Raw genomic sequence first — 72,089 nt, forward strand, 5'->3', positions numbered from 1 at the left:
GGTGATTTCCTCCCGTTAGTGCATATTTATAATGTAATGTACTGTATGTATCAAACAATGACATTGAGCAGTTGTACTATGAAGAAAGAATAGTCAAATTACAGGTGAAAACAGGATTTAAAAACTAGCTCTGATATCACTTAAACATGTTACACCCTACCCTTCCGTAAGACATAACATGATCCCGTAGTATACCTAATGAATTACCAACTTCGTCTACTGATAACCCATTAAATACACTCCAAGGGATTTTAAACATTTTCTTACTTCTTTTTACAGTGGTGAGCACTATTTACAGGTGTTAAAAAAAATTTTAACTGAAGTGAAACCAGATAATACATTTGAAGAATTAATAATTTCTGTAAAAATTTTGGCAGAGTACCATCTGTATTTTGAATAAAACAGTTCTTCAAAAACCTATAAAAAAAAAAAAACACTTCCCTATATTTTGTTCAATCCCCAAACTCCAATATTCAATCAACACAACATGTTTCTCAACATTTGCCAACTCAAATCCATAATAATTTTCCAGTGTTTTCAAAAGCTGAGATAAAAGAAACATATCACAAATTTTACAAGCAAAATAATTTATAATTTATTTTACAACTTTAATGTACAATTTTAATTTACAACTGCTCAAAACCAAGAACACTATATACATACAGTGAACATACATTACAATACAAAATGCAAAATATGGTATACTCAATATACCCAATGATCTCTCAGTGTAGCACTAGCAGCCTAGTCTGCTGCCCTGTCAGTCTGTCTACCTGCGATAGCAATGGAAAGCTATTGCTGAGCCAATGTCTCAGTGGTGCACAACATTAACAAAATGCAACTTTAAATCACAAATCATAAGTCATATAAATAGTGAATACTTAAAACCATAGTTAAATTCAAGACAGTGAATGTCAATAAGAATTTAAACTCCATTTCACAATATCACAATAAATATCTGTCACACCCTACTCCCTCGTAAGATGTAACATGATCCCATAGTACACCTAATGAATTATCGTACTTCACCTATCAATAACCCATTAGATATACTATAAGGGATTTTAAAATAATTTTCGTGAAATTTAAATCATCGATTAAAATCTGGTGTTATAAAATTTTTTCAAAATTTCGGCAAAGTGCCGGTTGTGTTTTGAAAAAACAGTTCTTCAAACATGAAAAGGAAAACACTCCCAATATATTTTCTCAAATACAACTCCAATAACTTCATTTCAACTCACAATTCAAATCTTAATAATCAAATCAATTCATTTTCAAACTAATCTCATCATAAAGAACATTTCATTGATTACAAGACTTAACACTTATATCATAATAATTTACATTTAATTACATACCAAAATATTTTACAAGAGTTTTTATACAACTGCTCAAATGATTTACATGCATATTATCACATGCATACATCAAAACCTATGTATATGGGTATACCTATGATATACCTGGAGCTGATCTGAATGTGTCTTCAAAGAAGCTTACTCAATTTCTCTATGCTCTTTTCACCTGTGACAGCATACAAAGCTATCGCTGAGTGGTGAACTCATTGGTGCACAACTATAATTTAAAACATATAACAATATACATTGACAAAATTTGCAGCAAATAATTTGAAAATCTGAATACTCATCAAATTTCAAAACTCAAAATATTCATTGCCAATAATATAAATCAATTGTATAAAATGACTTTGATCACGAAATTCAATTTATCAATTCACAACCAAACATTTAAGGTAATTCCAATAAAATCAATTATACATAAATCATAATTGAAATCACAATTCTTTACTATTCAAAATCCATTCTTTATCTCAAAAACCATTCTTTATCTCACTAACTATGCAAGACTAATCCGAAAGGGCCATCTTCGGGGTGATTCTAACTCCCTATGGTCGAGGAGGTCGAATCAGATTCTAACTCCCTATGGTCGGGGAGGTCGAATCATCATGCACAGTACACCACAATAATGAATCTTCCGAAAGGGTCATAACATAAAAACTTAGATCTAACCTCTAATAAGAGGAGAATCTAAGCCTGTGCACGTACCATGGTAATCAAAACACAACTAACTCCATTGTCTTCTCAACAAATGAGAGATACGGGTAATAACCTAGTCAAGCATCTATAGTGAGATATAAAACAATATCACAATCCTTTTAGTGAGCATAAATCACAATACAATTCGATTCAAAGTCAATTCCAATATCCAATAATTTTTATGCTCATCACAATTCAAATCATAAATTTGCATTTTTCCATTCAAATTGCTCATCACAATTCAAAACATGTTCTATCACAATTTTCCAAAACATAATTTATTCAATTCACAACAATGCTTAATACTTGTGGAAATACCATTTAACAAAGCTAATTTCATACATACTATAACAATTTCAATAATCATTGAATTAAATTCAATGCTTGTTAAACATAATACATAAGAAAAATATGTCATTTAATCATATGAAATATTCAGAACAAAATTAGTTAAAAACCAATTGTGCACAAACCTGATTTGAGTCGCTCCTAGGCCTTTATTCAATGTTCTTTATGCTTCTCAATATCCTTATCAACTGAAACACACAATTTAAAGTGTTTCATTACTCAATGAATTTGTTTCTAACAATAAAATCCAATATATAAATTTTATTGGTACTATTCTCTTCAATTCATTTCATTAGTCAACCTATAATGTTGACCCTTGATGCACTCTAAGTAAGTCAATTCCAATGTTACCAATATGTCACATTTTATAGCCCTCTAGTGTTGGTATATGTTACCAATTTCATTTTCAAGTGTATTGCATTTTATTGCAATTTATCGGATTTCGGTGTACTATTTTGACCTAGCCGGACGACCTAGTTCCCTTGATTTTCGGATTTTGGTCCAAACTAAAAACTTGTAGGTCTATGTCTTATTGCACACAGGGCAAAATTTTAGGTCATTCTGAGTAGTGTAGACCAAGATATGGTCAATTTACCAATGTTGGACAGAATGCACTAAAATGGTAGGCTTAGGTCATTTTTAGGTCACTTTTAGTTCGGCCAGTTTTGGTACCCGAACTTGTGCAAGCTATTTGGCTTGGTTCTGGCCATTTATATGTTGTTGTGTCTTCATAAGAATTGTAGATCTATGTCTAAACTATTCATGGTAAAATTTCAGGTTATTTAGACCTGTTTTGAGTAAGTTATGGTCAAAACACTAACTGCTGCCCAAATAGTCAATTTTCAGGCTTTCAAGTCACTAATCCGGATTTAGTCATTTTTCAAGTCACCTTCTAGGTAGAATTTAGGTAAGCTTCCTTCATGAAAGTTGGCACATTTTGTGCCTAGTTTCACCTTCAATTGGCCTCATACAAATTGGAGTCACACACTTAGGGTTATTGCTCCATTTGCACACTGCTTTCTACATGCTTTCCAAATACCAAACCAACACACATTAACCAACTACCTCCTCACTTCTCCATACCATTCTGCATATGGCACTAGCCAAAACCATTCAATTCTCTACATTATAGGTCAACTTGGACAGAATATAACCACTTCCAAAATACACCAAATGCAATCGCAATTTATAAGTTCAATCCCAATAATATATACACATAAATACTTCTAATTATCACACAAACTTCCATCATCAAATTACATACCTATCACTACTATTCCATACACATATATGCTGCCATTCTTTTTTACAATATTTCAACAACATTTCATGAACTTGAACCTTACCAATTTTCATTTTGAGGCTGCCCAAAAATTACACATACACATCAACTTCCATTTTTACTTTTCAAGCTTACAAATCAAACTTTATACATGAAAACCAACTCCAATACATTTAAACACTTAATTTAACATCTCAAAAACCATTTACATGCAAATACAAGCTGTACATGATGAAGTTCTATGGCTGCCAAAATGCTCCATCACCAACAATTCATCAAACCTCAAAAATTCTTTCATAATTCAACTACCCACAACCTTAGTTACACTTTTAATGAAACAAGAATTGAAAATAACCACTTACCTCTTTTGGACTTCTTCAAAACTCCACCAAAACTTATCTTTCTTGCTCTCTTATTGCTGCCCAAGGTGTGTAGGCAAAGATTAATGTAGGAAGTTCAAGAATTTAGCTTGAAATAAAGGTGATCTCAAGCTTGCATGGGTGGTTTCCATGGAGGAAAGTTGGGACACCATTTTTGGCCATGGGAGAGCTTGGTGAGGATAATGAAGTGAGTGGAAGATTCTACCCTCATTTTAAGTATTAATGTATCCACTTAGTGCTCCACTAAACCTATATTAATGATATTATAATCTAAGATTTCAAAAATTGCAATTTTAACCTTAATTTCTCTTAATTTACATTTTATCTTTAATTCCATTTTTCATTTGATTTTCCCAAATGTAATACCATTTATTTTTCATTGACATTTAGGTCAAAAACCAACTCTGGGTGTCAAATGACCACAATGCCCCTATTTAGGTTGTATTCCCGATTTTTTGTTAACACTGAGTTTTATCGTTTTTTCGATTTCTCATTTTTCTTTGTACTAATTAATTAATTTTTCTTTGATATTTCTAATGACATTTATACTTCGATAAGTCTTTAATTATGTCTCGAAACTAAATTCCAAGGGTTCCCTGCAGTCCTGGGGTCGGCTATTCCCTGTGTCGTAACTTTCCCGTGCAGTCACCCATCGCTACGGTTTTTAGCTCATTTAACTTGGTTACATTTCATTGCTATTATTTTTCCTTTGTCTTTTTTTTTTGTATTTTCCTTTCTTGTATTTTATTATTTTATGTCTCATCACTAACATTTAAATATAATTCTAATCATCCTAGCTGTCCGGATAGACACTAGCCACCGTAACAGTAGAACGCACTACCGAACATAGGGGTGTTACAATATCAATAAATCATACACACACAGCTTAATCATGGTGCCAAAGTTCAATTCATCCCAAAAGCCGATGGCTAGTGAGGAATTCAATTCATCCCAAAAGCCAATGGCTAGTGAGGAATAACATAGCTAGCTAGAAATAATATGAGTACTCATTCTATTTGTCCTCAACAGGCACAGACCTCAACACTTCAGCTAGAGAGGGAATTCATGTCACACCCTACTCCTTCGTAAGATGTAACTTGATCCCATAGTACACCTAATAAATTACCGTACTTCATTTACCGATAACCCATCAAATATACTACAAGGGATTTTAAATCAATTTTCATGAGATTTAAATCATTGATTAAAATCTGGTATTACAAAAATTTTTCAAACTTTCGGCAGAGTGCCTGTTGTATTTTGAGAAAACAGTTCTTCAAAACCTGCAAAGAAACACACTTTCAATATGATTTCTCAAATACAACTCCAATAAACTTCATTTCATCTCACAATTCAATCTCAATAATCAAATCAATTTATTTGCAAACCAACCTCATCATAAAAGAAACATTTCATTGATTACAAGACTCAAAATTAATATTACAAAACTATTCAGGTAAATGAAATCTCAAATTTTCATTTACAATAATTTACATTTAATTACATACCAAAATATTTTACAAGAGTTTTTATACAACTGCTCAAATAATTTACATATATATTATTACATGCATACATCAAAACCTGTGTATATGGGTATACCTATGATATACCTGGAGCTGATCTGAATGTGTCTCCAAAGAAGCTTACTCAATTGCTCTATGCTCTTTTCACCTACGACAGCATACAAAGCTATCGCTGAGTGGTGAACTTAGTGGTGCACAACTATAATTTAAAACATAGTACAATATACATTGACAAAATTTACAACAAATAATTTGGAAATCTAAATACTCATCAAATTCCAAAACTCAAAATATTCATTGCCAATAATATAAATCATTTGTACAAAATGACTTTGACCACGAAATTCAATTTATCAAATCATAACTAACCATTTAAGGTAATTCCAACAAAATCAATTATACATAAATCATAATTGAAATCACAATTCTTTATCTCAAAAACCATTCTTTATCTCAAAAACCATTCTTTATCTCAAAAGCCATTCTTTATCTCAAAAACCGTTCTTTATCTCAAAAACCATTCTGTATCTCAAAAACCATTCTGCATCTCACTAACTATGCAAGACTAATCCGAAAGGGCCATCTTCGGGGTGATTCTAACTTCCTGTGGTCGGGGAGGTCGAATCGGATTGTAACTCCCTATGGTCGAGGAGGTCGAATCATCGTGCACAGTACACATCACAATAATGAATCTTTCGAAAGGGACATAACAAATAAGAACTCAGAGCTAACCTCTAATAAGAGGAGAATCTAAGCCTGTGCACGTACCATGGTAATCAAAACACAACTAACTCCATTGTCTTCTCAACAAATGAGAGAGATGGGTAATAACCTAGTCAAGCATCTATAGTGAGATATAAAATAATATCATAATCCTTTTAGTGAGCATAAATCACAATACAATTCGATTTAAATTCAATTCCAATATCCAATAATTTTTACGCTCATCACAATTCAAATCATAATTTGCATCTTTCCATGCAAATTGCCCATCACAATTCAAAACATATTCTATCACAATTTTCCAAAAACATAATTTATTCAATTCACAATGCTTAATACTTGTGGAAATACATTTCATGAAGCTAAATTCATACATACTATAATAATTTCAGTAATCATTGAATTAAATCCAATGCTTGTTAAACATAATACATAAGAAAAATATGTCATTTAATTATATGAAATATTCAGAACAAAATCAGTTAAAAACTAGTTGTGCACAAACCTGATTTGAGTCGCTCCTAGGCCTTGACTCAATGTTCTTTATGCTTCTCAATATCCTTATCAACTGAAACACACAATTTAAAGTGTTTCAGTACTCAATGAATTTGTTTCCAACCATAAATCTAATATCTAAATTTTCTTGGTACTATTCCCTTCAATTCATTTCATTAGTCAACTTATAATGTTGACCTTTAATGCACTTTAAGTGAGTCAATTCTAATATTACCAATTTATCACATTTTATAGCCCTTTAGTGTTGGTATATGTTACCAAATTCATTTTCAAGTGTATTGCATTTTATTGCAATTTACCAGATTTCGGTGTATTATTTTGACCTAGCTGGACAACCTAGTTCCCTTGGTTTTCGGGTTTTGGTCCAAACTACAAACTTGTAGGTCTATGTCTTATTGCACGCGGGGCAAAATTTCAAGTCATTTTGAGTTGTGTAGACCAAGATATGGTCAATTTACCAATGCTGGATAGAATGCACTAAAATGGTAGGCTTAGGTCATTTTTAGGTCACTTTTGGTTCGGCCAGTTTTGGTACCTAAACTTATGCAAGCTATTTCACTTGCTTATGGTAATTTCTGGGTTTTAGTGTCTTCATAAGAATTGTAGATATGTGTCTTAAATATTCATGGTAAAAATTTTAGGTCAATTGGACCTGTTTTGAGTGAGTTATGGCCAAAATACCAACTGCTGCCCAAATGGTCAATTTTCATGTTTTCAAAGCACTAATCCAGATTTGGTCATTTTTCAAGTCACCTTCCAAGCAGAATTTTGGTAAGCTTCCTTCATGAAAGTTAGCACATTTTGTGCTTAGTTTCACCTCCAATTGGTCTCATACCAATTGGAGTCACACACTTAAGGTTCTAGGCCAAAACCTACACTGCCCTATTGCATATTATTCACCCTTTACCAATTACACATTCAACACTTATCAAGTTACACATCCATGCCAATTCTAGTTTGTACCATAACATAAACACATTTTACTTCACATTGTTAGTCATCTTGGCAGCTTGTAACCACACTCAATATGCACATTATAGTACAGAATTTTCCAAGTTCAAATTACAAACAATTTAACCACATGACAAGCTCATTTACATGTTCAAACTCAAACCTTTCTACACATATACAAGCTGCCATAACAAACACCATAATTCAACAATATTATTCCATAAACCAAACCATGAAATAACATATTTTGGTTTACACTTCAAGTTTGCCAAATTGTACATTTCCTTCCATTAGTTTTCAAGCTACCAAAATCAAGTGTACTATCACATACATCTAGTATACATTATCTAATTTATTCCTACACACATAAATTCTTATATCAACACTTTAATCTATCATTTACATGCAAGGATAAACTGCTCTTATTGAAGTTCCATGGCTACCAAAAATGTACCTCTCCCATTACTCATCAAACTTCAAAAATCCTTTCACAAATCAACTACCCATAACATCCATGCAAGGTTTAATGAAACAATAATAAAAAATACATACTTACCACTTTTGAAATTCTTCAAAACCTCACCAAAACTTGATCTTCTTGCTGCCTATCTACTGCCCAAGTTGTGTAGAACAACTTTAGTGAAGGGAGCATTGAAGGATCATGGCTTGATCATGGGAAATGGGAGCTCAAAGGTGGGACAGCCATGGAGGATTCTTCTTCACCATTTTTGGCTGGTTTTGGAAGTTTAAGGAAGATGAAGTTTCTGCTGTCCACATGGTGATTAAGTGTCCACTTTATGGAGTTAGTGGACTACTAAGTAAGGATTAAATGTTTGTTTATTCTAAAGTTTCCATATTCCCACATTAAGCTCCTATCTTTTGCTATTTAAATTAGGTACCACCAATTTAATTTTTCATGACATTTTCCAAGTGTAACATCATTTATTTTTAATGGAAATTTAGGTCAAAAGACAACTCAGGGTGTCAAATGACCACAATGCCCCTGTTCGGGTTGCATTCCCGATTTTTCGATAACACTGAGTTTTGTTATTTTCTCAATTTCTCGTTTTTCTTTGTACTAATTATTTAATTTTTCTTTGATATTTCTAATGACATTTATACTTTAATAGATGTTTATTTAAGTCTTAAAAATATTTTCCAGGGTTCCCCGCGGTCTAGGGCTAGTCAACGATCCACGCCACAACTTCTCGGTGCGGTCACCCATCGCTATGGTTCTCGGCTCGTTTAACTTGGTTACATTTCATTGCTATTATTTTTCTTTTGTTTTTCTTGTATTTTCTTTTCTTGTATTTCATTATTTTATGTCTCCTCACCCATATCTAAGTGTAGTTCTAGGCATCCTAGCTGTCCGGATAACACTGTCATCGGAACAGTAGAACGCATTACCGAACATAGGGGTGTTACAATTCTCCCCTCCTTAAAATAAATTTTGTCTCGAAATTTTACTTGGCATTAGTTTCTGAATAGCTGTGGGTGCTATTTCCTCATATCCTCTTCACGTTCCCAAGTAGCTTCCTAGCCTGAATGATGGTTCCACAGCACTTTAACCAGGTGTATCTGTTTATTCCTCAGCTGCTTCACCTCATATGCCAGAATTTCTATGGGTTCTTCCTCATATGAGAGGTCTGGATTTATCTCAATCTCTTCAACTGATAGAACATGAGATGGGTCAGATCTGTACCTCCTTAACATGGACACATGGAAGACACTGTGTATCCTTTCTAGCTCTGGAGGTAATGCCAATTGATATGCCAAAGGACCCACTCTCTCCAGAACCTCATATGGTCCGATAAAGCGAGGACTCAGTTTCCCCTTTCTGCCAAATCTCATAATCCTCTTCCAAGGAGAAACTTTAAGGAATACCTTATCACCCAATGCATATTCAATATCTCTTCTCTTCAGATCAATATAGGACTTCTGACGGTCTGATGCAGCCTTAAGTCGATCTCTGATCAATTTGATCTTTTCCTCTGTCTGCTGAATAATTTCTAGCCCAATCATCTTCCTTTCACCTACTTCATCCCAACATAGGGGAATTTGCACTTTTTTCCTTACAAAGCTTCATATGGAGGCATCCTAATGTTTGATTGGTAGCTGTTGTTATAAGCAAACTCAATCAAAGGCAAGTGTATATCCCAACTACCTTCAAACTCAATCACACAAGCCTGTAGCATATCCTCTAATATCTGAATTACCCTTTTAGACTGGCCATCTGTCTGTGGGTGAAATGATGTACTAAAGTTCAATCTAGTTCCTAGGGCTCTCTGAAGACTACCTCAGAATCTAGAAGTGAACCTAGGATCTCTATCAGATACAATCAATACTGGCACTCCATGCAGTCTTATAATCTCATTTATGTACAATCTGGCTAATCTCTCCAGGCTATAGTCCATCCGGACTGGCAAAAGGTGAGCAGACTTGGTTAGTCTATCAACTATAACTCATACTGCATCATGACTATTCTGTGTCCTTGGAAGTCCCATCACAAAATCCATAGTTATCCGTTCCAATTTCCACTCTGGTATTGGCAATGGATGTAATAAACCTGCTGGTACTTGATGTTCTGCCTTCACTTGCTGACAAGTTAGGCATTTGGAAACAAATTCAGCTATATCCCACTTTATACCCATCCAACAGTAATGCTCTTTCAGCCCTCTGTACATTTTAGTTCTACCAGGGTGCATAGTAAAAGGATACTCATGTGCTTACTTCATAATGATCTGTCTCAATTTCACATCATTAGGAACGCATATTCTGCCCTGATGTAGTAGTAAACCATCATGTCTCACAGAGAATTTAGGTTTCTTGCCTGCTAGACTTCTTTCAGTAGCTTTTGATATTTTTCATCATTCTAAGCAGCCATTCTGATATGATCAATCAACACTGGCCGTACATGCCATGCAACTACTGTCTGTCCCTCATCATCAATCTCCAAACTGGCATGTTGTGCTTTCAACTCATGTACCATGGACAAAGGAGAAACTTTGAGACTTGCCATAGTCTTGCAACTTAAGGCGTCAGCCACCACATTTGCTTTCCCTGGCTGATAGTCTATTAAGCAATCATAGTCTTTAATCAGTTCTAACCATCTCCTCTACCTCAAGTTCAATTCCTTCTAGGTATCTAAGTACTTCAAGCTTTTGTGATCTGCGTAAATGTAGCATTTCTCTCCATACAAATAGTTTCTCCAGATCTTTAGAGCAAAAACAATAGTTGCAAGCTCCAAATCATGAGTTGGGTAGTTCCTCTCATGCGATTTTAGCTGGTGTGATGCATAAGCAATGACATTTCGATCTTGCATCAGTACACAGCCTAACCCATTGTGAGAAGCATCACTATAAACTATCTATTCTTTACCCGGTATAGGCAAAGTAAGGACTGGAGCTTCAGTCAGACACCTCTTCAACTTATCAAAACTCTGCTGGCATTTATCAGTCCACTGAAAATTTTGCATCTTTCATAAGCAGCTTGGTCAGTGGAGAAGCTAACGTAGAAAACCCTTTCACAAACCGACGGTAATATCCAGCTAAACCCAGAAAACTACGAATTTCTGTGATATTACTAGGCGACTTCCAATTAAGGATAGCTTCTACCTTGTTGGAATCTACCTTGATCCCTTCAGCTGATATAACATGTCCCAAAAAGGAGATTTCTTTCAGCCAAAATTCACATTTCGACAATTTAGCGTACAGCTGTTTCTCCCTTAAAGTCTACAGTACAATCTGCAGATGTCTGTCATGCTCCTCTGTATTCCTCGAATATATCAAAATATCATCAATAAACACCACCACAAATTGGTCGAGATATGGTCTAAAGATAGTGTTCATCAGATCCATAAAAGCAGCTGGAGCATTAGTTAACCCGAATGGCATTACCAAAAACTCATAATGGCCATATTGATTTCTGAAAGCAGTTTTTGGAATACTCTGCTCTTGCACTTTAAACTGATAATAACCAAATCGCAAATCAATTTTGGAGAATACAGTTGCACCCTTCAACTGATCAAACAGATCATCAATACGAGGCAATGGATATCTGTTCTTTATTGTTACCTTATTCAATTGCCGGTAGTCAATACATAAGCAGAGAGTGCCATCTTTCTTCTTAACAAACAATATTGGTGCTCCCCAAGGTGACACACTAGGGCAGATGAAGCCCTTTTCAAGTAGTTCTTGCAACTGTACCTTCAACTCTGCTGGTGCCATTCTGTATGGTGTTATGGAGATTGGATCCACACCAGGCATAACATTAATCTCAAACTGCACTTCTCTTTCCAGAGGTAATCCTAGTAATTCATTAGGAAACACATCTGGAAAGTCATATACTGTAGGGATGTCCCTCAATGATGGACTCCCCACTTGGGTATCTACCACATGTGCAAATTATGCTTCACACCCCTTTCTGATCATTTTTCTAGCTAGTACAGCCAAAATGATGTTTGATGGCAATAGCTGCCTCTCCCCATGTATTACCACATCATTGTACTGAGGAAGACCAAAAGTGACTGTCTTCAGTCTATAGTCAATCATGGCGTGATGCCTGGCTAACCAATCCATGCCCAAGATGATATCATAATCTCTGAAGGGCATTTCAATGAGATCAGATAGAAAAGTGTGTCCTTTAATCACCAAAGGACAATCTCTATACATTCTATTGACCTTAACCTCTTGTCCTAGCGGACTTATTACTAGTACCTCAAAGTCCATTTTCACACACGAAATAGCAATGCAAGTAATGATGCTAGTACTCACATAAGAATGGGTAGAACCCGGATTAAATAACACAAACACATCTTGATTAAAAGTTGAGAAGGTACCAGCCACAACATCAAATGTCTCGGCCTTTTCTCTCAGTCTCATTGCGTAGACTTTGACTGGAGCACTGCCTTGCTCTGATTGATTCACAGTGCCTTGGCTGCCTGCTGGACTACCTCTACCTCTGCCTCTACCTCTACTAGATGGTTGTGAACCTCTGGTGACAGGATTCTGGACTAACCCTTCAGTAGTAGCAGGAGGTGGTCCAACTCTATGAGTACTGGTGCAGTCTTTGGCAAAGTGTCCTATGCCTCCACAGTTATAACAGGCTCCTATGGCCTTGTAGCACACCCCACCATGATTTCTTCCACAAGTTTCACATTGGCGGGGAGGGTAGGAACTTCTGGTACTCTGCTAACCAGATAGAGGAGGTTTCTATCCCGAATATCTTCCCCTACTAGACTTTTTACCACCTCTGCTGTGTCCCCCATCGTTCTTCCTCTTTCCAGTAGGACCACTGGAACTTTGTTCTACTGACTTTCCCTCTTTTTCTATCTTCTCTAATTTCTTTTTCTCAGGGGCCACTTCAGACTCAATTCTTTTTATTTCCAGTGCTTGAGAAAGAAGTTCAGAGAAGTTGTTATGTTTGAATCCAACCACTTGTAATCTGATACTGGGCTTCAAGCCGGTTTCAAACCTCTTACATCTCTCCCTACTGGTAGAAAGTAGACTTATTGCATAATGGCTCAGGCAGGAAAATTCCGTTTTATATTCAACCACTAATCTACTCCCCTGTTTTAGACTTAGGAACTCTTGTAGCTTCTGGTACACGTAAGCATCAAGAACATATTTTTGTCTGAACGCCTATAGAAAATCATCCCATGTTAGCACTGAAGGTTCTGCTAGACTATGGGGAATGGTTTTCCACCAGTCATATGCATCCCCCTATAGCAGAGACACTGAATATTAAAATCTGAGCTCCTCTGTACAATGTAGCTTCTTGAATACCCTATCCATTCTCTCTAACCACTGTTCTGCCTCTAGAGGATCTACTATCCCCTTGAACTCAGTAGCCCCATATTTCATCAGCTTGTCATACTGCCTAGCTGAAGACTGTGGTTGTACCACTGGTGTCTGTAGTGGGACTTGAGTAGGCATGTTACCAGCCATTTGTTGGAACATTGTAGCCATCTGCTGAGCGAACTGAGCAGGAAACTGCGGTACTGAGGGGGCTGGCGCAGCTGATCCACTGACATTGAGTAGGGCTGGGGCATCCCCTTATACCTCAGCCTTTATAGATTGATCGACTGAATGATCACCCTCTTCCATAGTCAACTTGAGGATCTTAGACCTCTTGAACAAATAACACAAGGAGATTTCCTCCCGTTAGTGCATATTTATAATGTAATGTACTGTATGTATTAAATAATGACATTGAGCAGTTATACTATGAAGAAAGAATATTCAAATTATAGGTGAAAACAGAATTTAAAAACTAGCTCTAATACCACTAAAACATGTCACACCCTACCCCTCCATAAGGCATAACATGATCCCCTAGTATACCTAATGAATTACCAACTACGTCTGCTGATAACCCATTAAATACACTACAAGGGATTTTAAATCTTTTCTTACTTCTTTTTACAGTGGTGAGCACTATTTACAGGTGTTAAAATTTTTTTAAGTTAAGTGAAACCAGATAATACATTTGAAGAATTAATAATTTCTATAAAAATTTTGATAGAGTGCCATCTATATTTTGAATAAAATAGTTCTTCAAAAACCTGTAAAAAAAAAGGTCTTCCTATATTTTGTTCAATCCCCAAACTCCAATATTTAATCAACACAATATGTTTCTCAACATCTGCCAACTCAAATCCACAATAATTTTTGCAGTGTTTTCAAAAGCTGAGATAAAGGAAATATATCACAAATTTTACAAGCTAAAATAATTTACAATTTATTTTACAACTTTAATGTACAATTTTAATTTACAACTGCTCAAAACCAAGAACACTATATACATACAGTGAACATACATTATAATACAAAATGCAAAATATGGTATACTCAATATACCTAATGAACTCTCAATGAAGCACTAGCAGCCTAGTCTGCTGCCCTGTTAGTCTGTCTACCTGTGATAGCAATGAAAAGCTATCGCTGAGCCAATGTCTCAGTGGTGCACAACATTAACAAAATACAACTTTAAAACATAAATCATAAGTCATATAAATAGTAGATACTTAAAACCATAGTTAAATTCAAAGACAGTGAATGTCAAAAAGAATTTAAACTCCATTTCACAATATCACAATAACTATCAATAAATCACACACATAGCTTAATCATGTTCCAAAGTCCAATTCATCCCAAGAGCCGATAGCTAATGAGGAATAACATAGCTAGCTAGCAAAAATATGAGTACTCATTCTATTCGTCCTCCACAGGCACACACCTCAACACTTCAGTCAGAGAGGAAATTCAAAGTCAATTCATCCCACTAGACAAGCTAGCGAGGAATTCAATCAATATACATGATAGCTGTGGTTTCAAACTAATTGCAATATTTTCAAACAATAAGTATCCATCAAATTTCCATTCAAACAATTTCTCACAATTCAAAACAATAATATACAAAATTCTCATAATTTATTTCAATTGAAAAGTCAAAAGAAATAACTTTTGTGCACAAATCTCTGATAAATATCTTTTGGCTCTGATTCAGTGTTTCCTTCCCCTTTCCTGAGTCTTTGCTAACTGAAACACATAATTTAAAGTGTTTCAGTACTCATTTAAACTCTCTAACAATAAGGCTTAATAACTAATTTATTAAATTCTATTATTTTCCTTAGTCAACAAAAAATGTTGACCCTCGATGCACTCTAAGTGGATTAGATTTAATATTACCAATATATCACATTTTATAGCCCTTTAGTGTTGGTATGTGTTACCAATTTCATTTCCATGTATATTGCATTTTTTTGCAATTTATCAGATTTCGGTATGCTAATTTGAACTAGTCAGATGACCTAGTTTCCTCGGTTTTCGGGTTTCGGTCCAAACTACAAACTTCTAGGTCTATGTCTTACTGCATGTGGGGCAAAATTTTAGGTTATTCTGAGTTGTGTAGACCAAGTTATGGTCAATTTACCAATGCTGGACAGAATGTACCAAAATGGTAACTTTAGGTCATTTTTAGGTCACTTTTGGTTCGGCCAGTTTTGGTACCTGAATTTGTACAAGATATTTGGCTTGGTTTTGGAAATTTCTGGACTTTGGTGTCTTCATAAGAATTGTAGATATATGTCTCAACTATTCATGGTAAAAATTTCAGGTCAATTGGACCTGTTTTGAGTGAGTTATGGCCAAAATACCAACTGCTGCCCAAATGGTCAATTTTCAGGCTTTCAATTCACTAATCCGGATTTGGTCATTTTTCAAGTTACCTTCTAGGCAAAATTTTGGTAAGCTTCCTTCATGAAAGTTGGCACATTTTGTGCCTAGTTTCATCTCTAATTGGTCTCATACCAATTGTGTAACACCCCAAAGTTCGGTAGTGCGTTCTGCTGCTCCGGTGACCAGTGTTGTCCGGACAGCTAGGATGCCTAGAACCGTACCTCAATATGAGTGAGGAGACATAAAATAATGAAATACAAGAAAAGAAAATCAAAGTAATAATCATAGTAAAGAAATGTAACCGAGTAAGTGGTAGGAAACCTAGCGATGGGTGGCACTTAGGAAGTCACGGCGTGGACCGTTGACTAACCACGGATCATGGAACCACGGAAAACATTTTTGGACATAAATAGACCCTTATTGAAGTATAAATCTCATTAGAAAGATTAAAGAAAAATTAAATAATTAGTACAAAGAAAAGTGAGAAATCGAAAAAGCAGACAAAATACGATTATTCTTGAAAAATCGGAAAGCCACGAGCAGGGCATGATGGTCATTTGACATCCCGAATTGTCTTTTGACCTAAATGTCCATTAAAAATAAATAGTATTACACTTAGAAAATGAAATGAAAAATTAATTTGGTGGTACCTAAAATAAATAGTGGAAATAATGGGTTAAATGTGGATTAGTTGAAAGTTAACTTATAATATGTTTTAATTTTAGTTAGTGGACCACTATAGGATTAATTAAACATGAAATATGGCTGAAGTGGTCCACTAACCATCTGAAATCCCATCTTCCTCAAATCCTCTCAAATGGCCGAATTGAAGAACCCTTGAAAACCTCCATTGACGTTTTCTTTGAGCTTGATTTCCTCTCTCCATTTCAACTCCATTCACTTAGGTTCTTTCATGAAAAATGGTCTACACACCACAAGGAATATATTAATACCAATTTTGGGAAGTTTGGTGAAGGTTTAGCAAGTTACAAATAAAGGTAAGTTTGCATTTTTGAGAAATCCTTGTTAAAGTTTTTGTGCATGTTATGGGTATTAGTTTGGTGAAGGAAAATTTTGAGTTTGAAAGGTTATTGTTATTTTCATTTTGGACAGCCATGGGTCACGTTTATGATGAGGTATTTGTGCATATAATTGATGGGAAAGAATGTTAATAATGGTGATTTAGTAACTTAGTGAGTTATTGCATGTTTATATGGTGAATTATGCACTTTGATGGGAATTGGCATATGGTACGGCAATGTGATGTTGATGAATGATTTGTGGCAGCTTGTGGACACTTGAGAAATGGTGTATATTGAAGGAAGAGTGGGCAGAATATTGACCTAGAAGGATTGATGATATGTATGTGAATGAATGTTGTAAAGTGTATGTAAAGTTTGTAATGTTTAGGTGTGGTTGTAATGGTATTTAGAAATTGTAATTGTGAATGATATTTGGTGTGTTGAGGGTGATTGGAATCTGCCCAAAATAATGCTAATGTAATGTAGAAAATGTTTTTGGTAATGTGCCAAAACAGTTTGGTAGGGTATGGAAGTAAACCTTGCAAGGTGAGTATGTGTTTGAAGTTGGGGTGTGAAATGCATATTGAGGGCAGTGTATATTTTAGCCTATAACCTTGAATGTGTAACCTCAATTGGTATGAGACCAATTTGGGGTGAAACTAGGCACAAAATGTGCCAACTTTCATTGAGAAACCATGCCAAAATTCTGCTTGCAAGGTGACCTAAAAATTTGACCAATTCGGATTAGGTGCAATTAGGACCTGAAAAATGACCAATTGGGCAGCAGTGAGTATTTAGGCCATAACTCACTCAAACCAGGTCCAATTGACCTGAAATTTTAACCATGAATAGATAAGACCCATACCTACAAGTCTTATGAAGACACCAAAACCCATAAATGACCATAAGCAAGTCAAACAACTTGCACAAGTTCGGGTCCAAAAACTGGCTGAACCAGAATTGACCAATTTCACCTAAAATTGACCTAAAATGGTACCACTTGACCAGCAATAGTGTAATGACCATAACTTGGTCTACTTAACTCGGATTGACCTGAAATTTTGCACCGCGTGCAATAAGACCTAGATCTACAAGTTTGTAGTTTCAACCGAGACCCGAAAACCGAGGGAACTAGATCGTCCGGTTAGGTCAAACCAGTATCCCGAAATCCAGCAAGTTGCATTAAAATGCACAAGGAAATGACTTTGGTAAAACATACCAAACCTAAAACCCTATCGAGTGTGACATATTAACGACACTAAAACCTAATTTACCTAAAACGCATCGAGGGTCGGTATATTAGGTGATTAAGCGAGTAATTGAGTTCAGTGCATTATTTACCAAACCCCATCGATAGAGACAATTTAATTTAGTACTGAAACACTTCAAATTGTGTTTCTCAGTTAACAAGGACTCAGCAAAAGGGAAACAAATACTGAGTCAAGACCAGGAGACAAATATCAGAGGTTTGTGCACAACAACTGTTTCTTTTGAATTATTTTCAATGGAAATAAATTTTGATTATTTGTATATCATTATTTTAAATTGTGGAAATGTGTTTGAGGAATATTTATTGATTGAAAAATATTGTGAATAGTTTGAAACAGTGAAAAATGGTTTGAATGACATTGATGGATACTTATTGATTAAAAAGCATTAGAAATGGTTTGAAACCACGACTATCATGTATATTGATTGTATTCCTCTCTAGCTTGTCTAGTGGGATGAATTGAATTCCCTCTCTGGCTGAAGTGTTGAGGTGTGTGCCTGTTGAGGACGAATAGAATGAGTACTCATATTTTTGCTAGCTAGCCATGTTATTCCTCATTAGTCATCGACTTTTGGGATGAATTGAATACCTCATTAGCCATCGGCTTTTGGGATGAATTGAATTATGGATCATGATTAAGGTGTGTGATTTATGATGTGTATTGTGAGATTGTGAAATGGATTTTAAACTCTCATTGACATATCTTGTCTTTTGAATTCAAACTGATCGACTTATGGAAAATTATTGTGATATTGAGAAATGGAGTTTAAATTATTATTGACCTTTATTGTCTTAAATTTGACTATGTTTTTAAGTATCAAATATTTACATTATTTATGAATTGTGATTTAAATTGTATTTGGTTAATGTTGTGCACCAGAGACATTGTCTCAATGATAGCTTTATTCTTTATGTCGCAGTAGAGAGACAGAGCGGCAGACTAGGCCGCACATACCTCCAATGAGAGATTTTTGGGTATAACGAGTATACCGCTTTTTGCATTTTGTCTTGTAATGTATGACCTTTGTATGTATATTTTCTTTTTGGTTTTGAGAATTTGTAAATTAAATTGTACCTTGAAGTTGTAAATTAATTATGAGTGTTTTGGATTGTAAAAGTTGTATTATATTTCCTTATCTCGGACTTTGAAAAATTCCTATGGAATTGTGTTGATAAATTGTTGTGTTGAGAAATGTATTGGAGTTGAGATTTGGAAAATTATTGAAGTGTTTTTCTGAGTTTTACAGAACTGTTTTATCCAAAATACAGATGGCACCTTGCCAAAATTTTCTGAAATTCCAAATAAATCAAATGAGTTAGTTGTTTCACCTCAGTTCACCAAAGTTTTTAACACTGTAAATAGTGCTCACCATCGTAAAAAGTAAGAAAAGTTTTAAAATCCCTTGTAGTGTATTTAATGGGTTATCGATGACGGAGTTGGTAATTCATTAGGTATACTACGGGATCATGTTATGCCTTACAGAGGGTAAGGTGTGACATGTTTTAGTGGTATCGAGCAAAGTTTTTAAATTCCGTTTTCACCGGTGATTTGAATGTTCGTTTTGCCGAGTACAACTGCTCAATCTCATTGTTTGATACATACAAGACATTCTGAGATAAATATGCACTAACGAGTGAATATTCTTGTGTTATTGTTCAGAAAGCTAAGATCCTCGCATTAAATATGGAAGAGGGTGATCGTCAATCGATCGATCTATTGAGGCGAGTGCAAGGATGCCCAGTGTACAAAATGTCGATGGTTAGAAGACCACCCTGCGATGCAGTTCCTGCTCGATTCGTTTAGCGGATGGTGCAATATTCCAACAAATGGTGTGTCGCCTACTCAAGTCCCAATTCGGACACCGTGGTACAACCACGATCTCCTACAAGGCGTATGATAAATTGATGAAGTATGGGGCTCAGAGTTTAAGGGACAGTAGATCCTATAGAAGTGAGCAGTGGTTAGAGAGGATGGATAGGGTGTTCAAGAAACTTCATTGTCTGAGAGGAGCTCGACTTGAATACTCAGTATCCTTACTACAAGGGGATGCTTATGAATGGTGGAAAACCATTCCCCACAGTCTGGTAGAACCTGCAGTGCTGACCTGGAATGACTTCCTCAGGGAATTCAGACAGAAATACATCCCTGATGCTTATGTAGACCAGAAGCTACAAGAATTCTTAAGTCTGAAAGCAGAGCGGATCGGTGGTGAGTATGAAAGAGAATTTTCCCGCCTTAGCCATTATGCGGTGAGTCTACTCTCTACCAAAGAGGAGAGATGCAAGAGGTTTGAAAGCGGCTTGAAGCCCAGATTAGAGTACAAGTGCTCGACTTCAAACACACTATCTTCTCTGAACTTTTTTCTCTAGAACTAGAGTTGGAAAGAGTTGAGTTTGAGGCGCTCCCGAGAAGAAGAGGTCGGAGAAGACAGAGAAAGAGGAAAATCAGTAGATCGAGTTCCGGTGGTCATCTGGAAAGAGGAAGAACTATGGGGACATGGCGAGGCGGCAAGAAATGCAGTAGGGAAGACATTCGGGACAGAGACCTCCCCTATCTGGTCGTGATGCAGAAGTTCCTACCCTCCCGCCAATGTGAAACTTGTGGAAAGAATCATGGTGGAATCTGTACAAGGCTATTGCAGACTGTTATAGCTGTGGAGGCACCGGACACTTTGCCAGGAGGCGCACTCAGATGTCGCGAGTTGGACCACCTCCTACTACTGCGGAAGGGTCGATTCGAGCCACTGTCACCGAGCTCACAACCACCTAGCGAGGTAGAGCGGGGGTAGAGGTAACCCAAAGGCAGCCAAAAAGCAGTCGAGAACAAAGCGATTGCTCGATCGAGTCTATGCCATGAGACAGAGAGAAGAGGCGAGACATCGATGTTGTGGCTGGTACCTTCTCAACTTTTAACGAGAATGTATTTGTGCTATTTGATCGGGTTCTACCCATTCTTATGTGAGTGCTAGCATCATTGATTGCATTCTTTGTTCCATGTACAAAATGGACTTTGAGGTGCTAGTAACAAGTCCGCTAGACAGGAGGTCGAGGTTAATAGGATGTATAGAGATTGCCCTTTGGTGATCCAAGGACACACTTTCTGTCGATTTCATTGAAATGCCCTTGAGATTATGATATCATCTTGGGCATGGATTGGTTAGCTAGACATCATGCCATGATTGATTTGTAGGGTGAAACGATCACTTTTGGTCTCCTCGATGCAGTGATGTGGTAATACAAGGAGAGGCGATTATTGCCATCAACCATCATTTAATTTGCACTAGCGAGAAAAATGATCGGAAGGCGTGTGAAGCATACTTGGCATACGTAGTAGACACCCAAGTGGGAGTCCGGCATTGAAGGACATCCCTACAGATATGACTTTCGGATGTGTTTCTGATGAATTGCAGGATTACCTCCGAAAGAGAAGTGCGATTTGAAATTAATGTTACACTGGTGTGGATCCAATCTCCATAACGCCATACGAGAATGGCACAGCGAGTTGAAGGAGTTGAAGATACGATTACAAGAATTACTTGAAAAGGGCTTCATCCGCCTAGTATGTCACCTTGGGAGCACGGTGTTGTTTGTTAAGAAAAAGGATGGTACTCTCGCTTATGCATTGACTACGAGCGGTTGAATAGGGTGACAATAAAGCAGATATCCATTGCCTCGCATTGATGATCTGTTCGTCGATTGAAGAAGTGCAGCGATATTCTCCAAAATTGATTTGCGATCTGGTTATCATCGATTGAAGGTGCAAGAGCGAGTATCCCAAAAGCGCTTTGAACACGGTATGGCCACTATGAGTTTCTAGTAATGCCATTCGGGTTAACAAATGCTCGGTACTTTTATGGATCGATGAACACTATCTTGGACCATATCTTGATCAATTTGTGGTGGTGTTTATTGATGACATTTTGATATACTCGAGGAGTGCAGAGGAGCATGATAGACATCTGCGGATTATCTGCAGACTTTAAAGGAGAAAGCAGGTTATGCGCCAAATTGTGAAATGTGAATTTTGGTGAAGGAAATCTCCTTTTTGGGACATGTTGTGTCATTGAAGGGATCAAGGTAGATTCGGCAAGGTAGAAGCTATCCTTAATTGGAAGCGCCAGAACATCACAGAAATTCACGATTTTAGGCCTAGCTGGATATTAGTCGGTTTGTGAAGAGATTCTCTATGTTATCTTCTCCACCAAAGCCGCTTGAAAGATGTAAAATTTCAGTGGGTGATAAATGTCGTGAGTTTTGATGAGTTGAAGAGGTGCTTAATCAAGCTCAGTTCTCACTTTACCTACTCGGGTAAAGAATACCACGTTTATAGTGATGCTTCTCACAATGGGTTAGGTTGTGTCTTGATGCAAGATCGAATGTCATTGCTTATGCATCACGCCAAATTTGAAACCGCATGAGAGAACTACCCAACACATGATTTGGAGTTAGCGGCTATTGTTTTTGCTCAAGATCTGGAGACACTATTTGTATAGGAGAAATGCTACATTTACAGATCACAAGAGCTTGAAGTACTTAGGCACCAGAAGGAATTGAATTTGAGGAAGAGGATATGTTTAGAACTCATTAAAGATTATGATTGCTTAATAGACTATCAGCCAGGGAAAGCAAATTTGGTGGCTGACGCCTTAAGTCGCAAGACTATGGCAAGTCTCAGAGATTCACCTTTGACCATGGTATAAGAATTGAAAGCACAGCATGCCAGTATAGAGGTTGATGATGAGGGACGGTAGTTGCATGGCATGTACAGCCGGTGTTGATTGATCGGTCGTAATGGTGCGCAGTGATGAAAAATATCGGAAGCTGAAAGAAGTTCGTGAGGCAAGAAACCTGAATTCTCTGTGAGATATGATGGTTTATTACTACATCAGTGCAGAGTCTTCATTCATAGTGATGTGGAATTGAGAAAAACCATTTTGAAGGAAGCACATGAGTCTCCATTTGATATGCACACTGGTGGAACTAAAATGTACAGTGTGATGAAAGAGCATTACTGGTGTATGGGCATGAAAAGAGATATAGCTGAATTCGTTTCCAAATGCCTAACTTGTCAGCAAGTAAAGGCGAGAACATCAAGTTCCAGTGGTTTATTACATCCTTTGTCGATGCAGTGGAAATGGGAACGAATAACTATGGATTTTGTTACGGGACTTCCAAGGACACGAGTAGTCATGATGCGGTATGGGTTATAGTTGATGATTGACTAAGTCGCTCACTTTTTGCCATTCGGATGGACTATAGCACGGAAAGATTGGCGGTGTACATATATGAGATTGTAAAATTGCATGGAGTTCAGTATCAATTGTGTTTGACAGAGATCCTAGGTTCACTTCTAGATTCAGGGTAGTCTTGAGAGCCCTAGGAACTAGATTGAACTTGACCTGACATTCCACCCAGACGGATGGCGATGCGAGAGGGTTATTCAGATATTGGAGGATATGCTACGGGCTTGTGTGATTGAATTTGAAGGTAGTTGGGATACACACTTGCCTTTGATTGAGTTTGCTTATAACAACGGCTACCAATCAAGCATAGGGATGCCTCCATATGAAGCTTTGTATGGCGAAAGTGTAGAACTCCCTTATGTTGGGATGAAGTAGGTGAGAGGAAGATGATTGGACCAGAAATTGTCCAGTGACAGAGGAAAAGATCAGTTGATCGAGAGATAGACTCAAGGTGCATCGGACACTTGAAGTCCTATGTTGATCTGAAAGAAGAGATATTGAGTATGCGATGGGTGATAAGGTATTCCTCAAAGTTTCTCCTTGGAAGAGGATTATGAGATTTGGCGAGAAAGGAAACTAAGTCCTCGTTTCATCGGACCATATGAAGTTACGGAAAGAGTGGGCCCTTTAGCATACCGGTTGGCATTACCTCCAGAGCTAGCAAGGATACACAAGTGTCTTCCATGTGTCCATGTTAAGGAGGTACAGTCGGACCCATCTCATGTACTAACGATTGAAGAGATTGAAGTAAATCGGACCTTTCATATGAGGAAGAACCCATAAAAATTCGGCATATGAGGTGAAGCGGTGAGGAACAAGCAGATACACTGGTTAAAGTGCGGTGGAACCATCATTGAGCCGGAAGCTACTTGGGAACGTGAAGAGGATATGAGGAGACAACACCCACAGCTATTCGAGAGACTAATACTGGTAAAATTTGAGACGAAATTTATTTAAGGGGGGGAGAATTGTAACACCCCAAATTTCGGTAGTGCCTTCTTATTCTCAGGTTACAAGTGTTGTCCGGACAGCTAGGATTCCTATAACCTTACCTCAATATGAGTTAGTAGACATAAAATAAAGAAATACAAGAAAAGAAAAACAAAGGAAAAATCATAGTAAAGAAATGTAACCGAGTAAGTGGTAGGAAACCTAGCGATGGGTGACCAGGAAGTCACGGCGTGGACCGTTGACTAACCACGATGGAATGGAACCACGGAAAATATTTTTGGACATAAATAGACCCTTATTGAAGTATAAATCTCATTACAAAGATAAAATAAATATTAAATAATTATTACAAAGAAATGTGAGAAATCGAAAAAGCAGACAAAATACGGTGTTCTAGAAAAATCGGAAAGCCACGAGCAGGCATGATGGTCATTTGACATCCCGAATTGTCTTTTGACCTAAATGTCCATTAAAAATAAATAGTATTACACTTAGAAAATGAAATGAAAAATTAATTTGGTGGTACCTAAAATAAATAGTGGAAATAATGGGTTAAATGTGGATTAGTTGAAAGTTAACTTATAATATGTTTTAAGTTTAGTTAGTGGACCACTATAGGATTAATTAAACATGAAATATGGCTGAAGTGGTCCACTAACCATCTGAAATCCCATCTTCCTCAAATCCTCTCAAATGGCGAATTGAAGAACCCTTGAAAACCTCCATTGACGTTTTCTTTGAGCTTGATTTCCTCTCTCCATTTCAACTCCATTCACTTAGGTTCTTTCATGAAAAATGGTCTACACACCACAAGGAAGATATTAATACCAATTTTGGGAAGTTTGGTGAAGGTTTAGCAAGTTACAAATAAAGGTAAGTTTGCATTTTTGAGAAATCTTTGTTAAAGTTTTTGTGCATGTTATGGGTATTAGTTTGGTGAAGGAAAATTTTGAGTTTGAAAGGTTATTGTTATTTTCATTTTGGACAGCCATGGGTCACGTTTATGATGAGGTATTTGTGCATATAATTGATGGGAAAGAATGTTAATAATGGTGATTTAGTAACTTAGTGAGTTATTGCATGTTTATATGGTGAATTATGCACTTTGATGGGAATTGGCATATGGTACGGCAATGTGATGTTGATGAATGATTTGTGGCAGCTTGTGGACACTTGAGAAATGGTGTATATTGAAGGAAGAGTGGGCAGAATATTGACCTAGAAGGATTGATGATATGTATGTGAATGAATGTTGTAAAGTGTATGTAAAGTTTGTAATGTTTAGGTGTGGTTGTAATGGTATTTAGAAATTGTAATTGTGAATGATATTTGGTGTGTTGAGGGTGATTGGAATCTGCCCAAAATAATGCTAATGTAATGTAGAAAATGTTTTTGGTAATGTGCCAAAACAGTTTGGTAGGGTATGGAAGTAAACCTTGCAAGGTGAGTATGTGTTTGAAGTTGGGGTGTGAAATGCATATTGAGGGCAGTGTATATTTTAGCCTATAACCTTGAATGTGTAACCTCAATTGGTATGAGACCAATTTGGGGTGAAACTAGGCACAAAATGTGCCAACTTTCATTGAGAAACCATGCCAAAATTCTGCTTGCAAGGTGACCTAAAAATTTGACCAATTCGGATTAGGTGCAATTAGGACCTGAAAAATGACCAATTGGGCAGCAGTGAGTATTTAGGCCATAACTCACTCAAACCAGGTCCAATTGACCTGAAATTTTAACCATGAATAGTTAAGACCCATACCTACAAGTCTTATGAAGACACCAAAACCCAGAAATGACCATAAGCAAGTCAAACAACTTGCACAAGTTCGGGTCCAAAAACTGGCTGAACCAGAATTGACCAATTTCACCTAAAATTGACCTAAAATGGTACCACTTGACCAGCAATAGTGTAATGACCATAACTTGGTCTACTTAACTCGGATTGACCTGAAATTTTGTACCGCGTGCAATAAGACCTAGATCTACAAGTTTGTAGTTTCGACCGAGACCCGAAAACCGAGGGAACTAGATCGTCCGGTTAGGTCAAACCAGTATCCCGAAATCCAGCAAGTTGCATTAAAATGCACTAAACAAGGAAATGACTTTGGTAAAACATACCAAACCTAAAACCCTATCGAGTGTGACATATTAACGACACTAAAACCTAATTTACCTAAAACGCATCGAGGGTCGGTATATTAGGTGATTAAGCGAGTAATTGAGTTCAGTGCATTATTTACCAAACCCCATCGATAGAGACAATTTAATTTAGTACTGAAACACTTCAAATTGTGTTTCTCAGTTAACAAGGACTCAGCAAAAGGGAAACAAATACTGAGTCAAGACCAGGAGACAAATATCAGAGGTTAGTGAACAACAAGCTTTTCTTTTGAATTATTTTCAATGGAAATAAATATTGATTATTTGTATATCATTATTTTAAATTGTGGAAATGTGTTTGAGGAATATTTATTGATTGAAAAATATTGTGAATAGTTTGAAAGCGTGAAAAATGGTTTGAATGACATTGATGGATACTTATTGATTAAAAGCATTAGAAATGGTTTGAAACCACGATTATCATGTATATTGATTGTATTCCTCTCTAGCTTGTCTAGTGGGATGAATTGAATTCCCTCTGGCTGAAGTGTTGAGGTGTGTGCTGTTGAGGGCGAATAGAATGAGTACTCATATTTTTGCTAGCTAACCATGTTATTCCTCATTAGTCATCGACTTTTGGGATGAATTGAATACATCATTATCCATCGGCTTTTTGGATGAATTGAATTATGGATCATGATTAAGCTGTGTGTGATTTCCTGATGTGTATTGTGAGATTGTGAAATGGATTTTAAACTCTCATTGACATATCTTGTCTTTTGAATTCAAACTGATCTGACTTATGGAAAATTATTGTGATATTGAGAAATGGAGTTTAAATTCTTATTGACCTTTATTGTCTTAAATTTGACTATGGTTTTAAGTATCCACTATTTACATGATTTATGAATTGTGATTTAAATTGTATTTGGTTAATGTTGTACCTGTGAGACATTGTCTCGTGATAGCTTTATTGTGTCGCGGTAGAGAGCAGACAGGCGGCGAGACTAGTGCACATACCTCCAGTGAGAGATTTTTCGAGTATAACGAGTATACCGCTTTTTGCATTTTGTACTGTAATGTATGACACTGTATGTATATTTTCTTTTTGGTTTTGAGCAGTTGTAAATTAAATTGTACCTTGAAGTTGTAAATTAATTATGAGTGTTTTGGATTGTAAAAGTTGTATTATATTTCCTTATCTCGGACTTTGAAAAATTCCTATGGAATTGTGTTGATAAATTGTTGTGTTGAGAAATGTATTGGAGTTGAGATTTGGAAAATTATTGAAGTGTTTTTTTTTACAGGTTTTCTGAAGAACTGTTTTATCCAAAATACAGATGGCACCTTGCCAAAATTTTTACAGAAATTCCAAATAAATCAAATGAGTTAGTTGTTTCACCTCAGTTCACCAAAGTTTTTAACACCTGTAAATAGTGCTCACCACTGTAAAAGAAGTAAGAAAAGTTTTTAAAATCCCTTGTAGTGTATTTAATGGGTTATCAGTAGACGGAGTTGGTAATTCATTAGGTATACTACGGGATCATGTTATGCCTTACAGAGGGGTAAGGTGTGACAAATTGGAGCCACACACTTAAATTTCTAAGCCAAAACATACACTTCCCTATTACACATTGTTTATCCTTACCAATTACACATCCAACACTTACCACTTTTGAAGCTTGACCAAAACCTCACTAAACCCCCTTAAAATTGCTATCAAAATCTTCCTTGCAAGGTGAGGATTAACTTTAAAGAAGAGACTTAGTGAAAATGGTGGCTCAAAGGGGATTGCATGGAGCTTGGAAAGGATTCGACCATGGAGGTTTCTTTCAAGTGTTTTGGCTGGTTTTGCAAAGTGAGGAAGATGAAGGCATATTCTGCCACAATTATGCTTAATGGTCCACTTTAGTGGTGTTAGTGGAGCACTAATTGAATTAAAAGTATATTTTAATGTTAAACTTTCTAATTTTCCACATTTTCCTCCTATCTTTTGCTATTTAGATTGTGTACCACTATTTTAATTTTTCATGATATTTTCCAAGTGTAATATTATTTATTTTTAATGGACATTTAGGTTAAAAGACAACTCGGAGTGTCAAATGACCACAATGCCCCTATTCGGGTTACATTCCCGATTTTTCGGTAACACCGAGTTTTGTCGTTTTCTCGATTTCTCGTTTTTCTTTATACTAATTAATTAATTTTTCTTTAATATTTCTAATGATATTTATACTTCAATAGAAGTTTATTTAAGTCCTAAAAATATTTTCTAGGGTTTTCCGCAGTCCAGGGCTAATCAACGGTCCACGCCGCAACTTCCCTGTGCGGTCACCCATCGCTATGGTTCTCAGCTAGTTTAACTTGGTTACATTTCATTGTTATTATTTTTCCTTTGTTTTTCTTGTATTTTCTTTTCTTGTATTTCATTATTTTATGTCTCCTCATCAATATTTAAGTATAGTTCTAGGCATTCTAGCTGTCCGGATAGACACTGGTCACCAGAACAGTAGAACGCACTATCGAACATAGGGGTGTTACAGAAGCAATTGCAACTGTTAGTAATATGTCCTAGAGCATATCATTTAGTATGTATCTTGTACATGTTTTTATTAATAAAAAGCATTTCCACTTTTCTGTTTACATAATATATTTATATGTAATAGAAAAGGTCCATTGATATTTTGTTAGAAATATTATTCTTAAGTTGTGAAGAATATGAGTGATAGTATTTCTAGCACAAAGTATCATAAATAGGTTCACAATCAAGGATACTTCATAATAAGGACATGACTTATCCAGAAAGATTGTATTCATGCTTGTTCCCAAGTTATTTATATGAGATATAAATAAGATGAAATTGTGAGTCTCATGCCATATGACAAACATGATAGGCACTTATAAATGATGAGTAGGTCGAACCAGTGATACTTATGACAAGCACATGGAGTTTACTCTTGTCAATGTATTGTCATAAATCATATTAGTGCATATAATCTTTAGACCTGAGATAACACAGTTATCTTGTGTATAAGTGGTTTGAGTTTGATACTGCTTTCATACTTGTACTATGTATGGGTATATGGGCATGTATTGGCTCCTACTAGTTATATATGGAGGTAGGTGTTGATCAAGATGGAATCTATTCCTCTAAGTAAATAGAGATAAAATCCTATGTTCATTTAATTATTCTTGATGTTTCAAATTCCTGGCCATGACAGATAGATTTAATCAGAAAAGAGTTTCTGATGAGAAAATCTTTTTAATCAAGAACTGGAATTAGAAGAAAACATAATATTCATAGCAAATGGGGTTTGACATAAACCATGACTCCAGCTTGAATTGTGATTTTGTAACAGAGAGATTCTAGTGCATAGTAACATATGATTATAGGTTCATTTAAGGTAAACCTTATTACTGATTAGGTGGCCATAGCATGCTATGCTAGTTATTGACCATAGTCTATGAGGTGCATAAAATGATTTAGAGAAATAATTTATGGTAAGAAAGAGTTCTGATGATATTAAAAGTTGATATCATATCTCATTGCCAATTAGTGATGAGCCTAGTAAGTCACACACATACACAAGTAATCGCCTAATTAAATATGATTTAATTAATTAATTAAAGAGTTTAATTGATTAATTAAATAGGTTTGGTTTGCAATTAGATTGCAAAGTCCCTAACATGACTTGAAACCAAATCTAGATTATTGGATGTATAGTATAAGTTAAATTTATATTTAAAGTATTTAAATATGAATTTAATTAATGAGAAATTAATTAATAGAGATTAATTAATTAATTTATATTTGATATAAATTGATTAGAAGAAGGGAAATAATTATTTTGGATTGAGAACTCAAAATTAAGACACAGGGGCATTTTGGTCATTTCATAGGGTGACATGTGCTACCATGAGATGGTGACACATGGTATTACACATAAGCTTGCCAAATGTCTTTTAGTCATGTAAGATGATTAAAATTAAGATTAAATATAGGTTTGACACTTGGCACAATATGATTGGGTCAATTAAACCTAGAACTAATGAAAAGGTGACATGTGGCAAGGGTTTTAAGTGGTGACCTTGCTATATAAGTGTTGTAATGAAAAAGAAAAATAACAATCAGCTGCTACCTCCTTGGTGCCGCCACCCTTGAAGCTCCCATTCTCTCTTCTTCTTCATCTCTCATCAATTCCAAGAGATTAGCAAACAATCTCTTGAATTAAAAATACTAGAAATTATTTCTAGTGTTCTGTTTACATCTTTAATCTCTTAAAAGGAAAAACTTGATTTTCTAATTAATATAAAAAGCTTTAGAAGCTGTTCAAGGGCTGCCATAGGTGAACTTGGTGTGAACAAGCTAGAGGGACAACATCTGGTGTCCTAAAGACGCATCCCAAAGGCACAAATACGCTGCAGTGTATCAAGAGGTTAGTGTATTTGTTTTTGATTTAATCTAGGGTTCTAAAATTAATCTGATTAATTCTAAAATCTTAAATGGCAAATGCATATCCAAAAACATATTAAAAGAGTTTTAATATGTTGTTTATCATTGAAATCAAATAGATAAAAATAAATCTTGCATGATGCATGTGACCCTGGTGAAAATTTTTGAATTCAATGGTATAAACTTGTGTTTTTCATGCTTCTGCTCCTTCAATTGGCATCAGAGCCACTATATTTGCCATTTAAATTGTTGATTATATGATTTAATTGTGTGGAATAATCATGAGTTGATAGATCCATTGCTGGTTGGATAAAGAAGTGTGGCGGCATGCTTGATCTCACTATCAATGGTGCGCCATCTTTGGGCTTCATGGGTGGCGCAAGGTTTGGTTTCAAATTCTGCAATTGTTGTATGATCTAAGGCCTATTCTATGACTAATTAAAGTGTTTAATTAGTATTTTTTATCACACAATTAAATTTTGATTCAAATCAGAATTTTAAAAATTATTTGAATGTCACACCCTACCCCTCTGTAAGGCATAACATGATCCCATAGTATACCTAATGAATTACCAACTTCGTCTACTGATAACCCATTAAATATACTACAAGGGATTTTAAAACTTTTCTTACTTCTTTTACAGTGGTGAGCACTATTTACAGGTGTTAAAAAAAAATTTTTTAACTAAAGTGAAACAGCTAACACATTTGAAGAAATAATAATTTCTATAAAAATTTTGGCAGAGTGCCATTTGTATTTTGAATAAAGCAGTTCTTCAAAAACTTGTAAAAAGAACTTCAAATATATTTCTTAATCTCAACTCCAATATTTTTCTCAACTCAAATCCACAATAATTTTTCAAATTTTCCAAAGGCTGAGATAAAAGAAATATAGTATAAATTTTACAAGCCCAAAATAATTTACAATTTATTTTACAACTTCAATGTACAATTTTAATTTACAACTGCTCAAAACCAAGAACACTATATACATACAGTGAACATACATTACAATACAAAATGCAAAATATGGTATACTCAATATACCCGATGATCTCTCACTGAAGCACTAGCAGCCTAGTCTACTGTCCTGTCAGTCAGTCTACCTACGACAGCAATGAAAAGCTATCGCTGAGTAAAATTTACTCAGTGGTGCACAATAACAATTTGAAATGCGATACATAAATCTTTTATTGACAATTCACAAATCAAATAGTTCATAATTCCATTTTACAATTTACAAAGTTCATATAACACAAATTTGATCAAGTAACTGAATAATACAGTTTTGCCAATCAATAACACAATTCAATCAAATAACTGAAGAATACAGTTTTACCAATCAATAACACAATTTGATCAAATAACTGAATAATACCGTTTTGCAAATCAATAACACAATTCAATCAAATAACTGAAGAATACAGTTTTGCCAATCAATAACACAATTTGATCAAGTAACTGAATAATACCGTTTTGCAAATCAATAACACAATTTAAATGCTGCACAATTACATTTCACAAATTATCAAAGCTCATTATAGAAAAATTTTGAGTCAAATAATTTAATAAACACAGTGTTGCCAATTCATACACAACTTAAGCCATGACACAGTTTCCAATCAATGCCGTGTTGTACACCACGATAAAGCAATCTACAACCCCACTAATCGAAATCAATGAGGGAGGAAGCTAGCTATATAATGAGTACTCATCCGATCTACAACCTCAACTGGTAAACCAGAGAGGGAGGAAAATAAACGATCTCAACCCCATAAATGGAGGAGGAATAATGTGATACTGTCAGGCTAAGTGTGAACACAAAATCAATTCCAAACATTTTATTCAAATGATTCATGAGAAATCCAATAAATTTCCAAAGTCATAATTTCATTCACAAGATGGCAACAAAATTCATAATTAACTTCAAATTTCCATAAATCACACTAAATCAATTTTTCAATGACAAAAGGCTCAAATAAGATTTATTGTGCACAAACACAATTTAAAACAATAACATACAATTAATCATAATTTATTTCAATTGAAAAATTCAAAAGAAATAACTATTGTGCACAAACACAATTTAAAACTATAATGTTCAAATAAAATTTTAAGTAGAAAATAAGAAATCAAAAATATTATGCACAAACACTGTCGCAATGTAATTTTGCGGTCGCCCGGACGATCACTCACCGAAGTGGGAAAGAGTGAGGAGTCGCCACCTTAGTTTTGAGGGAAACTAAAGAAAACCATTTGAGAAGTTAAATTAAAAATGAAACCACTTCAAAACAGAGATTCTACGTTCGGGGTCCGTAAACGGGTGGGGAAGGTGTTAGGCACCCCACCTCGTCCCTTAATAAGGGTAAGTAGATTTAATTTTTGCGTCCTTTATAAATTAGTTAGAAGGGCTCGGATGGGAATGTTAGTCCTTTTGGTAAAAGGAATGTTTGATTTTTCACTGATTAGGATCACCCAGATACATAAGTAAATGAGACAACCTTAGTGAATTACTTTTGCATGTTAATTTTACTTAAAAAGGAATGTTTTATTTAAAATTTAATTTAGGAGATCGGATAAGAACTCTCCCCCGATCCTCTTTTAGATATTCATTAAAATTTTGGTTGGGGATCGGATAAGGACTCTCTTCCGATCCCTATTAAATATTTATTAGAGATTTTAATTTGGGATCGGATAAGAACTCTCCTCCGACCTCTTTTAAGTATTCATTAAAATTTTAAGCTGAGACCGGATAAGAACTCTCCTCCAATCTCTATTAAGCATTTATTAAAATTTTAAGCTGAGACCGGATAAGAACTCTCCTCCGATCTCTTTTAAATATTTATTAAAAATTTTGAATTGAGGTCGGATAAGAACTCTCCTCCGACCTCTTTTAAGTATTTATTAAAATTTTAAGCTGAGACCAGATAAGAACTCTCCTCCGATCTCTTTCGGATTAGCAGGAGCCTGGAAGGGGCTTTGCCGATCTCCCGAATTTCAATTTCAGCTACATGTCACAAGAACCTAAAACTAAGGTTTCTGGCATTCAAAAATGCTGGAGGTTAGGTTTCTTGATACCCTATGACTAAATGGGTAATACTAAACTTGATTTACCGACCTTTCATGTAGTCATTTCACGCATACCTATTAATGTCCGATCATTGCATCTAGTTTATTTTGGTTTTATTCCTCTTCATGGTATCTTGCGAATTCCCGCTCACGTCGACCTAATAGTTTGGCTATTTTCCTGACGTGTTATTCAAGCTTTCTCTTGTAAAAGAGGCCCTTAAGTTGCAGATACCTATATTTTGCCTGACCACTTACACGCTACTAGGAGCTAAAAGCTCGTATTCAGAAATGACGAAAATTGACGAAATGATGGACCGATCACTAAAGAGATAATTCGAGAGTAACGTTCTTTGAGATTTTTTTCTTAGAATAAACTTAGAGTAAACCGCGTACGTAGAGAACAAAGAAAGTGCGAAAAGTAAACGCAAATACTTAATAAAACAAGAATATGAACTCTTACCCGTGAGGAGCCAAATATATTGAAATAAGCGAGGTGGTAAATAGTGATGAAGATGGCGGATTGATCGGCTGAGAGTTGATGTCTGTGAGGAGCCAAATGTATTGAAATAACTATGAGGTGGTAAATAGTGATGAAGATGGCGGATTAACCAGCTGAGAGTTGATGTCATCGTGAAACCGAGAGATGCTTTAGCTAAAAGTTAACCGTAAGAACCAGGTGGAAGGAAGTTGAGCTTTAACATAAGAAAAGAAAGCAAATATGACGAGAGTATTACCATATAATGAACAAACTTGAATTGTAGTGTTATAGTATTCAAAATCTTTTCCAATAAATCACTCCTGAATACTAGTTTCAAAAGTCTTTTTGATCACTACAAACAAAGCAGAGTAACAAATGAATGAAGTTTGAGTTCCTCCACGATAATAGCACCTCTTGTCTATATTTTTGTTCGCCTTGAACAGCTTTTCCATGCAGTATTTATAGGAATCGGTGCTCCCCATGAAGGGTCGTGGATTTATTTTGAGGGAGATGGAGGGTCAGGATTTTGAAGTACATGATCGGATGTTCAGGAATTAAAGAGAATCAAAACGAATGGCTGAGATCGCTTCTCAAAGTATTTGTCCTTTTCCTCTTTTAATCCGACGGTCTTGAATCCTCTTGTCCGGAACGATCTGAGGGCTGAGAGTGAAAAACGCTGGTATTGTCATCTTCTCTTTTGATCCAAGGGTTCCGGATTCATCCTTACAAGTGAGATCAACGGTGGAGATTGGGGTGTACAGGACTGTCATTACATACCGCACTCACAAGATTAAGGCGATTCTTAGGCGTGCGGTGGAGATCTCGTCGCCACGCTTTAACTACCTCGGCTCGATTCTCGACGGCGGTTATTGGGATTTGTCTTATTCTTTTTGTCTTCCGATCCTCCCTAGCTCCTATTCCGATCTCTCATCTCGATCTCCTATCTCCGATCTCTTTTATCCCTTGATCGCCCGATTCGGTCCAAGCATTAATTACATCTCGATTTTCGAAGCGTCCGCTTCGTTTTCCGCTCAGCATTAAATGCCCATTTTCCCCTATATATACCCCTGTTGATAGTGGCATTTCCTTCATTCGATTTTTCTCTCTTTCTCCTTGTTTCTTGGTTCTAGCTGTTCCGGGGAAAGTTCCGGCTACAACTGTGGTTTTGATCCTCTTCCGATGGAATTCCCTTTTCCTCGACTGAAAATTTACGATCCCGGTGATTGGATGGTCCTAATTGACGATGGTGAGAGAACTGGATTTGACCGATCCGTATTGCGGGCTTCGGTTGTACCGATCTCGAGTTGCTCAACTTATAGAGGAACTCGAGGCGAAGGATAAGGAGCTTAAGGAGAGGGATGAGGAGATGGTGACGGGAATAGCCGAGGCCTATGTGAAGGCTCACAAGGATCTCTTGGCCGCACTCCAGGAGCGTTACCCAGAAGAAGACTTTTCTTGGATGGCCGATGTGGCTCCTGAGGACAATGATGAAGACAGTGAGGATGAAGCCGAGGGTGAGAGGGAGAGAGGGAGTGATCCAAATGTAGATCAGGCTGGGGGTGATCCCCCAGCCGAATAACTTTGTACAAATTATGACATGAAATAAAATGCCTTTTGTTCAATGAATGATTGTGATCGGAAAATTTTAAACCATTGTTTGTCTGAGTATTTGATTGTATGAGCACAGCAAAACAAAAACTAAATGTGATTATTAATCTAAGTATGAGAGATCGGAAAGCACTATAATCATGATATAAGGAGCGGAGAAATGCTGAACAGAACTTGACTGAAAATTTAACTCGAACACTTAAGATCGGAATCGAACCAAAACTTTAGCTCTTAAACTTTCGGAAAGGAGGTCGGCAATAAAACTGGTAGGAAAAGATTTAGTGCCCGTTCATTTTATTCATCAACAGAGATCAGGAATATACCCGACGAGTCCGGAAATTCGGCAACGGGTTTGAGGGATCGGTAAATGATTTGAGAGATCGGCTGAGTTTTAAGGGATGCTAGGACTTAGCATTGATCCAAGTCTTTGTGAGGAGAGATCGGAAATGTGACCGCCTATCAAGGAGGGACCGTAAACGTGATTAGTCGTTCAAAGAAGAATTTTTATTGATTCAAGGATCGACCAAAATATGGTGTCGACAATTTTCTCTTTACATAATTTCTATTAAAGGAAAGATTTCCGTATAGGAATTATGTAAAGAATCCGACTCATATTTTGGACGATTAGGTATTTGAAATTAGGGAACTAAAGCACACCTAAGTTAATGACCTAGAAAATTAAAATCAACTTGGATCTAGAAACCAGAGGTTGATAACAGGAATGTAAGTCGCATGACATTAAAATCAACTTGGATCAAGGAACCAGAGGTTGGTAACAGAAATTTAAATCGCATGAAATTAAAATCAACTTAGATCAAGGAACCAGAGGTTGATAGCAGAAATTTAAATTGCAGGAAATTAAAATCAACTTGGATCAAGGATCCAAAGGTCGATGGCAGAAATTTAAATTGCAGGAAATTAAAATCAACTTGGATCAAGGATCCAGAGGTCGATGGTGGAATTGCAGGAAATTAAAATCAACTTGGATCAAGGATCCAAAGGTCGATGGCAGAAATTTAAATTGCAGGAAATTAAAATCAACTTGGATCAAGGATCCAGAGGTCGATGGTGGAATTGCAGGAAATTAAAATCAACTTGGATCAAGGATCCAGAGGTTGATGGTAGAAATTTAAATTGCAGGAAATTAAAATCAACTTGGATCAAGGATCCAGAGGTCGATGGTGGAATTGCAGGAAATTAAAATCAACTTGGATCAAGGAACCAGAGGTTGATGGTAGAAATTTAAATTGCAGGAAATTAAAATCAACTTGGATCAAGGATCCAGAGGTCGATGGTGGAATTGCAGGAAATTAAAATCAACTTGGATCAAGGATCCAGAGGTCGATGGTGGAATTGCAGGAAATTAAAATCAACTTGGATCAAGGATCCAGAGGTCGATGGTGGAATTGCAGGAAATTAAAATCAACTTACAAGGCGAGTCTAACCCTGACACATGAAGTTCTTTCCCTGAAGAAGTGTACTTAACAAGATAACGAAGGCGGATGATTAATGAAGGAGGAGTTGCAAGACCTGACCTATGATCTCATTCTTTCGGATGCCCCTTTTTCATTCCCGACTTTCTTCTTATTCTTCGGAAAGCGCCCCTACGGGTTTTCACTTTCTCTTCGTCCATTCGACCAGAAGCGCCCTTTCGGGTTTTCATCTCTAGAAGTTTTTTTTTTTTTTTTTTTTTTTTTTTTTTTTGAAGGCTATTTCCTGCAAATCTCATAATAAAATACGTGAGGTTATCAATTTTCAAATTCAAATCTTATGGCAAAAATTTTAACTAATTAATAGCGCGTTAAACAAAGAGAAAGGATAGCATGGGGGAAAATAACAACAGAAGGAATGAAGTATAACTTTATTAGAAAGAATAGACTTTCAAAGGAAAAGGGCATAAGGTTAGATCTCACATATTCCTTATGGTTAGTTTTGAAGTCTTTTAACTGCCATTATTTCGAGTTCTCCGGAGTCTCATGCCTTAACGGTCTCTTCTCTATTCGCGGTTTCATACCCTCTTCCTTATTTCTCCACTTTGGTTCTTGGGACGCCCTTTTGGGTTTTCACCCCGAGAAGTTTTTTTTTTTTTTTTTTTTTTTTTTTTTTTTTTTGGATGCCCTTTCGGGTTTTCACCCTTTCCCCTTTTATGCATAGTATCTCTTGACAGTGTCGGCATTGACTGGTCTCGGGAATTCTTCACCGTCTATGTGGGTCAAGATCAAGGCTCCTCCGGAAAATGTCTTTTTAACCACATAGGGTCCTTCATAGGTTGGTGACCACTTGCCCCGGGGGTCGTTTTGGTTCAGCAGCACTTTTTTCAGTACTAGGTCCCCGGGTTGGAATTCACGCAGCGTACATTTTTATCAAATGCCCGCCATTCTTCTCTCGTATAATTGTCCGTGACATGCTGCGTTAACCTTTTCTCATCCAAAGAAATTCAATCGATCCAACCTTGATCGATCCATTCGACTCATCGATCCTCGATTCCTTCAAAATCCTTAGGGACGGGATTTCAACCTCAATAGGCAATACAGCTTCCATCCCGTAGACCAGTGAGTATGGAGTTGCCCCGGTCGAGGTTCTTACGGAAGTCCGGTATGCGTGAAGAGCGTAGGGAAGCATATCATGCCAATCCCTATATGTGACCGTCATTTTCCGGATTATTCTCTTGAGGTTTTTGTTTGCAGCTTCCACCGCTCCATTCATCTGGGGACGGTATGGGGAGGAATTGAGGTGTCGGATTTTGTATTGATCACATAATTCCTGAATCTTCGGACCATTCAAGTTCTTGGCATTATCAGTGACAATTTCATTCGGGAGACCATGCCGGCAGATGATATTGCTTCTGAAGAATTTGAGAAACGTGTTCTGCGTGATGTGAGCATAGGATGTCGCCTCGACCCACTTGGAGAAATAGTCGATGGCTACAAGGATGAATCTGTGCCCATTGGATGCCTTGGGATTGATGGGACCAATCACATCTATGCCCCACATTGCAAAAGGCCACGGTGAGACGAGATTGAACAGCTTGTGAGGTGGCACATTTATCGGATCACAGAAATCGACACTTGTGGCACTTCCGAAATACTTGATGCAATCCTTTTCCATTGTGGTCCAAAAATACCCACGTCGCATGATTTGCTTCGTCATCATGTGACCATTGGCGTGAGTGGCACAATTTCCCTCATGAGTTTCAAAGAGGATTCTCTTTGCTTCCTTTGCATCTACACATCTCAACAATTCTCCGTTGGGGCTCCTCTTGTATAGGGTTTCTCCACTGGGAAAGTACCCTAATGCTAACCTCCGAATCATCTTCTTTTCATTTTTGCTTGCCCCTGAAGGGAATTCTCTGGTTCTACAGTAGACCAGGATGTCATGATACCAAGGCTTTCCGTCGGACTCTTCTTCAATCATGAAGCAATAGGCTGGCTCATTCCTTACCTTAATCTTCAACGTCTGAAACATCTGCCCTTCTTCGATTTGAGCCATAACAGCTAGAGTAGCTAAGGCATCAGCAAATTGATTCTTGTCTCTACTCAGGTGAGTGAAAGAGATTTCTTCGAATTTCTTGATCAACTCCAGTAAGTACTTCTGATATGGGATCAACTTGGGATCCTTAGTTTGCCATTCTCCCTTGACTTGATAGATTATCAGAGCCGAGTCTCCGTACACCTCCAACTTTCTGATTTTCATCTCTATAGCGGCATGTAGACCCATTACACAAGCTTCATACTCTGCGACATTATTGGTACAGTCAAACCCCAATTTAGCAGCTATCGGGAAATGTTTTCCGTCCGGGGATACTAGTACAGCTCCGATTCCATTTCCTGATAAATTGACTGCTCCATCAAAATACATTTCCCATACATCGGTTGGCTCGTCTTCTTTGCAGTCTACCTCATTAATATGTTCATCAGGGAACTCGAAATTCAGAGCTTCATAATCCTGGATAGGGTTTTCTGCTAGGAGGTCAGCAATCACGCTACCTTTCACCGCTTTTCGGGTCATGTAGACTATGTCGTATTGGGAGAGTATAACCTGCCACTTGGCTATCCTTCCCGGCACGAATGGGCTTTCGAATACATATTTGATAGGATCCATCCTGGAGATAAGCCATGTCTTGTGATTCAACATATAGTGCTTGAGGCGATTTGCTGTCCATGCTAACGCGCAGCAAGTCTTTTCTAAGAAGGAGTACCTTGACTCACAATCATTGAACTTCTTGCTCAGGTAATAAATGGCCCTCTCTTTTCGGCCGGAATTATCATGCTGTCCCAAAACACACCCCATAGAATTCTGTTGGACTGCCAGGTACAGGATTAAAGGCCTTCCTGCCACAGGTGGGACCATTAATGGTGGTTTTGTCAGATAATGCTTGATTTTCTCAAAAGCCTCTTGAAAAACTGAATCCCATTGAGTAGAGTTGTTTTTCCGAGTAATCAAAATAGGCTCACTTTGGCAAGTGAGATTAGAAATAAACCTCGAATGTAGTTCAGCTTTCCTAAAATCGCGCACCTCCTTCTCGCTTTTGGGGACGGCATTTCTTGAAGAGCTCGAACTTTGTCTGGGTCCACTTCTAGTCCTTTCTCGCTTACTATGAATCCCAACAGTTTTCCCGATCTAGCTCCGAATATGCACTTAGCAGGGTTCAGCTTCAACTGGTATTTCCTGAGTCTTTCAAACACCCTCCTTATCACCGAACGTGGCTCTCTCCCCTCGGGATTTGATGATCATATCATCCACATACACCTCCACTTCTTTATGCATCATATCGTGGAATAATGTGACCATTGCGCTGGTAAGTAGCCGGCATTCTTCAACCCGAAGGGCATGACCCGAGCAGCGTATACCCCATTGGGTGATAAAAGCGCTTTATCCTTGTCTTCCTCGCCCATTGGGATCTGATTGTACCACGATGCCCCATCAATACACGAACATCCGCCCAAACCCGCGGCATTGTCAACTAGCACATCAATGTGGGGAGAGGGAAATCGTCTTTCAAACTAGCTTTATTAAGATCCTGTAGTCAACACACACCACGACTCTCCCGTCTTTCTTCATCACCGACGACGTTAGCCACCCATTGGGGATATTTGACCACTTCTAAGAACCCTACACATATCGTTTCTTGACTTCATCCCAACCTTGAGCAGTGTATCGGATTCATTCTCCTCGATTTCCGCTTCACCGGATCGCTCCTAATTAAAGGAATCTTGTGCGTCACTATCCGAGGGTCCAAACCGACCATGTCATCATAGCTCCAAGAGAACACGCCGAGAAATTCCTGCTGCACCGATCATATCTCCCAACTCCTCACTCTCCACTACCTTAAGTTCCTTTACTTCTTCCGAGCCTAAGTTTATTGTGCGCGTTTGCCTTCACAAGGCACGAGGAGGGTTCATCTTTTCATTGCTTTCTTCCGTAAGGTCTTCCTAATTACTTGAAGTAATGGCGTTATGGGGATTTCAAAATTAACTGCAGGAATTTCGAGTCTATTGGATTATTAGGTGTTAATTGATGAATTGTCCTCAAGGAATAAAGAATAGAACATGTTATAAGGATGGAATTAAAAGGAAAGAAAAAGAGTATTGGATTAAAAATGCGCTATTAATTCATTAATATTAATGCCATAAGAAAAGATCCATTTATGATTACACTTGTCATCATGGACAAAATGATCAAGTGTAGATAACCGAGGTACTTTACTCGAGATTGAGTATGTGGATATCCTCCGTTGTCCAGCTTGTCAAGCTCCTGCTCTTCAGACATTGGCGAAACTAGGGCCACATACAATGAAACCAGTTGGAAGACATCTATGGATGGATCATCAGGTGATTCTTCCAGATTTGCCGGATGTTGAATGACCGGTTTAGTGAAGATTTCCGTGATTCTCGGGACTACTTTCACCTTTCCCATCTTCTGGTCAAATCTCTGATCCCGAAGCATTTTTCTCATCCAGAATCGCCCATCCGCGAGGGCATCCTCCTCATACCCCAAACCATAACGGCCTACCTTTTGAATGGCCGGTATAGGCTCGACAATCCCTTGTAATGTGGCGCCTAGGCCTTTACCCTCTTCATACCCACTTCTTGACATTACTTTGGCCACCATAGCCATGGCCCCCTCCTTCCCAGTATCTTGCAATTCAAGGGCCTGGAAAGAACTTTCCAATGACTCCTCGGCTGCTTCCACATAAGGGAGTGATTGCGGCTTGGTGACCAATATGGCCTCTTCGCCTTTCACCGTGATGATTTTGCCGTCCTTAATGTATTTGATCTTCTGGTGCAAAGTAGAAGGAACAGCATTCGCAGAATGGATCCAAGGCCTCCCTAACAGCATGGTGTAAGCTGGCTCAATGTTCATCACTTGAAACGTGATATTGAAAGTACATGCACCGACCTGGATTGGCAAGTCAACGTCCCCCAGCACCTCTCTCCTTGTTCCGTCAAAAGCTCTCACCACCATAGTACTTTGACGTATGTCTGATTGGTCAACTGGCAATCTAGCCAAGGTAGCGCTAGGCAGTACATTGAGGGCTGATCCGTTATCGATGAGGACCTTGGCCACTATACAGCCTTTACATTTTACCGTTATATGCAGAGCTTTATTATGCCCTAAGCCTGCAGGGTCTACCTCCTCTTCAGAAAAGGCTACAGAGCTGGATGCCTGGATTTGTCCCACTAACTTCTCAAACTGCCCCGGAGTAATGTCAGGGTTGACAAAGGCCTGATCCAGGATTCTCTGCAAGGCTTGTCGGTGCACTTCCGAACTCAAAATCAGCGATAACAGCGAAATCCGAGCGGGTGTCTTTCTCAACTGTTCCACCACGTCATACTCGCTCTGCTTCATTATTTGGAGCAACAGTTCTTCATCTTCTCTATGCTCAACAGGCTCTGCTTCCCCTGCTTTCTCAACCTCCTCTTCCGTGTTTCTCGATGACTCTCCCATCTTTACTTTCCCTTTTCTCTTTTCTCTTTCCTCGTTCCCGTAACACCTCCCACTTCGGGTTATAAACTTAACTTCTTGCTCAGGTGGAGAGGGTTTTATTGCAATAACAGGCTGGGGACTTGTTTGGGGAGCGATGTTCTTTGTGTCCAGCATAAGTCATCCTGAAGTGCTCGTGAGGAGCGAAACATGGCTTTGGTAGTGCCGGAGGTGAGGCAAGGCTAGGAGCGGATGTGCTGCTTGACGCTCCCTGAGTAAAAACTTGGAAATTATAGTTCCAAGGGACAGCATGAGTGTTGGTGATGGGGAGCTGTGGCGGAGTCTGAATAACTGTTACTGGTGGTGAGGCTACTGGGGGTGAGAAGGTGATTCTGGGCTTGGAGGTAGAAGCAGTTTGGCTGAATCTTGTGGTGTTCACTTCCCCTTCCGTCTTTGACCTCTTCTGACATCTCAGAACCTTAAAAGACAATAAGTTCCGGACCTCTTGCCTGAACCCCTCACAATCTCGCAGCTCATGATCAGCTGCCCCTCCATGGTAAGGACACCCCGTATTCTCCTCTAATCCCGTTGCCTGGGGGCAAAGGTGACCCTCTCTTACCGATATGGCAAAAATTTCTTTGAAGTAAGGGACCAACTTGTCCACTTCCGGTGTCGATCCTTCTCCCTCGGACTCAATCATATTTACACCACTACCCGCATTATGGTTGGGCAGTGGATTTGAGGTGACATTGGGGAGGGAACCATTCCCCTCAATCTTCAACCACCCGTTCCGGATTAAAGCGTGCACTCTCCCTCTGAGTGCCCCGCAGTTATCGGTTGAATGCCCTTGTGCCCCTCCATGGTACTCACACCGGGCAGTGGCATCATACCACCTGGGATACGGCGGCTGGATTGGGTCCAAAGGGACTGGTACGATTTGGTTTATACCGACAAGGTATCGGTATATTTCACTGAGAGGGAGGGGAAGGGGTGGATCAGGATTCCTTGGAGGTCTCGGGTTATTTTGTGGTGGTCGTGGTTGAGTTGGTGGAGGAGGTGGTCTTGGTTGGAAATTTGTGGGTGGGGCGTATTGTGGGCGTGGTTGTGGATAATTAGGGAAAGGAGGTGGAATGTTGGCGATGGTTTGGCCATGAGAGGGGAATATGGCTAGTTATTTTGGGGAAATTGGGGTAATTATTTGGACGGGTGACAGAGTGTACATCACCTTCCTTCTTTTGCCAAAATTGGCGGGCTTCTTCACAGTGGTTTTCACCAACTCGTAGTCTTCCTATTCTCGATTAGCTTCAATTCTCTCACCTACCGGATGATATCTGAGAAGCTATTGGAGGTATTGCCAATCATCAGGTTGAAGTAGGGAGCCTTCAATGTTTCGATGAATAGGGAGCAAAGTTCATTGTCGGTCACTGGAGGATATACTTCTGCAGCCTTCTCCCTCCATCGTTGGGCGTACTGCTTGAAACTTTCCGTCTTTCTGCAGGTTCGGAGGTCCCTCCTTGTGGGTGCCGCATCACAATTGAATTTATATTGCTTCAGAAAAGTATCGGCTAAATCCTTCCAGGAGTGTAGCTTGCTCCTGTCCAATTGTATGCACCATCTCAGAGCTGCTCCGGAGAGGCTCTCGTGAAAGAAGTGAATGAGAAGTCTATCGTCTTCCGTTAAGGCAGACATTTTGGCAATGTAGGTTGCCAGGTGGATGCGGGGATCCGAGTTTCCGGTGTACTTGTCGAAATCCGGAACCTTGAATTTGGGTGGTACCACCACATCTGGCACCAATCTTAGTGACGACACATCGACTGAACCATACATGTTCAGCCCCTCTATTGCTCTCAGTCTTTCTTCTAGGGCAGATAGTTTCTCGTTATCTCTCGCCCTATGTTCTCCTTCCACTGTATGATATGCTCCTCCAACTGGGAGCTGAGGGGTGGAGTAAACTGGAGGGATCGGGATTGAATGGTGAGGCTCGGCATTTGAGACGGCCGGGTAATAGGAAAAAGGTGGGTCATTATTTATGGTCACCGGATTGACAGTGATTGTCGGGTCCGGAATGGGAGACTGAAAGGTAAAAGAAGTTGAAGCTTGTTGAGGATCATTTGCTGTAGGGGGCGGAGGAGGTAATGGTGGGCTAGGTTCTGAAGTAGGTTTGTTCTGAGACATTTCCTTCATTAGTCTCATAATTTCAGAAAGCTGATCTTTCAACTCGGAGACCTGCCCCTGTAGGTTCTGTACTTGCTCCTGATTCTCCATTATCTTTCTTGTTCGAGATCTTGTTAAGTACACTCGCTTGGGTTGAACCGTGTGTTTGGTCAGACTTGCCTTGTTTGAATCAATATTGATTTCCTGTGAGGGATAAAAAAATTTAAATGAATTTGAGTTTTGCAAAGAAACTAAAAGCCCTTGTCCGGACGAAGGATACAGTGGCGTTTGAGAGCCAGGTTGGAGTCTGCAAAAGGATAATCGCCTCAACTTTATCATGGCATCGTTCGATAGTCTGACCGTGAATGACGGGATTGAATGCGCATTTATGATACCTGCCCATATAGCGCATTTCAATTTTTCACATAACCCTAGCGAGGAAGTTCCTACGGGAGTCATACTATTCATTCACAAATTTTGCTAAACAATGGTTCAAAATCACTTCATTAACCGAGTAATTTATACATTGTATCTTTTACATTGGCCTTGGCTCTGGAAGGTTCTTTATAATAAGATAACATTTTCTGAGATACTCATATAACCTTTCTTCTTGCTTGGCAGGGTCGAACACTTTCAGAGCATACTCGGATTCAGGTAATAGTTCCTTTTTTCCCTGTGCTATCATCTTCTCCAACTGATCCACATTTTCTTTCAGTCCTTGATAGAGGGCAGCTTGTTTCTCTTTCTCCTTCCTTTCTTTAGCACACTCTTTCAAGATGTCGTTGATGAGGAGTGCCTGTTCTTTTAATTCAAGCTTCTTCTTCTTGTTTTCCTGTTTATACTCTTCAACGAGCACCTCTTGGTACTTCATCCTTTCCTGAAGCTTACTATTCTGCCCTTTCATTTCTTTGACCTCAGCTTGGAGAGAGTTTCTTTCTTTTTCCCACTGTACCTCTTGCTCTTCGAACCCTATCCTTTCGGCCCTTGCCTCTTCCTTGAGCTTTCTTACCCTTCTCTTAAGTTTCTGCTGTTGGTCCTCCAATTGTTTCATTCGTTCTTGCAGCTGTGAGTTCTCGGTGTTTGCCTTTTGTAACGAGTCAACCAGGCGATTATCAGCTTCCTCTAATAGGGTGTCTTGGTGAGGGTTGTCGTCCTTGAATTTTACAGTAGAGTGTTCTCGGTCCCTGTCAGCTCTCCATTTAAGATAATCGCCCGAGGCACTTGGGCCTTTGGGTGATTTCTCTATCAGAGTGATGCTTTCCCAGGACTTGCGAGCCATTTTCAACCCTTCTTCTTCCTTGAGCTCATGGTAGAAGTGACCTTGGTGGTATTCTTCAATGTTGATCACAGATTGTGTTGAGCCAAACTGCCTTGTTACCAGCGCTGGAGTGTAATTTGTATACCCGGTTATTCCAATTAGGGACACCGACTGAATACCTCCTGTACCAATCAAGACAGGTTGGCTTGACGTCCACAGCTTCCTCCAACAGTAATCATGGCTATTGAAACTCGTAATCCGCTCCCGCCATCGCTTTTTCATTCTTCGGGCTTATCACTAACCGGGTCATCTTCTCAATGGGAGGCTGGTCAAGGTACCAAGTCAATCCTTTTGTCTCCTCAGGACACATGTGGCTGATAGTCCAGAGGTATAATAACTGAGAGCAACACTTAATGGACCCTTTCCCCTGTTGTCTGCAGTAAGTTAGGGTTAACAAGGTTTCAGCAAGGATTGCCGGTATCGGGTTGATCCCCGCTTTCTATCGTCCAAAATACCTCTACTGCACTGCTAGTGATGATCCCCAATGGCCCCGGGAACAGGATCAGACCATAGATTCCCAAGGCGAGTGCTACGGAAGCTTGATCCCATCGTTTCTCTTGGAGGTGATGATCTAACCGTTTCTCAAGGTACGTCCAATACCATCCATACGTGTTCCCTTTGACTGTTTCTCTGGACTTTACTTCTTCTGGGGGAAAACCCAACATGTGTGCCAACCGCTTCGTGTCCGCTTCATGCTCGAGGTGCAAGTAGATCCTGCTCGCAAGGAATATGGGATCCCCAGAATGCCTAATATTCTTCCATAGTGGGACCGTGTCAATATCATTGAAAGAGAATACTCATTTAGGATTCCAAACCGACAACATGGCTTTTAATGCCGGATTTGGACCTTGACTTGCATTAAGGTTGCAATCCTTCCGCATTTCTTCTCAAAGCGTACCTTAACCTGATCGAAGCGACCTCCATCTACTAAACAGCACTCGAGGTTGTTCATTTTGACCTCTATTTTATCCAAATCCGGTGAAGGTAGCGAGCTAGGTGCGCCTAAAGCATCATTTTGGGAGGGTACCGAACATGAGCCGATCTGCACTAAAGTTTAGCATTCAACCTTTTCACGATCGACTCGAGGATGCCATGATAAAAATGATGCCTATCCTTTACTGCACTTCGGTTTGGTAATGCTCATGGAAGATTCGTTAGTAAGACAAATTAGGGCAATTTTGAATCATACTGTTGACAGAGTGACACGTACACATTTATCAAAGTAGGAAAATGTGTAAGTGTTTCAGTAGAATTCAAGATTACCCTCACAAAATGAACGAAAGGAAATCAAAAGAGAGCAAGGTAAGAGTAAACATGTCCCTTTTTGTCCTATAATAGGGAGACTCCTGATACCGGGTAAGTGCTACCTATCTGGATGGTTCTATCTTATGAGGCAGTTTACTACGGCTTTCAGCTATCGTGACGGTTTAGCTCAGGATCTAATTTTTCTAATAGCCACGGTGTTCCAAATTGCCCTCATCAGAACAAGAGAGCCCCATTCTACCCCCATGATATTGTCGGAAAATTCCACGAGTATCACAATGGATAGAACGAGTTTCAATTTGAGCAGAGCCTTCACGGATACTAACGGGTAAAACCCACGGGCACCGCTACATGACCCCCTCCTACTTTCCTAAAAGGGTAAGAAAGCCCGGGTTAGGACCATAGTGTGTGAGGACATTGTGTGAGTGTTCAGTGTGTGAAGGGACACTTTTACCTCTTCCCAATTCAGGGGGATTTTATTTTTCCATTTTTTTTCTTTTTCTTTGAAATGAAGAGCGCTGTGGGAGATAGAACAGGCAAAACAAAATAGTTAGTAGCAATAATAATTAGCATATAAGACATCGCCAAGTGAGCCCCTCTAAATATAATTTGATCGGACAGAAATTAAGCCTACTTTTGGACCTCTAGACCGGGTTAAGTCGATAATGAGATAACAATATCCCCAGTGGAGTCGCCAAGCTGTCGCAATGTAATTTTGCGGTCGCCCGGACGATCACTCACCGAAGTGGGAAAGAGTGAGGAGTCGCCACCTTAGTTTTGAGGGAAACTAAAGAAAACCATTTGAGAAGTTAAATTAAAAATGAAACCACTTCAAAACAGAGATTCTAAGTTCGGGGTCCGTAAACGGGTGGGGAAGGTGTTAGGCACCCCACCTCGTCCCTTAATAAGGGTAAGTAGATTTAATTTTGCGTCCTTTATAAATTAGTTAGAAGGGCTCGGATGGGAATGTTAGTCCTTTTGGTAAAAGGAATGTTTGATTTTTCACTGATTAGGATCACCCAGATACATAAGTAAATGAGACAACCTTAGTGAATTACTTTTGCATGTTAATTTTACTTAAAAAGGAATGTTTTATTTAAAATTTAATTTAGGAGATCGGATAAGAACTCTCCCCCGATCCTCTTTTAGATATTCATTAAAATTTTGGTTGGGGATCGGATAAGGACTCTCTTCCGATCCCTATTAAATATTTATTAGAGATTTTAATTTGGGATCGGATAAGAACTCTCCTCCGACCTCTTTTAAGTATTCATTAAAATTTTAAGCTGAGACCGGATAAGAACTCTCCTCCAATCTCTATTCAGCATTTATTAAAATTTTAAGTGAGACCTGATAAGAACTCTCCTCCGATCTCTTTTAAATATTTATTAAAAATTTTGAATTGAGGTCTGATAAGAACTCTCCTCCGACCTCTTTTAAGTATTTATTAAAATTTTAAGTCGAGACCTGATAAGAACTCTCCTCCGATCTCTTCTGGATTAGCGAGCCTGGAAGGGGCTTTGCCGATCTCCCGAATTTCAATTTCAGCTACATGTCACAAGAACCTAAAACTAAGGTTTCTGGCATTCAAAAATGCTGGAGGTTAGGTTTCTTGATACCCTATGACTAAATGGGTAATACTAAACTTGATTTACCGACCTTTCATGTAGTCATTTCACGCATACCTATTAATGTCCGATCTGCTCGTCTAGTTTATTTTGGTTTTATTCCTCTTCATGGTATCTTGCGAATTCCTGCTCACGTCCACCTAATAGTTTGGCTATTTTCCGACGTGTTATTCAAGCTTTCTCTTGTAAAAGAGGCCCTTAAGTTGCAGATACCTATATTTTGCCCGACCACTTACACGCTACTAGGAGCTAAAAGCTCGTATTCGTAAATGACGAAAATTGACGAAATGATGGACCGATCACTAAAGAGATAATTCGAGAGTAACGTTCTTTGAGATTTTTCTTAGAATAAACTTAGAGTAAACCGCGACGAGAGAGAACAAAGAAAGTGCGAAAAGTAAACGCAAATACTTAATAAAACAAGAATATGAACTCTTACCGTGAGGAGCCAAATATATTGAAATAAGCGAGGTGGTAAATAGTGATGAAGATGGCGGATTGATCACCGAGAGTTGATGTCTGTGAGGAGCCAAATGTATTGAAATAACTATGAGGTGGTAAATAGTGATGAAGATGGCGGATTAACTCGAGAGTTGATGTCCGTCGTGAAACCGAGAGATGCTTTAGCTAAAAGTTAACCGGTAAGAACCGGGTGGAAGGAAGTTGAGCTTGAAATGTAAGAAAAGAAAGCAAAGATGACGAGTATGACCGGATAATGAACAAACCGGAAATGTAGAGTTCTAGTATTCAAAATCTTTTCCAAGAAAACACTCCTGAAAACTAGTTTCAAAAGTCTTTTGATCACTACAAAACAAAGCAGAGTAACAAATCAATGAAGTTTGAGTTCCTCCACGATAATAGCAACCTCTTGTCTATATTTTTGTTCGCCTTGAACGCTTTTCCATGCAGTATTTATAGGAATCGGGTGCTCCCATGAAGGGTCGATTTATTTTGAGGAGATGGAGGGTCGATTTTGAAGTACATGATCGGATGTTCAGGAATTAAAGAGAATCAAAACGAATGGCTGAGATCGCTTCTCAAAGTATTTGTCCTTTTCCTCTTTTAATCCGACGGTCTTGAATCCTCTTGTCCGGAACGATCTGAGGGCTGAGAGTGAAAAACGCTGGTATTGTCATCTTCTCTTTTGATCCAAGGGTTCCGGATTCATCCTTACAAGTGAGATCAACGGTGGAGATTGGGGTGTACAGGACTGTCATGACATACCCTGGCACCTGTCGAAGATTATGGCGATTCTTAGGCGTGCGGTGGAGATCTCGTCTGCAACGCTTTAACTACCTCGGCTCTGATTCTGACGACGGTTATTGGGATTTGTCTTATTCTTTTTGTCTTCCGATCCCTCCCCTAGCTCCTATTCCGATCTCTCATGCTGATCTCCTATCTCCCGATCTCTTTTATCCCTTGATCAGTCTGGATTCGGTCCAAGCATTAATTACATCTCGATTTTCGAAGCGTCCGCTTCGTTTTCCGCTCAGCATTAAATGCCCATTTTCCCCTATATATACCCCTGTTGATAGTGGCATTTCCTTCATTCGATTTTTCTCTCTTTCTCCTTGTTTCTTGGTTCTAGCTGTTCCGGGGAAAGTTCCGGCTACAACTGTGGTTTTGATCCTCTTCCGATGGAATTCCCTTTTCCTCGACGGAAAATTTACGATCCCGGTGATTGGATGGTCCTAATTGACGATGGTGAGAGAACTGAATTTGACCGATCCGTATTGCGGGCTTCGGTTGTACCGATCTCGAGTTGCTCAACTTATAGAGGAACTTGAGGCGAAGGATAAGGAGCTTAAGGAGAGGGATGAGGAGATGGTGACGGGAATAGCCGAGGCCTATGTGAAGGCTCACAAGGATCTCTTGGCCGCACTCCAGGAGCGTTACCCAGAAGAAGACTTTTCTTGGATGGCCGATGTGGCTCCTGAGGACAATGATGAAGACAGTGAGGATGAAGCCGAGGGTGAGAGGGAGAGAGGGAGTGATCCAAATGTAGATCAGGCTGGGGGTGATCCCCCAGCCGAATAACTTTGTACAAATTATGACATGAAATAAAATGCCTTTTGTTCAATGAATGATTGTGATCGGAAAATTTTAAACCATTGTTTGTCTGAGTATTTGATTGTATGAGCACAGCAAAACAAAAACTAAATGTGATTATTAATCTAAGTATGAGAGATCGGAAAGCACTTTAAACATGAGATCGGTAGGGGAGAAATGCTGAACAGAACTTGACTGAAAATTTAACTCGAACACTTAAGATCGGAATCGAACCAAAACTTTAGCTCTTAAACTTTCGGAAAGGAGGTCGGCAATAAAACTGGTAGGAAAAGATTTAGTGCCCGTTCATTTTATTCATCAACAGAGATCAGGAATATACCCGACGAGTCCGGAAATTCGGCAACGGGTTTGAGGGATCGGTAAATGATTTGAGAGATCGGCTGAGTTTTAAGGGATGCTAGGACTTAGCATTGATCCAAGTCTTTGTGAGGAGAGATCGGAAATGTGACCGCCTATCAAGGAGGGACCGGAAACGTGATTAGCTGTTCAAAGAAGAATTTTTATTGATTCCAAGGATCGACCAAAATATGGTGTCGACAAACACAATTTAAAACAATAATATACAATTAATCATAATTTATTTCAATTGAAAAATTCAAAAGAAATAACTATTGTGCACAAACACAATTTAAAACAATAATATAAAAATAATCATAATTTATTTTTCAATAATCATAATTTATTTCAATTGAAAAATTCAAAAGAAATAATTATTATGCACAAACACAATTTAAAATAATAATATAAAAATAATCATAATTTATTTTTCAATAATCATAATTTATTTCAATTGAAAAATTCAAAAGAAATAATTATTGTGCACAAACCTCTGATATATGCCTCTTGGCTCTGACTCAGTGTATTCTTCCCTTTCCCTGAGTCCTTGCTAACTGAGAAACACAATTTGAAGTGTTTCAGTACTCATTTAAACTGTCTCTAACTATAATGCTTAATAATTAATTCATTGAGTTCTATTATTTCCTTAGTCAACCTAAGATGTCGACCCTTGATGCATTCTAGGTGAATTAGATTTTAATGTTACCAATATGTCACATTTGATAGCCTTTTAGTGTTGGTACATGTTACCCAATTCATTTCCATGTTTGTTGCATTTTATTGCAATTTGTCGGATTCCGGTATACTAATTTGAGCTAGTCGGATAACCTAGTTCCCTCGGTTTTCAGGTTTTGGTCAAAACTAAAAACTTGTAGATCTATGTCTTATTGCATGCGGGGCAAAATTTCAGATCATTTTGAGTTATGTAGGCCAAGTTATGGTCATTTTACTATTGCTGGTCAAAATGCATCAAAATTGGTCACTTTAGGTCATTTTAGGTCACTTTTGGTTCGGCCAGTTTTTGGACCCGAACTTGTGCAAGCTATTTGACTTGCTTATGGTCATTTATGGGCTTTGGTTTCTTCATAAGACTTGTAGATATATGTCTCAACTATTCATGGTAAAAATTTCAGGTCAATTGGACCTGTTTTGAGTGAGTTATGGCCTAAAAACTAACTGCTGCCCAAATGGTCAATTTTCAGGCCTCAATTGCACTAATCCGGATTTGGTCACTTTTCAAGTTACCTTACAAGCAGAATTTTGGTAAGCTTCCTTCATGAAAGTTGGCACATTTTGTGCCTAGTTTTACCTCCAATTGGTCTCATACCAATTGGAGCCACACACTTAAGGTTCTAGGCCCAAAACATAAACTGCCCTATTGCATTTGTTCATTACTCATCAAAGGATACTTTTAACACTTACCAAACTAAACATTCATGCCAATTCTGGTTTGTACCCTAACCTAAACACAATTCACAACATATTGTTGGTCTTTTTGGCAGCTTACAATCACACTCAATATGCACCATATAGTATAGAATTTTTCAAGCTCAAATTACAACAATTCAATCACCTAACCTAGCTCATTTACATGTCCAACCTCACACCATCATACATATACACAAGCTGCCACAACAAGTACCAAAATTCAACATTAATATTCCATAAACCAAACATGAAATAATATTTTTATGGTTCACAAAATCAAGCTGCCGATTCATACACCTCTCTCCATTAATTTCCAAGCTTCCAAATTCAAGTACACATTCACGTATACTAAGTATACATCACCCAAATTAATTCCTACACACATAAACATTTAATCAATCCTTTAATCTACCATTTACAAGCAAGAATAAACTATCCTCAAGGAGTTTCCATGGCTGCCAAAAATACACCTCCCCCTTTAAACATCAAACCTCAAAATTCTTTCCACAATTCAAGTACCCATAACCTCCTCACAAACTTTAATGAAGCAATAATCAAAAACACAAACTTACTACTTTGGAAACTCTTCAAAACCTCTCCAAAACTTGGTCTTCTTTCTGCCTATCTAATGCCATGGTGTGGTGGTCAAGTTTAATGAAGAAACCTTAACCATTGGGAGTTTGGATCATGGATGCATGGAGGTTGGAGCTTGGATGGCCATGGGAGAGTTTGGGAGCTTTTTGGTTTTTCCATGGGGAGAATTTGAGGAAGAAGAAGGTTTGTAGAAGTTAGTGGAGAGTGACAGAATTTTTATTGATTTTCCAAGTGTTTAGTGGTCCACTAATGTAAGAATATTATTACTTTAATTCAACTTTTAATTATTCAACATTAAATCCCTTTTCTTTAACTATTTAAACTATGGACCGCCATTTTAATTTTCATGATATTTTCAAAGTTTATTATCATTTATTTTTAATGTACATTTAGGTCAAAAGGCCACTCAGGATGTCAAATGACCACAATGCCCCTGTTTGGGTTGCATTCCCGATTTTTCGGTAACACCGGGTTTTGTCTATTTTTCGATTTCTCACTTTTCTTTGTACTAATTAATTAATTTTTCTTTGATATTTCTAATAGTATTTATACTTCAATAGACATTTATTCAAGTCCTAAAAATATTTTCTAGGGTTCCCCATAGTCCAGGGCTAGTCAACGGTCCATGCTGTGACTTCCCGGTGTGGTCACCCATCGCTATGGTTCTCGGCTCGTTTAACTTGGTTACATTCTATTACTATTATTTTTCCTTTATTTTTCTTGTATTTTCTTTTCATGTATTTCATTATTTTATGTCTCCTCATCTATATCTAAGTGTAGTTCTAAGCATTCTAACTGTCCGGACAAACACTGGTCACCGAAACAGTAGAATGCACTACCGAACTTAGGGGCGTTACATTGAATGTGATTCAAATCTGAATTTTAAAAGTTGTTTGAATGTGATTCAAATCTAAATTTTTAAAAATGTTTGAATCATATTCAAATCTGAATTTTTAAAGTTGTTTGAATGTGATTCAAATATGAATTTTTTGAATTTTTTGAATGTGATTCAAACCTGAATTTTTAAATTTGTTTGAATGTGATTCAAATCTGAATTTTTAAATTTGTTTGAATCTTATTCAAATTTGGATTTTTAAGTTGAATATGAGATATTCAATTTAATTTAAGTATGTATGTTTTATTTAATTGTTAAACAGTGATATGCATGATGAATGATCATTGACTATAAAAGACCAATGTGATTGGATTTATTTCTTTTATGTTTCTTTGGGTTGTAAATTAATTAATTTATTTTTAAAATATTTGGGCATGTATTATTAAGATTATAATAATTTTGAGTTGTAATTTCATTTATTTAAGTTCTTGTAAATTCCCCTTGGTATGCCAAGGATTACTATGTAATTGGATTGCAAAAAGATCAAGGAGGTCAAGAGCATTGGTGGGGCCAGTGGGAGGAATTCAATATCAAGTGTTGATTATGTACTCCTTCAGTAACTCTTATAATATGAATGAATGAAATGCACCTAGGAATGCCCTAATTCAATTCTTGGTGGCTCAGAATTGAATCCCTTAGAAAGTCCATGATCATACCATATTTACTGTTTATCCATGAATGCATGAGATGTATGGGAATGCATGCAAGTATGTGATTTATGCATGCTAAATGGATAATTTGCAAAGTGAGACCTTAATAGTAATTAGGATGACCATAAAATCTTCCAAACAAAAGATTAAGTTGGATATGCTATAATTAAAGTAATTATAACATGGGCCCTCCATTAGGGCAATTATTTTAAGAAATTTTAAATAGTTGCATATGATGCAATTAATTTAAGAGATTTTCTTAAGAATAATTGTTAAGCATGGGATGTAGTAAATATGTAAATGGTTTGGTGGCCAATATTGGATGTACCTGAGGACATTAAAATTATTTGCATAATTACTGGCTTAATGGGATCAACTTAACTAATGCAAGATAAGTCAATAATGGATGTACCTGAGATTTTGAGCATTAGGGGCTAGGTAAAGGATTGAACCTCACATGAGATGTGATGGGCAAGGAGTTGCTCACTTATAGTTTATTGTAATTCCTATAATGGATGTACCTGAGGATGATCAATAGAATTATAAGAATTCAATCACCCACCAAAAATCCATCTAACTAGGATTTCCATTTTCTACTTTGGAAGTGTAGGATTCGCTAAGTTAGTGGGAGGACCAATTTGATTAAAAGACCATAATCATTTTGGTTAATTACATGATACATTAACTAATTAATCTGGTTATTTTTTGCAGTTAATTTTTTTATAATAATGAGCACATAACAACCACCACTATCCAATATCCTTGCAAGCATACTTGATCGCAATAGGTTGACAGGACCTAATCTGTCTGATTGGCTAAGAAATTTAAAACTTGTCCAGAACCTTGAACATATAGGATATGTTCTAGACTCGAATGTTCCTAGTCCCTTACCTCTAGAGGCCACACAAGAGGAACATGAAACTTTAGACAAGTGGAAGGAGCATGATATGAGAGCTAAGTGTTACATGCTTGCTTCTATGAGTAATGAGTTACAGAAGCAACATGAGAACATGCAGAGTGCGAGTGAGATCCTCCTTCACCTAAAAGAGTTGTATGGTGAGCACAGCAGGAAAGTTGGGTATGAGAAATCTAGACAGCTGTTCCGCATGAGGATGTCTGAGGGACAAAATGTTGGGGATCATGTCCACAAGATGATTCAGCTGATTGAGCAGCTGGAACATCTTGACTTCAACATGGATTTCTAACTACAAACGGATTTGATCCTTCAGTCCCTTCCTGAGTCTTTTGGTAATTTTGTGACAAATTTTCATATGACTAAATAGGAATGCACCTTGGCTGGTTTAATCAACATGTTGGTTATTGCCCAAAAGAATATGCCGGGCAATAAAGGAAAAGAGATAGCTTTGATTGCATCTTCTTCTACTGGAAAGTCCAATAAGAAGAAGGGTAATAAGAAAAAGAAACCTCAGATTCCTGGTCTTTCTAAGAAAATAGCTAAATAGAAAGGGAAGACTAAAGCTGATAAAGGCAAAGAAAAGTGTTTCCACTGCTAGAAGGATGGGCACCTAAAAAAGGAACTGCCCATAGTATAGCAATCTAAAAGAAAGCGATGCCATGGTGAAAGTCAACTCAAGTTCAAAATATATTTGGCACTTAAGGTTAAGTCATGTTGTAGAAGATAGGATTGCAAAATTGGAGAAAATGGGGATTCTATCCTCATTGGGCTCTGAGCCTACTCCAACTTGTGAATCTTGCCTTCAGGTCTAAATGACTAGATCACCCTTTGTTGGACAAGGACTAAGGGCTGAAAATATTTTGGAGCTAATACATAGTGATGTATGTGGTCCATTTAAGGAAATGGCTAGAGGCGATTTTCATTATTATATTGGCTTTACTTATGATAAATCAAGGTTTGGGTATTTGTATTTGATGAAATACAAACATGAATCATTTGAAAAGTTTAAAGAATTTAAATCTGAAGTAGAAAATCAAATAGGAAAGAGTATTAAAGCTCTTCAATCAGATCGTGGAGGTGAATATTTGAGTACTGAATTTGATGAATACTTGAGAGAGCATGGCATTGTTTCCCAACTTACTCCTCCAGGAACGCCACAGCTGAATGGTGTATCTGAAAGGAGAAATTGTACTCTATTGGATATGGTACGTAGTATGATGAGCTATACTGATATGCCAATCTCCTTTTGGGGATTTGCATTAGAATTAGCTTTGTATATTATGAATAGGATTCCATCAAAATCAGTTTCTTCCACACCTTATGAGATATGGCATGGAAGAAAACCAAGTCTTAAGCATGTTAAGATTTGGGGTTGTCCAGCTTATATCAAAAAGCTGAACACTGATAAATTGGAAACCAGATCAGAAAAGGGTCGATTTGTTAGATATCCAAAAGATAGTTTTGGATATTGTTTTTATTTGCCTACTTCACAAAAAGTTGTGGTAAGTAGAGATGCCATATTTCTTGAACAACAGTTTGTTCAAGAAGGAGGCAAAGGAAGGCAAATAGAGTTAGAATTGGAGAATTCTAACCAACCAACAGATCAGATGGATATAGATCTATCTAGTCACCTACACCTATTGATGAAACATCTATAGTTGTTCCTCGTAGATCAACCAGGGTATCTCACCCACCAGTGAGATATGGTTTCCTTCATGAAGAAGAACAAGAGTTGTCTACTCATGAAAAAGTAGATCATGGAGATGATCCACTTACCCATGAAGAAGCTATATCAAATATAGACTCTTCAAAATGGATTGATACTATGAAATCCAAAATTGATTCCATGTATAAGAATCAAGTTTGGGATCTTGTTAACCCACCTGAAGGTATTGTACCTATAGGGAACAAATGGGTTTTCAAGAAGAAAATTTGTTTTGATGGAAAGGTAAAGACCTATAAGGCAAGGCTAGTAACGAAAGGGTTTCACCAAAGGCAAGGAATCGACTATAAGGAGACTTTCTCACTTGTTTCCATGCTTAAATCAATTAGGATTCTATTAGCAATAGCTACATACTATGATTATGAGATTTGGCAGATGGATGTCAAAACAGTTTTCCTCAGTGGATACATTGAAGAAAAACATTTTCATGGAACAACCTAGGGGTTTTGAATCCCAAGATGGTTCCAAAGTGCGCAAGCTAGAACGATCCGTTTGTGGGTTAAAACAAACTTCGAGGAGTTGGAACATCCGTTTTTATGAAGCCATTAAATCATTTGGTTTTATCAATAATGAGGATGAGCCACGTGTATATAAGAAGGTTAGTGACAGTGCTATTACTTTCCTTGTCTTATATGTGGATGACATTCTGTTGATGGGTAATGACACAGGTATATTGACAACTGTAAAGGTATGGTTGTCAAATACATTCTCTATGAAAGACTTAGGGGAGGCAACCTATATTCTTGGGATTCGCATCTATAAAGATAGAGCGAAAAGAATAATTAATTCATCCCAAAGTCTATATTTGAAAAGGTGTTAAATAGGTTTAACATGCTTGATTCCAAGAGAGGATTGTTGCCAATGAGATATGTCTCTAAAGACACCTGAAGAAAGAGGTAAAATGGCCAGGATTCCATATGCTTTGGCTATTAGAAGTTTAATGTATGCAATATTGTATACTAGGCCAGATATCGCATATGCTGTTAGTTTGACTAGCAGGTATCAATCCAATCCAGGTTTGGAACATTGGATAGCTGTCAAGAATATTCTTAAGTACTTGAGAAGAACTAAGGATTTATTCTTCATCTATGGAGGTGAAGACTTGCAATTGGATGGTTATACTTGTAACACCTCGAACCTCCGAGTTATGAATAGTACCATTTTTGGTCCGTAACTAGTACTATTCAAAGACACCTCGAGGACCAAAAATAAATAGAAAATTAATTGAGATAGGCACAATAAAAATTCAAGTGACCCATAAATATAAGGATTCACTAGGTATATTGTAAAAGAGGGATTATGACCCGATAAGGGGCATTTTGGTCAATTCACTTTAAGAGTTGATTTTTGACCAAAATGTCAATTTAATTAAATGAAAATAAAATATTGAATTATGAAGAAATATTGAGAGAAAAATTAAAGTAAAAGTGGAAAGAAAATAAAAGCGGTAAAAATCTAGAATTTAAATTCCATTTTTGACCTAATTAAAATTAATGACTTATAGGCTTTTGACAATTAAACATAATTATTTAATTAAAAAAGAATAAATAAGTATAAAAGAAGACAAGTCTCCTTCTTTCCCTTCTTCCATGCCACCACCCATCTTCTCTCTCCCTCTCTTTTCTTTTCTCTCCTTCTCCAATCTTCTTCCGCCATTATTTTCCCTTCCAAGTCTTGATTCACTTCAATTCCCTTCATAAATCCCATAATCCACTAAAAGAAAAGATGAAAGAGAACTTTGATTGAGGCGTTGGAGCAAGTAGAGCAAAAAAAATTGGAAGAAAAATTAAAGTTGGAAAGAAATCACTTGAGGTAAGTTTCTTTTCATGTTAGATTAGTTGTATAAGCCTTGAATGAAGTTAACTTATGATGAAATTTCATGAGAAATTGAAAGTACACATGCATGGAACTTAAACTAGGGTTTTGGCCAACTTAGGGAAAATTAGGGTTTTGATGTATTTTAGTTAAATTGATGATAAATCTAAGTCAAATTGAGGTAGTATGCATGATTGGGAGTAGTAAGATTTCATGGGATTGCATAAATTGAATTATGAAAGATTCGGGTTCATGGGAAAATTGGGTTTTGGTGCTAGAGAGTGAAATTGATGTGTCAATACTAAATTATAGTCATTTTGGCTGAATTAAATGTGAATTGAGGTTGGTAAGTGGGAATAATTGAAGAAATGAAAATTTAGAACCTAGGGCAGAACTTGCACACTAGGTTCAGTGTGTTTGACAGCTTATAAATTGAGCTACACAACTCCAATTGGTGTGAAACCAATTGGAAATGAAACTTAAAACATAGGGCTAGAATTTTTGTGAAGATACTCTGCCCCGAAAATGACCTTAAGCTATCCGAAATGAGCCTTGAACTTAGAGACAAAATTTTAGAACTTACAGAATTTAACTATATGAATAGTAAATTTTGCGTGGCCATAACTCTCTCTATAAAACTCCGATTTAGGCTATTCTTGAACTGATGGAAACCTAAGACATAGTAAAATATTTCATATGAAGAACTTGAGGCCAAATTATGGACTTAACCCAATCAAATTGCTGAGCAAATTTGAATCATTGAATCTACAGAATTGTAGATTTATCATATGAACAGTAAACTTTGCATGGCCATAACTCTCTCTAGAAAACTCCTATTTAGGCAAATCTTGAATCAATGGAAATCTAAGACATAGTAGAACATTTCATATGCAGAACATTAGACCAAATTATGGACTTAACTTGACCAAATTGCTGAACGAAATTGGATCGATAAATCTGCCATAACTAAATCTGCAGCATGAATAGTGGCATGAACAGTAATAATTTTTTGGGCATAACTTGAGCTACTCAGCTCCGAATTAGGCAATTCAGAAAGGCGAATAAATTTAAGACCTAGATGAACAATTTTCATGAAGAACACCTCACCAAATTATGATCGAAACTAGGTAAAAATTAGGTTCAAAGATTGGGGCACCAAGTTGTCCAAAACCATAATTTTCTAAAATTTGTAAAGCTAACTTGGGATGCATTAGATATGCATGTAATGAGTTTTTGGCAACAATTGAGATTGGTATTGAGGTATTTTATTTGTGTATTTTCAATAGAAAAAGAAGTTGGAACGGACAAGGAATAGTGAGTAAAGAGAAAGGAAAGCATTGAAGGTTTGTGCACAACTAACCTTTTTCTTTGTTTTAGCTTCGTAAATTGATTTGAATGAGTTTATTTGAATGAGTTTATTTTGAATGAGGTATGCTTTTCTCTTGTATTCGAGGAATTGGGTGTTTCCACCCCTTTTATGGGTTTTATGATGGTTTGAATATGCTATTGTTTTGTAAACGTGATTATTGATTTAGAAACTCTTGAAAGTTGTTTTGAAACCACAGTTAGCATGACAATCCCTTCGGAACTCCCCAGTAGTAATGGCTACTTGGGGTTTTATAATTGATATTGATTATGTCTCCCATTAATAACTGTTACACCTTACCCCTCTGTAAGGCATAACATGATCCCGTAGAATACCTAATGAACTACCGAACTTCACCTACCAATAATTCATTAAGTACCCTACAAGAGATTTTAAAACAATTTTCTTACTTTTGATAAGTGGTGAGCATTTTCTAATAGATAGTTAAACCATATGATTAAAAGTAAATCTACTTAATATTTTTGGTCCATTTTAGTTTTCCGCAATTTTTATAAAAATTTTGATAGAGTTCCCTCTGTATTTTGAGAAAACAGTTCTTCAAATAACTGTAAAAAGCACTTCTAAAAATTTTTCTCAACAACTGCTTCAATTTCATACTCAATCTCAATCAATTTCTCAACACATTTATCAACTTTCAAATTTCAAGTCCACTATCCAATGATCATCAAAATACTAGCAATCCATTTCATTCAAATTAAATAAAATAGTTCCATTCATATTTCATTAAAGACAAAATAATTTAGATACATCATTACAAAAATTACATTAAGGAAATCCAAACTAAAATTTATTACAAGATTTATACAAAATTTGTACAAGCTGCTCAAGACCCATTTTCACATGTCCATACATTTATGTGCAATATATACATCAAAAGAAATATTTACAATTAGGGTATAAATTATACCCGATGACTTTAAGCTGATAACTCCTCACACCTCAGCAGCTCAGTCTGCTGCTCCTTTAGTCTCTATATTTGCGATAGCAATAGAAGCCATCGCTGAGTACTAGGACTCAGTGGTGCACAACATACTAAAATAATCTTTATGAAAAATATAAATCACATTTATTCAAAAATTTGACTAAACATGAGCATTAAACACAAAACATGAATTATGACATTTTAATGCAAACCAAGTTCATTTCGAAGTATCAAAACATGTTTCATAAAACCCACAGTTAGATCATGTCATTCGAAACAAATAGAATCTCAATAGTTAGGGGCTAAAGAGAAATCACATCCAAGGCTAGCTAGCTCAAATATATGGATATCCATTCACATCCTCTTCTACTGGCACACCTCAACACTTCTCTAGAGAAGGAATCAAAATTCGAAACTAATTACCTCCACTAGTCATGCTAGTGAGGTGTTCAAATATAAAATATATGGTCATGATATTGTGGTTTCAAAACTTATCTTAACAATTTGCTAAATATTGTCATTTCAAATATACATAATAACTTTCAACAATTTAGATCAAACATCATAAGAATTCCATAATCCAATATTTAACATTATTCAAAACAATATGCAAAAGATGATTATAAAAAGTATACGTTGTGCACAAACCTCAAACGAATCGCCTGTTGGCCTTGACTCGACTCCTTGGGTTCTGTCCCGGTATTCTTTTCCACTGAAACACACAATTTCACAGTGTTTCAGTACCATAACTTAGCATAAATCTAATAATAAATTTAACTGCACTTTTACCTAGCTCTAACGTGCTAAATTTGACGTTATTGAAATTTTGTGTTTTGGATTACTATTCACTGCACTATTCAAGTCAAATTATTGACTTTCTAAGGCTTATTAGGTATGAGAATTCCAAATTCACCCACATACCACTTTTTGGTCACTAAACTTATTGGTTTTGGTCATTTTCTCAAAACTTAGGTCTTTTAGGCAAAATTGCCAATTTTCAGTTTTGGTGTTCCTAATTGTACTGTTTCATTTGTCAGTTTACTGTTGGAATTTGGCAAAACTTTGTCTTAAGTTTCTTATTGTCTTAAGTTTATTCTCCTTTTTTAATCACCTCAATTGGAGTTTTTTAGCTCAAGTTATAAGTAAATTATGTTTACTGTTCATGCTGCAGAATTTTATTCTGGTAGATTATTGATTCCAATTTCGTTCAGCAATTTGATCAAGTTAGGTCCCTAATTTGGTCTAATTTTCTGCATATGAAATGTTCTACTATGTCTTAGGTTTCCATCGGTTCAAGAATCGCCTAAATCAGAGTTTTCTATAGATATTTATAGCCATTAAAACTTGACTGTTCATATGGCAATCTGCAGTTCTGCAGATTCAAGTAACCAAATTTGCTCAATATTTTGATTGGGTTAGTGGCATAATTTGGTTTAGTGTTCTTCATAAAAGTTTTAGATCTATATCTTATCTAATTGCTGGTAAAATTTCAGGTCATTTTGACCTGCCTAACTCGAGTTATGACCAAATGAACAAACACTGTTCATTTGGTCAGTTTGTGCAGAGGCAGCCTGCGATTTTCCGACTTTGGTCACTTTGTTCACTAGGTTTTAGTCACTTTTTGGGCAAGCTTCCTAAATGAAAATTGTGTCATTTAGTGCCTATTTTCATCCCCAATTGGTCCCATATCCATTGGACTTGTAAAATTTCATTTTTGGTCCCTTAAAGAATATTTTGGTCATGCTGCCACCACATGACCTTATCCAATCCGAATTGGCTTTTAATTCCAATACTTCTAACACACCTCATTTGGCCACAAATGACCATTTTTCACCTCACATTAGGTCAAAGACACCATTTACAAGTTTTTCACATTTTTGGTTTCTAAACCCTAATGTTCAAAACCCTAATTCACATATTTGTTCCATTCATGCAATTTAAAGTGTGGCACTAACACCTACCCACTTAAATTGACTTGCATGCATGATTTATTGAAGTGAAACATATCACTTTCCCCCAACCCTCATGGCTGCCAAATTATTTGTCCTTTCATAACTTATCATTTTCTTTAACTTTTCATGCAATTTAGGCTCATCTTAACTTAATTTCAAAGCTTAAAGAAGAAAAGAAAGGGAAACAAGTACTAACGTCACTTGTCAAATTTTCTTGAATTGCCAAGCTTGATTTTCCTTCACTTTTCTTCCCTATTATTCTTCTTTAATATTCCTTTCTAGGGTAACTTAGAATCTTTTTAGGATTTAGGGTTGAAACTTATGGGGAAGAACTAAGTTTTTCAAGCTTTAAAAGCTTGTTAATGGAGGAACCCTGGGAGAGAAAAGTGAGAGAGAGATGAAAACGTTTTTTGAAGAAGAAGAAATGATTTTATTTTTTTTTTATGAATTTTTAAGTCTTATGGAAGACCAAAAATGTAAATAATAAATAAATTAATTATATTCTTTATGGCATCATGCATAAGGTCATGCATGATGTCATCACCTTTTGACTTTTCCATTTTCCATTTCCTTTTTTTTCTATTAGTTCTTTAATTTAATTTTCGATTTCGAAATTTTCTTTTCTCCGATTTTATTTGATAGTTAGGTCAGGAGTCAGCTCTCGGGGTCAATTGACCAAATTGCCCCTCGCCGGTTCATCCCGGTTTGCAATTAATTCCATATTTCTTCCGGCTCCCTGACCTAATTATTTGACTAGCTTAACAGTTATTTTTCGTGATTTTCTCTTTTCCACTGTGTTTATAAGGGTCCTAAGGACCGCAGCGTCACTTTTTACAGTTCGAAATTTGAGTTTAAAATGACTTCGCAGTCATTCCCGAGAAGGTCACCCATCGCTGTGACTCTCGGCTCGTTTAACTTCTTATATTCTGTTTTTCTTGTTTATACTTAACTAATTGGACATTACTAATTATTTGTATTTATAGCTTCTCTAGTTGTCTTAAGTGTGGTTCTAATCCCCTTAATTGTCCGGACCGACACCGGTCATCGGAACAGTGAAATCTACCAGGCTATGCAAATAGGGGTGTTACAATTCTCCCCCCCTTAAAATAAATTTCGTCTCGAAATTTTACCTGGTACTAATCTCTGAATAGCTGTGGGTGCTGTCTCCTCATGTCCTCTTCTCATTCCCAAGTAGCCTCCTGGCCCGAATGATGGTTCCACAGCACTTTTACCAACGGTATTTGCTTGTTCCGTAGCTGCTTCACCTCATAAGCCAGAATCTCTATGGGTTCTTCTTCATATGTGAGGTCTGGATTCACTTCAATTTCCTCTACTGGTAGTACATGAGATGGGTCTGATCGATACCTCCTCAACATAGACACATGGAAGACATTATGTATCTTCTCCAACTCTAGAGGTAGTGCCAAACGATATGCCAAAGGACCCACTCTTTCCAGAACCTCATATGGCCCAATGAAACGAGGACTCAGTTTCCCCTTTCTGCCGAATCTCATAATTCTTTTTCAAGGAGAAACCTTGAGGAAAACTTTCTCACCCACTGCATATTCAATATCCCTTCTTTTCAAATCAATGTAGGACTTCTGACAGTCTGATGCAACTTTAAGTCGATCTCTAATCAATTTGATTTTCTCTTCCGTTTGTTGAACAATTTTTGGTCCAATCATCTTCCTTTCATCCATGTCATCCCAACACAACGGGGTTCTACATTTTCTGCCATACAAAGCTTCATATGGAGGCATCCCAATGCTTGATTGGTAGCTATTGTTGTAAGAAAACTCAATTAAAGGCAAGTGTGTATCCCAACTGCCTTCAAATTCAATCACACAAGCTTGTAGCATGTCCTCCAAAATCTGAATTACCCTCTCGGGTGGCCATGCATGCGTGGGTGGAATCGATCTTGAAGTTCAATCTAGTTCCTAGGGCTCTCTGAAGACTACCCCAGAATCTAGAAGTGAACCTAGGATCTCTGTCTGATATGATGGATACTGGCACTCCATGTAGTCTCACAACCTCATCAATGTACAACTTGGCCAATCGTTCTAAACTGCAGTCCATCCGAACTGGTAAAAAATGAGCAGACTTGGTTAGTCTGTCAACAATGACCCAAACTGCATCATGACTCTTCTGTGTCCTCAGAAGTCCCATTACAAAATCCATCGTTATTCTTTCCCATTTCCATTTTGGCACTGGTAGTGGATGTAACAACACAGCAGGTACTTGATGCTCTGCCTTCACTTGCTGACAAGTTAGGCATTAGGATACAAACTCTGCCACATCTCTCTTCATACCCATCCACCAATAATGCTCCTTTAGGCCTCTATATATTTTTTTACCACCAGGGTGCATGGCAAAAGGAGACTCATGTGCTTCCTTCAAAATGATCTGCCTCAAATCAACATCATTAGGAACACACATTCTGCCCTAGTGTAGCAATAGACCATCATCTCTTATTGAGAATTCTGATTTCCTGCCATGCCGGACTTCTTCCAATAGCTTCTGATACTTCTTCCAATAGCTTCTGATACTTCTGATCATTCTGAGCAGCCATTCTAATCTGATCAATCAACACTGGCTGTACATGCCATGCAACTGCTGTCTGCCCATCATCATTAATCTCTAAGCTGGCATGTAATGATCTCAACTCACATACCAAAGATAAAGGAGTAACCCGTAGACTTGCCATAGTCTTGCGACTTAAGGCGTCAGCCACAACATTAGCTTTCCCTGGCTGATAGTCTATCAGACAATCATAGTCTTTTATCAACTCTAACCATCTCCTCTGTCTCAAATTCAGCTCTTTCTGGGTGCCCAAATACTTTAAACTCTTATGATCTGTGTAGATGTAACACTTTTCCCCATACAAATAGTGTCTCCAGATCTTAAGAGCAAACACAATAGCTGCAAGCTCCAAATCACGTGTCGGATAATTCCTCTCATGCGGTTTCAACTGGCGTGATGCATAGGCAATGACATTTCGATCTTGCATCAATACACAGCCTAACCCATTGTGAGAAGCATCACTGTAAACGGTGTATTCTTTACCCGGTGTAGGTAAAGTCAGGACTGGAGCTTCAGTCAAACATTTCTTCAATTCATCAAAACTCTGTTGGCATTTATCCGTCCACTGAAATTTCACATCTTTTCTAAGCAGCTTGGTCAATGGAGATGCCAACATGGAGAATCCCTTCACAAATCTACGGTAGTATCCAGCTAAACCCAGAAAACTACGAATCTCTGTGACATTTCTGGGTGGCCTCCAATTAAGGACAGCTTCAATCTTACTTGGATCTACCTTAATGCCCTCTTCTGATACTACATGCCCCAAGAAAGATATTTCTTTCAGCCAAAATTCACACTTCGACAATTTGGCATATAGTTGTTTCTCCCTCAAAGTCTGCAGTACAATCCGCAGATGTCTATCATGCTCTTCTGCACTCCTCGAATAGACCAATATATCATCAATGAATACCACAACAAACTGGTCGAGGTATAGTATGAAGATAGTGTTCATCAGATCCATAAAAGCAGTCGGAGCATTAGTTAACCCGAATGGCATAACCAAAAACTCATAATGGCCATAACGGGTTCTGAAGGCAGTTTTAGCAATACTCTGCTCTTGTACTTTCAACTGATAATAACCTGATCTCAAGTCAATTTTGGAGAACACAACTGCACCCCTTAACTGATCAAACAAGTCATCAATGCGGGACAATGGATATCTATTCTTTATTGTCACCTTATTCAACTGCCGATAATCAATACACAAACGGAGAGTGCCATCTTTCTTCTTTACAAACAACACTGGCGCTCCCCAAGGTGACACACTAGGGCGGATAAAGCCCTTGTCAAGTAATTCTTGTAACTGCACTTTCAACTCTTTCAATTCTGCAGGTGCCATTCTATATGGCGTTATAGAGATTGGGTCCACACCAGGCATAACATTAATTTCAAACTGCACTTCTCTTTCTGGAGGTAATCCTGGCAATTCATCAGGAAATACATCCGGAAAGTCACATACAGTAGGAATGTCCCTCAGTGTTGGACTCCCCACTTGGGTGTCTATCACATATGCCAAGTACGTCTCACACCCTTTCCTAATCATTTTTCTGGACAGTGTAGCTGAAATGATGATTAATGGCAGTAAATGCCTCTCCCCATGTATTACCACATCACCGTACAAAGGGAGACCAAAAGTGACTGTCTTTAGTCTACAGTCAATCATGGCATGATGCCTGGCTAACCAATCCATGCCCAAGATAATATCATACTCTCTGAAGGGCATTTCAATCAAGTCTTACAGGAAAACATGTCCTTGGATCACCAAAGGACAGTCTCTATAGATTATGTTGACCCGAACCTCTTGTCCTAACGTACTAGTTACTAGCACTTCAAAACCCATTTGCACACATGGAACAGCAAGTGAACTGACTATGCTAGCACTAACATATGAATGGGTTGAACTCGGATCAAATAACACAAATACATCTTGCTCAGAGATAAAGAATGTACCGGCTACTACATCAGAAGTCTCAGCCTCTTCTTGCTGTCTCATTGAATAAACCCTGACTGAAGCACTCCCTTGTGCCGACTGACCAATCGTGCCACTCGATCGGCAAGCGGTGCCTACCTCTGCCTCTTCCTCTGCCAATAGACTGTGAACCTCTAGGAGCAGGACTCTGAATAGATCCCTCGGCAGTAGTAGGAGCTAGACCATATCTCGAAGATGGAGCACTAGTGCAGTCTCTTGCTAAATGACCCTTGCCTCCATAGTTAAAACAGGCTCCAGTGGCCCAATAGCATTCCCCCCCATGAATCTTGCCGCAAGTCTCACAGGGGCGGGCAGAATGTGAACCCCTGCTTGACTGCTGACTAGACCTAGGGGGTTTCTGTCCGGAAAATCAGCGCCTACCTATTCTTCCACCTCGACCCCCTGCTGGGTCCACTAAACTTCTTTTTCTTTCCATAGGTACCACCAGAACTCAGCTCTACTGACTTTTCCCCCTTATCTTTTTCTGATTTCTCAGCTTTCTCTGATTTTTCTTTCACTGGGGTTGCTTCTGATTCAATTCTCTCCAGTTCAAGTGCTTGATACATAAGCTCTGAGAAGTTGCTATGTCGAAATCCCACAACTTGCATCCTTATACTGGGCTTCAAACCCATCTCAAATCTCTTGCACCTTGCCTTGCTGGTAGTAAGGAGACTCCCCACATAGTGACTTAGGCGGGAGAACTCCCTCTCATACTCTACCACTGATCGGTTCCCTTGTTTCAGACTTAAAAATTCTTGTAATTTCTGATCAAAATATGCATCTGGGATGTATTTTTGTCTGAATTCTCTGATGAAGTCATCCCAGGTCAGCACTGGTGGTTCAGCCAAGCTGTGGGGGATGGTTTTCCACCAATCATACGCATCCCCTTACAGTAGAGACACATAATACTCAAACTTTAGTTCATCTTGTCAGTGCAGCTTCTTAAATACTCTGTCCATTCTTTCAAGCCATTGCTCTGCCTCAAGCGGGTCTACTGTACCCTTAAATTCTGCAGCCCCATACTTCAATAACTTGTCATACTGTCTGGCTGGAGGCAGTGGTTGTGCCACAGGTCTCTGGGGTAGAGCTTGAACAGGCGTACCCCCAGCCATTTGTTGAAACATTGCCGCCATCTGCTGTGCAAACTGTGCAGGGAATTGCGGCATTTGCGGGGCTGGTGCTACTGACCCACTGACATTCGGAAAAGCTGGGGCTTCCCCTTGTGCCTCAGCTTCAACAGACTGCTCAACTGAGCGATCCCCTTCTTCCATTTCAAGCTGAAGTTAGGGTATCTCCTGAATAAGTAACACATGGAGATTTCCCTCCGTTAGTTCATATTCATGATGTAATGCACTGTAAGTAACAATTATGGACATTGAGCAGTTACACTTAACAAAGAAAAGACACAAATTCTCAAGTTAAAATATACTTCAAAAATTTGTCACACCTTACCCCTCTGTAAGGCATAACATGATCCCATAGAATACCTAATGAACTACCGAACTTCACCTACCGATAATTCATTAAGTACCCTACAAGAGATTTTAAAACAATTTTCTTACTTTTGATAAGTGGTGAGCATTTTTTAATAGGTAGTTAAAACATATGATTAAAAGTAAATCTAGTTAACATTTTTGGTCCATTTTAGTTTTCAGTAATTTTTATAAAAATTTTGACAGAGTTCCCTCTGTATTTTGAGAAAACAGTTCTTCAAATACCTGTAAAAAGCACTTCTAAAAATTTTTCTCAACAACTGCTTCAATTTCATACTCAATCTCAATCAATTTCTCAACACATTTATCAACTTTCAAATTTCAAGTCCACTATCCAATGATCATCAAAATACTAGCAATCCATTTCATTCAAATTAAATAAAATAGTTCTATTCATATTTCATTAAAGACAAAATAATTTAGATACATCATTATAAAATTTACATTAAGGAAATCCAAACTAAAATTTATTACAAAATTTATACAAAATTTGTACAAGCTGCTCAAGACCCATTTTCACATGTCCATACATTTATGTGCAATACATACATCAAAAGAAATATTTACAATTAGGGTATAAATTATACCCGATGACTTTAAGCTGATAGCTCCTCACACCTCAGCAGCTCAGTCTGCTGCTCCTCTAGTCTCTGTATCTGCGACAGCAATAGAAGCCATCGCTGAGTACTAGGACTCAGTGGTGCACAACATACTAAAATAATCTTTATGCAAAATATAAATCACATTTATTCAAAAATTTGACTAAACATGAGCATTAAACACAAAACATGAATTATGAGGTTTTAATGCAAACCAAGTTCATTTCGAAGTATCAAAACACGTTTCATAAAACCCACAGTTAGATCATGCCATTCGAAACAAATAGAATCTCAATAGCTAGAGGCTAAAGAGAAATCACATCACAAGGCTAGCTAGCTCAAATATATGGATACCCATTCACATCCTCTTCTACTGGCACACCTCAACACTTCTCCAGAGAAGGAATCAAAATTCGAAACTAATTACCTCCACTAGTCATGCTAGTGAGGTGTTCAAATATATGGTCATGATACTGTGGTTTCAAAACTTATCTTAACAATTTGCTAAACATTGTCATTTCAAATATACATAATAACTTTCAACAATTTAGATCAAACATCATAAGAATGCCATAATCTAATATTTCACATTATTCAAAACAGTATGCAAAAAATGATTATAAAAAGTATACGTTGTGCACAAACCTCAAACGAGTGGCCTGTTGGCCTTGACTCGACTCCTTGGGTTCTGTCTCATTATTCTTTTCCACTGAAACACACAATTTCACAGTGTTTCAGTACCATAACTTAGCATAAATCCAATAATAAATTTAACTGCACTTTTACCTAGCTCTAATGTGCTAAATTCGACGTTCTTGATATTTTGTGTTTCGGGTTACTATTCACTGCACTATTCAAGTCAAATTATTGACTTTCTAAGGCTTAATAGGTATGGGAATTCCAACTTCACCCACATACCACATTTTGGTCACTAAACTTGTTGGTTTTGGTCATTTTCTCAAAACTTAGGTCTTTTAGGCAAAATTGCCAATTTTCAGTTTTGGTGTCCTTAATTGTACTATTTCATTGGTCAGTTTACTGTTGGAATTTTGCAAAACTTTCTTCATAGAAAATGTTCCTTATTGTCTTAAGTTTATTCTCCTTTTTAAATCACCCCAATTGGAGTTTTGTAACTCAAGTTATAAGTGAATTATGTTTACTGTTCATGCTGCAGAATTTTATTCTGGCAGATTATTGATTCCAACTTCGTTTAGCAATTTGATCAAGTTAGGTCCATAAGTTGGTCTAATTTTCTTCATATGAAATGTTCTACTATGTCTTAGGTTTCCATCGGTTCAAGAATCGCTTAAATCGGA

Source organism: Hevea brasiliensis, chromosome 12, assembly GCF_030052815.1.
Source record: "Hevea brasiliensis isolate MT/VB/25A 57/8 chromosome 12, ASM3005281v1, whole genome shotgun sequence".
Taxonomy (NCBI): Eukaryota; Viridiplantae; Streptophyta; class Magnoliopsida; order Malpighiales; family Euphorbiaceae; genus Hevea; species Hevea brasiliensis.